The sequence below is a fragment of the Triturus cristatus genome, chromosome 1_1 (genome assembly GCF_964204655.1).
Source record: "Triturus cristatus chromosome 1_1, aTriCri1.1, whole genome shotgun sequence".
Classification (NCBI taxonomy): Eukaryota; Metazoa; Chordata; class Amphibia; order Caudata; family Salamandridae; genus Triturus; species Triturus cristatus.
The window spans coordinates 129,424,423-129,496,511 of NC_140579.1; the positions used below are offsets into that span (position 1 = coordinate 129,424,423).

The following is a 72,089-nucleotide window of genomic DNA, read 5'->3' on the forward strand; positions in this document are numbered from 1 at the left end:
AAGATGCAGGCCACGGTGCACACAATGCGGTGTGGCGGAAGACTCTGGTCACAGGAGATGCTCGAGGGTGGAGCCAATTGCAGCCCAAAGATCTTCTTGCAAAGTAGCCAACATGCCTTTGCAACTGCAATTAGGACACAGTACACAGGGGTTTGGTTATTGCAACCCCCTGAGGAATACTGGCGTCAAACTTGGTGAGAAGGTAGAGCACGCCTAGGGAGCTGTGGAAACCACCACCTGTGTTGCAGAGCCCACGGAGTCCGGAGGAGCTCGGGATCTGAAGACCGGTCGACTTAGTTGCGGTGCCTGTGAATGCAGGGGAGAGACTCCTTCACTCCAAGGGAGATTATTTCTAGTGTCTTTGATACTTTACAGGCCCTGAAGGTTCCTGTATGATACACAGGCACAGACGATGCAGCAGACTGGAAGGGAGACGAATTCAGGCCCAAACGAAGTCCAGTGAAGTCCAGGGTGCCCAGGCGCTAGAAGTGCAGTGGTGTCTGAACTGAATCTTATCCCACCACGAATCTAGGGACCTACACCCAAGTAAGTCCTTAAGTACCGTAGGGAAGGGGTTGGTAAGATTCGAGGGACTCTCCCAGGGGAGGATCTGGACAGAGGGGAGGTAACTCCCATGTCCTTTGTCCAGTTTCTCGCCAGAGCGGGAGCCAATGGCTCCCAGAACTGGTTTGAATTGGACTATGCACAGGGACACCAAATGTCCTTTCTACGTACACGTAAGCGCCTGCTGTTTTCCTGCCTTTGCAACATGATTTTGTTAATAGTGCCAAAGCTTAAACGTGATTTACACTTATTTCGTAATAGTATTTCATGCCGGCTCGTTGGTCTAATGGTTCAATTGAATACTTTCTGGCATGATTTAAAACAAATAATTAAATAGAACAAATGTTACTCGTTGCTCTCGATCAAAACTGGGATCTGCTGAACATTAGTGATGGTCAAACAATTGTATGGACCACATTGTCAAACTATTTTCTGTGCCATGCATTGCATTCAATCTGAATTTGGTTACAATAATTTTTAGATTAATATATACGTTGATACAACATATGTATTTTTTTACAGATATCCTTTCGGAGTTGTGGAAGGCCTGTATTGAAACCGTGAGTGTATCGTTTTTTTTGCACCTGAGGTTAGGGTAAGCTTTAGTAAGCTTATACCGCCAAGGTGCCATTTTTATTTTTTCATTAGGTCCTGAAGAAAGCTTTGTAAGAGACAACTATAAGCTGAAACATGTCGACCAATATAGGATGCATCTGACCAATTCAATGTCAGTATCAATCATCCTTCACTGTTTTTAATGTGTTCAGGTTTCGTCACTATTAAATTTACCTGTGGACGAATCTTGACCTTTTAAATATTTTCTATTTTTTTGCACTTATTAGTCACTTAAAATTCTCTAGTCTGATTTTTATGCTCCGCCCTAACAAAGCGTCGAAGCACACCGGAGGTGCAGAAGGCACCCCTGGTGGAACCCTATGATGAAGCATGTCACCCACTATGTTGGTGAGTGAGGGTTCTTTTTCTCATATCTGATTGATTTGCTTCTTGGCACTTTTTCCTTTTTCTAGGAGAATTACTGTCCATTTGTTTTTCTCATTTTCACACTCTTTTGTTGTTATTTCTCAAGATACAGGGGGACTAAGAGTGTGGCTTAACCCTCTCTCTCTTGTTGTTTTCAGTCAGTCCAGTCCATGGTCAGGCAGCATATTAGAGTCAGACTAGGAAAGCCACGGATCTCACTATAGTCGACAATAACACCAAAACCCAACAGGACAAAATAGAACGCGGTTTGTTTCAGTGATTGGGCAAAAGTCAATTTCTCAGAATGGGAGGAAGAGGTAAACCTCCCTCAACTCACATTCTGGCACTCTGTCAGTTCCTCTGTAGGCTGCAGACTGCGGCTGCTTTCAGAGCACGATGGGCTACCATGAGCCAGCCACGCTCTCATGGCCCCATTTTAGCTGCATCCTCCCGCAGTTTGAGGCTGATTTAAACATTTTTGGCAGGGCTGGTTTTAGTTTCCAGTCCTCCCTGCCAGTAATTACAATTTTGGCCACTGTGTTTTAAGTGGTCGCCTTACATGGATGCAAACCCAAAACAAGGTAGAGCAGCAGCTGCATGCTGGTAGCTAGGGATTTACATATTTTTTTTTTTTTAAAGCTAGACAATGGCATTTTTGTAGTGTATCGGAAGCACTGCGCTGGTAAAAGCCTTTTTGCCTGGAGCACTGAGTATCCTTACACTGTTTTTAGGTCGAGCATGGGCATCGCATGCGCGTCTCTGCGAGGCATGCTGTATTCGAGTATAGACTTGAAGCCCCGCCCACTCACTGCCCACATTTGTCTTTGGCTTGTGTCCTTTGTAAATGCTGGCTTCTGATTCATTAATAGGCTTGTCTCCATTTGCCTTGTCTTCACCGCCTTGTCTTCATTTGTAACCTTCCCATGAGGACTGGCTCAAAATCGGCCGAAAACCAGCCCTGGCAAAGAGATTGTGGCACCCCCAAGCCCCGGGGGCTCTTTTACTTTCGTTGTTACACAGTATATCTTTTTTAGTCTGTAAGCACTGTTTTCTTTAATGAGTTTCTACTAATGCAGGCGCCACAAGCTGTCCTGCAACATTGAGCGCTTTCACTTTCCAAGCAATAGGTCTCGTATTTACAAGAGTTTGAGCTATTGCCACTGTTAATGACAATGCCTTTTATTTATGTGTTAATTATCAAAACAAATGATTAAAAGGCATTATCATTTATAATGCCAATAGCTTAAACTCTTGCAAATGCAAGACCTACTGCATTGCAAATGCTTGTTTTACTTGACTTAACTCTAGCAAAGTATTTTCGCAGAAAAAGGTGCTTTACCTTGATTCGAAACTTGCCTGCGCACTAGCGCGATGGTGTATTGTAAACTACGCTGAGAAGATGTTACAGGTGACTTCTGCATCGGAGAAAAAAGGGATGGCTGGTTGACACTCTCTGGATCGAACTAAAAAATGGCATCCCCCCAACGTGAAGAGACAGTGGAGCACAATGAGTTCACACACGTTCCAGGTGAGGCTTAGAGAATGGAGATTGCAACATGATTCATTCACACCAACTCTTCTGAAAAGGTAAAGATAGGGGTCCAGGGTGCGCCATGCGAAATTGGATGTTTTCCTATTGAGCAACAACAATAACACAAGCGGCGTCACTATGGAGGTGCGGGGGGTGCTGACCGCACCGGGTGACACCCTCACACGGGGTGACACCAAAGGGCTGGTGTGTGCAGTCCAGAGCTACGCAACCTAACCTTTCAGGAGGAGGAGATGCCTGTGCGCAGTGCGCACTGTCTCCTCCTCCGCCGCGTCTGCGCGCCAGTGGCGTTGTCACTTCAGACTCTAGGCCCGGGTGCAGGCGGCTGACCCCGCATGCGCATTGGGCCTGAAAAGTGCGTGTGACTTGCATCACGAGTGACAAGGAGGTCGGAGCAGAGGTTGACCACCCATTTCTGGGCCGCCATAATTTAATTTTATTCCAAGCCTCAAGGCTAGCCCCCGACCGACGTAGCCCTGTCTGCCACCAACACAGCAGGTGAGTTTTTCCGGCCGACCGGCACCAATTGATTAGGTCATGGGTCAGGTGGCGGTGGCGGTGGGTGGTGGTCAAGTGGTTATGCTGCCTGCATGGGTGGGGGGTGCGTGGTGGTCAAGCCCAAGCGTTTATGCTGCCTGTGCGCTGTGCGATGCAATTAATGGTCATCATGGGTCAGGTGGTCAAGCGGACGCTGCGGCTGCGGACCGGTTATGCTTATGCTGCCTGTGCTGTGTGTTGTTGGGAGTGTCGACTTTTCACTTTTGTGACTTCTTGAGCAGGGCGCAGCGAGCAGGGGGAGGCAGTGCGTAGCGAGGTGGCCTGCCTGCCTCTCTGATCACTGCCTCTCTGATCACTGATCGTCGTCTTCGAGAGTTGTGGGCCCATCTTTTGAGCTGTCGGGACTGCAGTGCGAAGAGACGACTTTCAGGCACAGCAGCTCTGTGTACATGCTGAGGCCTCAGTCTCACCTGCTAGTGCGGCAGTTCTTCTCTGAGTCTGACTCTTACTGAAAACAGTGGCTGCCTGCAAGATGGGGTTCTCACTCTCTTTCCTCTCCTTTCTTTTATTTGCACCCCTGTGAAAGGGATCCAAAGGAGAAAATCGCTTTTGCTGGAAATCAATGGCGTATTTTTCTGACATTTAATTCCAAAGTGCAGCATCGGGAATAAAAGTTTAAAAATATGAAAAATAAATCACTAAATAAAGTAAGACAGAGTGGTAGCAAACTGGCCAGATTTATTTTATTCACACCCAAACACATTAGCGCCACTTTTACAGAGTCTGCCAGTGAAGCGCTATTTTTGTTGTCTTGGCTTTGTTTTCCCTGGGCTTGGAACTAGTGCACCAATCCGGGAGGTACTGCAATGTGAGGATTGAAAAACAAAATTTGTACTGCGGCTCTGAATCTAGGGATGTTGTCTTTTTTTACCATACTGCTTACGTTTTGTAAGGATATAAGCAATGGCCATTGAAATGGGTCCATTCAGGGCCCTGTAGTCATGTCCTTAACTTTTCAGGCAAATACACTCACTGATTTCTGAACAGTGAGTGTAAAAGCGTTCAGGTAACCATGTTGTTCCTGCTTACATTTCACATGGTTTGTAAAATTTTGCATCCCCTATGATTGTTTGCTTTCTCCAGGATGCTGTCACTTTTTTTTTGTAAATGTAGGCCACATATTGCTCTTGCCCAGTGTGTAATTTAAATTGAGCCGCATCCAGGTGTTTATAGCTGGCAACAATTGGGTTGTAGTTGAAGGCAGTGTGAGTTTTTCTCAGTGGGACAGTATGGTGTTCAGTGGGGGAGAGGATGTGGCACTATGGCCAGAGCTGCTGAATTTGGAACTGGGGAACCAGGTTCAGCCTTAATAACCAGTCCGCCAGACCACTCTCCTGAGAGAGCACTATCTCATGCTAGACCTTAGAAGGCTTCGCAAGACATTAGAAGCCCCGGTGTCGTAGCACAAGCAGGTGGACCCTAGCATGACAAGTGTAGGTTAACCTTCAAGGCTTGTCCACCACTATTCATACTGAAGTTCACCTCCAGTCTTGAGGGCAGGCCTATGAAGCAGCACACCCTAGAACAACAGTGACCCTGTCACTGAGATCACTTGACCCTTAAGAAGGGCCAGCTCTAGGGCAGTGCAACCGGTGTGACTGCACCAGGTGCTGACTTTAGGTGGAGGCATCATGTTTGCAAGTCTATTATGGTTTTAAAAGCTCTTGCTGCCTTCTTCCTGGCCTCCAGCAATTTTCGTTAACAATAAAAATGTCATGATGACTCTGGTGAATGGTGATTAATGTTCATCCTAGAGAGAGATCGGAATTTTTTTTGTCAGAGAGATCCTTTTGTTACTTGCAAGTCGTGAGGGGGTGACACCATGAGTTACCCGCACCGGGTGACGCCAACCCTAGTGACGCCACTGAATAACAGTACGCAAGTGACGCGCGTGACGTGCGCACACTACGCACAGTGCCAACGTGCCACCTGATGGTTTCACCCTCGGGACTGGGCCAGAAACCATCCATGCACTATCGTTCCATGCACAAAAGGCGTTTGCAAATTAAATACGAAGCCAATGGCATTTTGCGACCGAAAGCAATGCCAGTGCTAAGAGCTGGAGCCACATTTGTCACGAAGGTCCGGCGCCGCCGCCGAACCATAGGATTGCTGAATAGAAAGTCTCTAAAATCTTAATTTCACCCCCTGCCTCTTTCTGCCACCAACACACTCTTCCCCGCCCGGTTGTGTCACTCTTCTTTGTTCTTGTTCTTTTGCGTTGTTTCTGTTTGTGATTTCCAACTAATTACTTGACCTTCCCTTAGTGGGCTATATCTTCTCGGAAATCTGTATTTTAGGGAGAGTCTCACCTGAGGCAATGTTTACCTGCCCCTGTACTGCGGCTCAGCGCGGACTCGTATTCATTTGTTGCGCAAACATACTATTTCCTCGGGTGTCACCCAACCGCACGCGGATGGGATATTTATTTAACACGGATTTATTAGGATGTTCCTGGAGCTGTTGGCCAGGATCCAAGACTTCATCAAAACCCACGGCCCCCAACCCCGCCCTAAACGGAGTAGGCCTTTCTACCTTTGATGTTAGATGACTCAAAGAAACATCACCACATGTCATACACCTTCCTTCTTTCCCCCCTTCCCCCTGTGTTGAGTATTTAAGCGCGCGCGCCGGCGTCTCTGCTATCAGCGGCCTCTGCAGTGACAGAAGAACTCACAGACAGCTGAAGATGAGCCTCTCCGGTGTGCTGCTGTTTCTGCCCCTGCTGGCGCTCTGCTCAGGTAAGACGGACACCGGTCAATGCACATCTGTATTTATTTGTTGTCTTGTACAGCGCTAACGCCACCCAGCCTGGCTTCGGAGCGCCTGAACGGTGAGAAAGAACAAGCCATAAATTTTGATCAAACATTGATTGGGCTGGCATGGCAGACAGATTTTAGCATAGTGCCAACGTGGTCTTAATGCATGTAAAGGTAAGTAAAAGTGCAGAGCACAGAGTATAAACATACGATGGCGAGAGATACAGGTCATCCGCAGAGCAGAGAAGACCAGCACACTGGCCGTACCACGAAAAGAAAACAGAAAACAACACATTCAAAATACTTCGGGGCAGATTTACAAGCCCCTTGCGCCACTTTTGCGTCACTTTCCCCATGTTAAAAGTGACGCAAAAGTGGCGCAAGGGGCATGTAAATCTGCCCCTTCGTTCCTATTTCACCACTTTCTTCACTGCCTAGAGTGTCACCATCTCGCAAAAGCTCTCCTCGGCTTCTCTCTCTCGTCTCAGCTCTCCTGAAGCTTCCCTTCCCGAGACCTTCTTTGCGTCTAAGCTCTTGTAATGCCTGTCTCACTGAGACTGTGTTAGTCTCTCTCCTCACCCACACTGCTGTCTATCTCGCTAAGAGCAGCGTGTCTGCCTTTCAGAAGGTACCTCTCTTCTTGCCTTTATCTTGACTAGCAAGTCCCACACGCACATTTTCCCCAAACACTCTAAATGTTGCCTTCTTTCTCAACTAAGCGTTTCATGGGCCTATTGCCCTCCTTGTACTTCTGTCGGAACCCCCTTCCTGAACGTCCACCAACCCCCATCTCCCCCCATCTCCCTCTTCCCATACCTAATGTTGGTCTCCCCCAAGTTCTCTTGGATGCCCCTCTGTCTCAAACCCCCCTATATGTCCACTTCACGAGAGCCTTCTTGCCTTTTTGTCTGTCCTCAGCACTTCCATTCCTCACCAGCCCCGTAGCCTCCTGCGTTCTCTCTATCGCAATCTTGTGTACCTGTCTCCTTAGCTCCAAGAAGTTCTGCTTCCTCAAAGTCCTCCCATGTATACGCCCACCTTGTATTCACCTCTGCCAGATCCTCCAATATGTGTTCATAACCGGCACCCACCCTTCCGGCCTACCGGGGAAATGCCCGGTGCCCGCCAGGGCCTGTCTGGCCCTGTGACAAGTTATCAATATCTAACCGCTTAACATTTTGTGTGCGAGTGTGTTTGCCAGACCTCCAGCCTCACTCACCACAAGTGAGCCTTACACATCTTGGGGATCTGGTAGCACACTCACACACACACATATCACTGATACCTGTTGGGGACTATAGCTAGAACTCCAAATATGGCTTTCATTAGACCCAGGTTTATGCAGAGCAGCTGCTGACAGATGGAAAGGAGGCAGAAATACCTCCCCACACAGAGGAAGGTCTCCAGAAACAGCCGCTACTCTGCACATAACAGCACGAAAGCTAGCACATGCATGCTCCACGATTTGTGATGATAGAATGTCCATCTGAAAACGTGTACACATTACCCATTCAGGGCAATGTTCTTTATGTATCTACTTGATGTATCTACCTGAGTACTGTGTGTTAGTTAGTTCCCACACCTGAGAATTTGGATAACCATGGAACTGTGCTATCCTAAAACATCTTGTGTGAGAATCTAGGTCGGTCTTCCCTGAGCCCCATCATGCATCTAGTCCCCAGCGCCCCAGAGAGGGTCTGCCTCTGTTGAGACCCCTTGACTGTGTGCAGAGCCCCCAGTGTTTCAGGCTCCTGTAGGCCCTCTTTTGTGTCTATCTTCTCTTAGCTCATTGCGTGTCTACCATTTATAAATTCTCCAGTATATCTAGGGAGGTCATTTAGGTTTGAGCACAGCAGGAAAACCACCCGCCCGGTTCTCCCGCCCAGTCAAATCCATGGTTCCCCCACCATATTTGCATGTGAGAGCGGTGCCAGGTGTGCATCTGTGCAGCTGTGGCATCCTCCAGAGCAAATATTTCCCCTAGTGTCCAGCCAACAACTAGATCGTCAGATCATAGAGACGGTCGTATATTACCACCGAGAGGGATCAGTGCTGCTGTAATTCCTGTATAGTATAGAATATTCCATAAAAAAAGTCTGTACCCAATTTTGACTGCTTACTATTTTTTCCACTATTAAGATAGGGTTTCTAATTTCATACACTCCTGTGTGTCGACATAGCGTCTGCCTATCATAATACATAAAAACAAACATTGGCAATTCCAATAGGTCTCGCATTTGCGAGAGTTAGAACTATTGGTGTTGTAAATGACAATGTCTTTTAGCCATGTGTTTTGGTATGGATTGGAGTGGATGTATGTGGTGTGGAGTGGAATTATGTGGTTTGGATTGGAATTGTTAGTTGTGGAATTGTGCAGGATGCAATTGTGTGGTGTGGTGTGGATTTGGGTAGTGGAATTATGTGGCATGGTGGCTAGCTAGAGGTGAGAGATGCACAGAATAGATAGGAAGACAGAGTGGTATAGGTCGTTTGTATAAAAGTGCCGAAAGAACTCTAGACAGAGGAGCAGAAAGAGTGTGTGAGGAAGAGAGAAAGAAGAGGAGCGCGTGCAACAGATGCATAAATAAGGAGCACCTGTGTAAGCAGAGGAGACCCCAAGATTAGGAGGAGAACGTGGGATTGAGGGCCGGAAATCTTGAAAAGGCACGGGAAGAAGGTGTGTTTGAAGACCTGAAGTCAACCACATGAGAGAGGTGGGAAAAGTGCCCGAGAGAGTGAGAGAGAGGGACTGGTTGCTCTTCCCAAAGAAACCTTATTAACCTCAAAGTAAGGCAGGTGTTCAGAGAAGCAATGACCAGCCAGCAGCTGATGGCAGGCCAATAGGTCTCGCGATGGCTATGTTAATTCTTTTTACATTTCCTGTTACTTACCTTGGTAGGAGGTGCACCAACGTTTAATAGCTCACGCTGCGGGCTTCTGAGCAGTGCTCCATGCACCCGCACTCTTTCTTTTACAAAGTTAGCACTGACCCTATCGCTTGTTGTGTCCTTGATGTCCAAAGGCAGGGATTTCACAAGGATGACCCTTTCACTCTGGTGGGTAGAGATGTTATGGTGTACAAGCGCTAGACACAGAGACATCGGTCCAGCACACAGACACACCCAGAATGCATCTAGGGTGTAATTCAAGCAGAATAAAATAGTTTTCCTGTGCACAAGCAGGACCTGTCAACTACTGATGTGTGTGTCAGGTGTTTTCCTGCTGCGCCTGCAAAACACGTGCTTCCCCGCCCTTCTCAGAACACTGGCTTCTCTCAAGATGTGCAGGTGCGATTCACCAGGGGGAAGAAGTGTGTATGTCAGACAGAAAAGATTACAGACTAAGTTGTGGTTCACATGTGCAATTTGCAAATGGTGTAACCTGATCCCCAGAAATGCAGGAGTAAGTCAACAGGAAGTAACTCACCACAGAAGAATATGTGTGATGAACTGGGCTCCAAAACATCAGTAATAAAGCACTTAGGTATGCACCAGCAATGTTTCCCTGGCTGGGGAAAGAGATGGCAAACTCATAACAACGTGGAGGGTTAAAAGGAAGGCCTTTTAGTGCAGCTGGATGCTTGTGAAACGCTTTGTAGGTATAAGCGAGAGACTGTCTAACACAATGCTTCTGCGCAAGAGGCCACCAGTTACCCATGCACGGAAGTTAGGAGGCATTGTGTGAAAAAGAGCCAGTCAAATCAGAAATAACCCACCAGAACCTTGCCTGATGTCGTCGCACCAGTAAAGAGCAAGCAATGCCAAACAGCACGTGAGATTAGGGTCAAGAGACCTCCAGCCGCACAATGCAGGCTTCTTTGTACACAAATCACTGCCATGCAGTGGAGGCTGGTGGATTTTGTAAGTGGTGAGGCATAATTTATTGTACCCTAGTATAATGAGCGAGCTAAGCGAGCGAGCCTGAAGTGTAAAAGGAGGGTGCAGGAGGGTTCTCAACCCGCAAGAAATTTGTAACAAAAAATTATTAAAATTGTGGCTTTTATGCCACATAGTTACTGCAAATTGTTTAAAAAAGGAATCCAAATGTAGCATTTTAAAGCACAAGTGTGAAGAAAACATTAGAAACAAATAAAAAATGTGTCCAATCCTCAGACTGGTCTGCTTGCAAAATGACCCCCAAGCCAAGCACACCCAACCCCATGTTGTAGAGGTAACATAGGTGATATGCAGACAGTGCAGTATGTGGCTGGGGACTGCTGACATAGTGTGGAAGATCAGCTATCTAGGCAGGAGGAGCTGTCCTGGACCGAAACGCCACTAAGGCCTCTCACAGAAGATGCGCCTCTGTTGGAAGGGCCGATCGTACGGCATGGCTCCGGTTCTGGGCTCTCAGGCTAGGCTCGACACTCTTGTGCTGACGTCAAACAAACATTTCTTAAAGGGGAGAAGAATCACAACATCCCATAAAGGGGAGTGCATGCATACATCCTCCAAAAAGGGGAGGAGAACTAACTCTCCTTAAAGGGAAAGAGATCTACAACACAAGATAAATGTATATTTTTATAGTTTTATGTTATGCATGCAATAGTCTGGCCCTACGCCAGACGCATCCACCACACTTACACTCGCAGGTGTGTACCAGGTTTCCCCCATGCACTGCGTACATATGGTGTTGCCTAACTTCCAGCAGCACTACATCTGCTGCCTCGTTTTATTCAGCAGCAGTCAGCGATGTTGCCAACATTTCTTCTCAGCCAACTTGCTTTCTGAGTAAAGGAGGTCTCTGCGTGTAAGAGTAAAATGAACTACTGCATGTCAGTGGAGTCAGGCGGTAGAGAGAGATATAGATGGGCACTACCCAGAGACACTACAAAACTGACTCCTGGCTGCGCAGACCCAATTTTATCCACACTGGCTTCCCTGACCAAACCATAATGGCCTCCTTGCAAACTGGGGTAAGTTACCATAAACATAAGACCACCTCTCCCTGGAGCCAATGGGGTCACACCACTGGGCAAACTGGCAGTGGTGGACTTAGAGTTGTCATCCTTGAACTTTCCATGAACATTAAACTGAATCAATGATCCTTCACAAAAAAGAACATTAATAAATGACTTACACAGATGTTCCAATAAAATCACCAGCATTAACCTGGTCTAAAACGTATGTCTCTTGAACTGTCACTTCTAGGTCAGACTGTTCAACTGAACTGTGAGCAGGTGCCCGGAGCTCTCAAACAAATCGATGCCGGCAACGGGCAGGTGTTTGGAGTGAATGCAAACGACAACATTTACACCCTCTACAGTAGTGGCTGGACTGAGATCAACGGTGCTCTCAAGCACGTGACAGTGGGGGCTGCTGGAGTCTGGGGCGTGAACAACAACAACAACATCTACAAACTAGTGGGCGGAGACTGGGTCCAGACTGATGGTAGGTGTAAGTTAAGGTTACTGCTATTGAATGAATTTGTAAATTAAGATGGGTGGCTGTCTCGCGAATCCCAATAACCTGCAAAGCCTCAACGCGCTTTCTTACACGAAGGGGAGCAGAGCAGTCCGATAAGGTAAGGTCTCAACCTTTTATGCAAAAAAAGGTAAGGTCTTAAACTTTTATGCAAAGTGCTTCTCGAGCGATAATATGGAAGGCATTGAGAACTGACAAGAAATAAGAGAATATGGCCAGCACAGTGTGTAGTTCTTGATACAAGCCCCTTATATGAGCAACAATACATTTTAATTATTTTCTATAACCCTTTCCCAGGACTAAGATATGCAGTGCTACCTACCCCTTTTACTTTCTCGGATTGATATCCCTACAGTAGTGACAATGCGTGCACCACTCACTTACTGTCTTGTCTGGCGTGAGTAGTCTCTGCACTCTACTGAACCCCACTCCATCACTAGCCTTGATTGAATGGCAGAGACAGACATGAAACAGTCTAGCCATGTGGAATCACCCTGCAGTGGTTGGAGTCAGATTAATGTAGACCCATCCAGCCTTTGGGTCCAGCAGGGTTCTTCCCTTCGCACTGTGACTTTAAAAGGCCGCTTTCTGTTATCTTCAGCCCTCCTTCAAGTGTGGCAAAGGATCTCCAATCTGTGCGTTACACCGTCTCCATTGCTCCTGACGTTCTCAAAACCTCTGAAACTACAACAAACGTTCCCACTTCAAGCACGATCCAATGATTCTTCTGCCGGCACCACCAATCAACCAGACCACGTATGAACTGTGGAGTCTCCCCCTGTTCCTCCTTTTTCTGGCACACCTGCTCTTTGCAGGCAGAGTACTTGGCATTGAAACATATTGAAAGTTCTTGCTGTAAGGAAGAGGTCCTCACACCCAGATTTTTCTGACATTGTTAAAGCACCCCTGGAGTACCAGAGCAGGCTTTCTCACATTTACAATGCGAGCAAGTCTTCTGCAAATAAAGGAATTCATGTCACAATGGCACAGGTTCCATTAGCAACACCCAAGCGAGGCACATAAGCGGTGGTCTATAACTTGTGCTTCCTCTTACCAGTAGGACTTTGGGAGGGTACTTACAAAAGTCTCTTCTGCCCACCCTTGCTCACTGGTTGTAATCAAACTGCAGATACCTCAAAGGGAGTGGTCAGGCTCCTCCTACTGCCACTCAAGGCCCGTGGGGCTTAGCGAGACACCAGGACATCCACCAGGTGTCTGCACCTGAATGTTTGATTGGCTCAGTGCACTCAGTCCTTCAATTTCTTAAAGTGTCCAGTCTAGGAGCAGCCGCAACCCACTGGCTGAAAGGCCCCAAGCCTTCCTGACTGACAGCTGACTGCTTCCACTCACTAGTACGATTTGCGGATATTTCACTGCGTTGAAAACACCAACAAGCTCTTGATACTGGTGTTTGCCCCACCGTGATTGCCTCTTGCTTTCGCTGCATGATGTATATTTCACTCTCCAAAGAAAGAGAGGAAAAAGCCTTCAGGCACACAGATACCTATAAGCCAAAGTAAACGAGTTGGAATAACAGCAGTGTAAAATGATGTCCATTGGACTTATTTCCCAGTACAACCAATCACATTTTTTTTTTAAACAAGAAGCAGGACATTTTTTCCAGTGAACATGAAGATAAGATCACTTTTACAATAGATTTGCAGTTTATTCCTCGGACGACCGACATGCAATAGAATGGATCGCAGTTTCCAGCAGTCAGAGCGCGTGATACACTTGATCCGTACTCTAGAGCAATCATCCAATGAAAAAGCACATCCGCGCACTCGACACAGGACGTAGTACACCTGAACCAGTCCCTCCGTGCTCATGAGCATGAGAAAGGTGACACGCTTATAAATGCTCCACTAGCCAATTAAACAGTGCACTCAAGCCGGTGACTCTTTGTCCTCGAGTGATCCCAAAATGGGCAAAGGTGGAAATGAAAGGTAAGCGAGTCCTCAGTAGTTGTACTAGTTCATCGATTGTTATCACAAAAAGGTTCCTTGAAAGTATACACGGGCAACCATAGTCACACATGGAAATTGAAGTTGAGTCCATAAATAGAGATCGTATTGTTCATGTGCCTCTATGATGGCAAATACACCTCTACAACTCGTCGCCAATTGTTGCAAAGTAATAAAATTCAGGAGGAAGTTGACAGCTCTTCATTAGGGCAGACAGCATCTGCTTTCAGCCAGGCAGTCAAAAGAGGTATTAATCTAAACATTCTACATTTTAATAGGAAACCATGGAGCCAGTTTCTCAGCTAAACATAAACAATACACGAACCACAATAGCCAATTTAATCTAAGATCAATACAACATCTCCATTCTAAATACATTCCAGAGATTCTGATGAGGAATGTTTCTAGATTCTTAGCCACTCCCTTTTCATTTAAAAAACTGAGATGACTGCTACGTTAACAGTGTAAAGAAAAGGTCTGCTTTCTTTAAGTGTCTGGAAATATCATATGTAAATAGATTTAAGATAAATGGGCTGAGAATTGATCCCTCCCTCAGGCACTCAAGCAAGAATAGGACGTACTGTTGAACACTCCTCTCGTACCATAACATGAAAGGTGCATTATGCCGGGTAGCCAGCAGGTTTACTGGGTCGCTGGCATACGATCTTAATGAGCTTGTAGACCTGTGTGCCATACCCTGTAAAATGCTTTGGCTATAATCAGAAACACTACTCCAGTCGATGCGTTGATATTAAATCCAGAACTTGTAATGATCTCAGCAAGATGATTCATTGTGTATTTGGGAGCATCTAGATTGCCTGGTTAGTTATTCCATGTCTTTCTGGTGCCTTGCAGTTTTTCAGTTTCTTTACAAACTTAGCACGTCATCTCTTGAGCAATTCTCAATGCTGACAGCTACTTGGTTTGAATCAGTGTTATTTCTGCTGGTAACTCTGGTGTAAGTCCACTGTGCCATCTCATCAGTAAAAATAGACACTCCAGAGCACTGATGGGCATTTTGTGGCATCTCATGTTAAATGACTGATTCCTTCCTTGCGCAGTGATTAATCAGCCACTCGCCTCCCTTTTCTACACAATGCCTACTGTTCCAATAAACTTTGTATGGTTATCGTAATTAACCTGCTTGTTCTTCAGGCCACTGTAAATGACGTGACTTTAGGATCAAGGCTACCAACTTTGGTACTGGAACCAGGTACAAGTTCTTGTGCGGCCTCAATATTCTTTGGTCCTGGGCACATCACTTAACCTACCCTTCTCTAAGAAATGAGTGTGATCTTGTGTAATGTAACTGGTGCTCACATAAAGTGCTCAAATTCCCGTGGACAGAATTTGTGTGTTATATTTAAAAAACACTGTGGCACACGGGCAAGACAGTGGAGCATGGAGGTTGCACAGAAGCATACTGTGCTTGAGAACTTTGAATGCTCCGGATCTAGTCTGGCACATCGGATAACTCTACAGGTGATGAATTTGCAAGGAGATAGAGTATCCACCCGGATTATCATTACCCCTGGTAAGTAACTTTTTCTTTTGATGGATATTTCTAGCGGCAGATTTCTCACCTATAGATTAGATTACCACGATATAACCTACTTTAGGAGCAGCTGGTGGATGGTTATACAAGGCAGTCCTGTAAGAAGTGGCAGTCCTTGCGCACCTCCCAATCCAGGCAGTAATATTTGGAGAAAGTGTCTAGATGTCCACGTAGCTGTCTTACATATCTCTGCAATTAGCACTCCTCTTGCCAGAGCGTAAGTGGTAGATTTGGCCCTGGTGGATTGGTCCCTAATCCCTTCTAGAGATTTCTGTCTGGCCAAAGGGGAGCAAATCTTAATGCAGAGGATGATCCACTGGGATAGGGCCGTATTCTGCACCACTTTGCACTTATTGCCACAAAAGTATTCCATGAAAAGCTGGTCGTCCAGTTGTGCTTTCTTACTGCCGACTAGGTAGAAGCTCACTGCTCACCTAGGATCCAAGTGGGCAAATGCTCCTCCTCAGTGGGATGGAGAGGTGGATAACCAGTCAGGAGCGTGATGGACTGGTTCAAATGGAAAGGAATAACTACTTTTGGCAGGAAAGCAGACTGGTTCACAACACCAACTTGTCTGGATGTAAGGAGGTGAATGTTGGAGGGGAACTAAGAGCTTCTAGCGCACTCACCTGTCGGGCCAAAATAATAATTACCAAACACACAGTTTTTAGAGTCAACATCCTTAAGGGAAACCATGCAGGGGCTCAAGTGGAGTCGCCATGAGAAATTACCAAGTTAAGGTTCCATTAAGTCACACCAAAGGAGGTTGGAGGATACAGGTTTGTCAACCCCTTTAAAAAACATATCACAATTGGAGACCTGAACAACTAAGGGTTGTCTGATGTCAGGGGAACGTCGACAACACAGTCAAATTCCTCTTGACAATGTCTGCTGCTCATCACCAATATAAAGCTACAAGTGGTTCCGTTGGGTAAGTACCACGAGGTACTGGTTCAGAACCTGATTATTTCTTTCACAATCAATAGTGATTTTGTACTAGACCTTTCTAAATGTACCACACCTCAGTACGTTTTTATCAAAAAAAATATATATATATATAATAAATGTTTATTAAATTATTTGTTCTGTTTCTCTATTTTTCTTGCCAATTGTGGAAACAATTTTATACAAACAGATAATATCAATGGGGCTGTCTGACAAAGAAAACACAATAACAATTACACAGACAATTCAATGGGTGACTGTGATGACATATAGTGCAAATGGGTGACCTTTCAAATACAAACAATAAACAAGACAACAACATAAATTCTCCATCCTTTTCTTCTAACAGCCAATTCCGTTTCCGAACCTTTTCAAAAACTCCAATCGTGAGCTCCTGGCGTGTCTCTTCCTTCCTTTGCGTTTCCACCCTTTTGGAAACCCAAAGGGTGCGTTCCACCCTTTTTGAAACGCAAAGGAAGGAAGAGACATGCCAGGAGCTCACGATTTGAGTTTTTTAAAATGCTCAGACACGGTATTGGCTATTAGAAGAAACCGTTGAACAGAAACCAATGGTCTCTCCAATTTAGAGGTTCTTAAGAAATAATTCAGCGGTTACAAGGGAACTAGAGCACTTCCAAGACCCTATGAACTAAATAGAGGTCTTTTGTGAATGGACTTAAGAGAGATTGGCGGATCTCAGTAAATGTACGAAGCCTGTTGGTCCTGATGAGTACCCCATGAATTTGAGCGGGGTTCGAAACACGTCGACCTTAGGTTCAGCCAAACATGTGTTTTCTAAAAAACTGCCCCAGTGCATTGTGATTCAAGATCTGAGATTATTAGAATAACATCGTGGTTCGCACGAAGGCTGTTTAACAAGAATTTTCTAACAGTTTGGCTCCCCCGTTATAACTTGAGAGCAAAGCTGAATAATATTTCTCATCTGCAAACGGGGTGTTTCGTGTTGCGTCTTTTGAAGTCATTTGTCTGTGTGGTGTCTATGTCTTTAAATGTGTCTTTATGTTCTCTGTGGTCTGGGCGTGAAGAGTATTGTAAATATGTATTTCAAAATGTGTTGTTGATATTGCGTTTTTATGTTGTTCTTAATTATTTGAAATCATTGTTTCATAAGATAATGAACTAGTAATAAAAAATCTCTAAATAAGAAATGACATTTATTTCCTCAAGGCTACAGTGATTATTTTTCATTTTGAAGTAAGAAGGGGGAAAGTGGGTTCCAATCCCTTAGTGACCGTATTATTGAGTATAATATGAGTTGGGTATTTGTCCTCAACAGTGGGCGAGCCCCCGCCCCACTGATAGAAATAACGTTTCAAGAGGGTGCTAGGACAAATCTTGATTATTTATTGATATTTGCCGAGAAAATTCCAGAGAAAGCAGTTGCAATTTTACGTAAATGTGTTTTAATTGCGATTGCATAAAGTATTGTGACTTGCTTGTGGGTGAGCAACAAGAGAAATACAGCCAACACGTGTTTCACCCCATTTAGTTGGCCATCCGGCCTGGAGCTTCCTCAGGGCGTAAGCAAATCCGTATGGACTCCTGGGCCCTGTCAATGTATTAATAAGTAATACGTCCTTGTATCTATTAATCTTGAAAAGGAAGGCGTGTCGCCTTGAGCAGTCTGTCCGGGCGGTCGGCAATAGCAAATGCTTGAAGAATATGACCTTATGCAATCGCAATTAAAACACATTTACATAAAATCGCATGTGATTATTTTTCATGTAGCGCATACTGAATAGTATTTCAAAATTCGATCAGTACTGGCATCTGTTTTGGTTTATTTTACACTCTTTGATGGTCTTAGGGTGCAGCTTCTACAGGATTCACAGGAGCACAAGTAGTGATCTGACCGAAGGCACCAGAGTCAATTTGAGGGGGGGTTCAGTAATTGATATCTGCACCCTCCCAGTCCCTGTAGGGCTTACAACTCGAGTGCTTGGACATTGTACTGCAATTATTTTTCTCTGTGAAGAAAACTTGCAGCTCTGATTAGTGATCTTCTGATCCGCGTTGAAGGCGCAGAAAAAAGGGAACTGATGTTTTGTGCCAGGGTGGACGCTATATGGCTTCGGTGAGGTCATCTGCTGCCATCTCTGGCGTTGACACAAAGCCAGCATCACCTGCTGGTGATGGTACAGCTTTGAAGTTCCGGAAACAGTCTAGCGCCTTGGACAATTCTACAGGTGAGGAACCTGCAGGTAGAAATATCCGAAATTATATATATATATGTGTGTCCGTATAGATGTTTATTTTTTTAAAACATAGTTGCAGTCAGCCACTGCCGTCCATGGCTTTCAGCAGTGAGCAACAGGAGATGGGCTCATGGCCTGGCCAAGCTACTGAGCAGCCAACTACAGCTGCACATGGTCTTTTGGCATAAGCGATGGAATTGACCAAAGGGCTTGGCCTATGGCTAGACCTTGCAGCATACCCAGGGTGTGGCTAACATACCATTGTGCATGGTGAATGGCCATGTGCAGTGGGATTCGCCACAGATCCTGCCCTCTGAACCTGTCCTGCTGCCAACCTCGCCTATTCGCAGCCTTTGGCTGTAGCGGGTCCCTGCAGGCAACCTTCCATTTGGCCAAGCACACCTGCACACTTGCTTTGATTTACGCATTCTGTCCATCAACTGTTGTTTTTGCATTTGTCACCCCGAGTGGGACGGGTATGCTCAGACGCGAGTCCCGTGCTCTTCATGCCACTGGAATCAAGCTATCCTCGCTGAAGAGGGGTGAAACCCCAAAACCGGTCCTAGGATGCTTGTTTCCAGTCCAGGGAGGACCTGGCTTGGCAGTTCGGGCTGGACTGTTCCCATGAGGCACAGGGTCAAGACTGATTTGCATATGGGTGGGTTCAAACTGGAATGGCATGGTGAGCAAAAAAACGATGGATTTAGGCCCAGATCTCTGTACTGGGGTGAATGTATGACACTGTTCTGCATTCTGTCCATCAACTGTTGTTTTTGCATTTGATTTACGCAGCAGCAGTGGTTGTCCACAGGGTGCGGCCAATCCACTGCGTAGCCTTACGCTGTGTAACAAGGTTTGGCAGCAACTGGCCCTGTTTTCCACACTTAAAAATCAGCATTCACAAATTTAATACAAATTGTTTACAGGATCTGTGAATTCCAAGAGAAAACGTTTTTTTTTATTTTTTTTGTATGAGCAGGATTTGCCCGCAACTATCCCCAAAACACCCTCCTTTGGGTGAGGAGATGCTACTATGCCCCCCATATCCATCACGGCACTTTTTTCAGGATGCAGGTTCGATGTCTGGCATCCGGTAATGGATGTGGCAATAAATATTTTTACTTGCAGTCAGCCAATCAAAGTGTCAGAATTTGCGTATCCTCTGTAGTAAAAAGAGAAAAATGTTCTCTCATCCAATCAGTTGATTTTAATTTTCAAAATTAGCATCAGTCAAATTCTCTGAGGATCCTGATCTGAGGAGAGACCTCAAGTTCATGAGCCAGAAATGGCTCTGAAGCCCAATCACTTTTTTATAACAGAAATATCCAAAAACTAGTAAACAGATTAAACCCATAACAAAAAACTGCTGTCAAACAATTTTCGAATTTATCATTGTTAAACATGACTTTATGGCTAAGCTGCAGTTGTTGTTGAAAATGTTATATTTGTTTTGGAAATATTACTCACACTATCTGATAAGTCTACCTGAAATTTGTCAGAAAATTAGGACATTGCCCTCAGTTTTGTTGTCACGTTTCGTGCAAATCTGCAAGAGGGGATCAAAATTAGCAAGAATTCAGAAAGTTTGGTTAGTAATTTTGTTTGACAAATCCGCATGAAATTGGAAAAAAGAAGTTCATTCAGCTTAGTCGTATGGCAAGTGTTGTGCAGATCTGTCAGGGGCTAAACTTAAAGGGGTCGTGAGTCAGAAAAATTATGGTTTCTAATTTAGGTCCGAGAAGACTTTGCTACAGACACAACTGCTGAATAGAATTACCCCAAATTTGACATAAAGATAGAAAGTTACATGGCAAAGAGTTTTAGAAATATTTGCTGTACAGAACGTTGCTGGGTTCATTTTGTGTATATCTTGATAGCTAAGTTCCAAATTATTTACAGACCCAGATGCAAGAGAGTAAAATCTAAAAAAAAAACAACTCTGATTGGACAAGGGAGCTTTTCCTCTTCAGCAACTGCACATTTGCTATAAAAAGATCTGTGGACAATCATGGATCTGGTGTCAAAGTAATACAATTCGGACAGAAAATAAGGGTTCAGGGGGGCATTATTTGACTCCACAAACAAGGTGGAGATTCCAAGGTCAGATGCTGTCTTTAATTCTTTTATCATGGTATCAGCGGACTTAAAGCAGTTGAAAAAATGCTGAAAGGAAAAAGATAGGAGACAAAGGGAACAATCCACAACTCCAGAAATAACACATAGAGGCAAAGGGAAGTCAAGAAAATGAAGAGCCTGCATTAAAAAAAATAAAACAAAATTACGGTGGGTGCCCTAGGTCCAAATATATGGCACCATGGAATCCATATAACCAGGAAACACTGAGGACTCTCTGGACCATGCCATATTTGCAGATCCAACATCACAGTTAATAATTAAAACATTAAGCAGGGATTTTTAAGGATTTTGAGGGCCATGGCCAAATGTATTTTGGGGGCCCCTGTTCGGACCAGCGTTGATTTTATGATCCTGTCTCAGCTCTTTCATGCCCTCTTTGGCCAAATTCTAAATATGTGTACATCTGATATTCAGGGATAGTGTTGTGTGTTTTTAGTATGTAACACAGCAGCTGCTCACTAACATTACTGCAAATGATCTCTGTCACATCCTCTCATTTCTCATATGTGAGCTCCTGCATTGATCCACAATAGACTTTTTATATAGATGTTACATGAAACAAAAACACATTTTGTCTGCAAAATGTCTCTAATAGACTCTCACACATTTAAAAATGAATGATAGAAAAACACAATTTACAACAATCTCTTTTAAAGTTATTCAAGGTCATGAGGGCAAGATCCTCTGCAAAACAGAGCTGGCTCTTTCAGGGGCCCCCTGAAAGGCTGGGGCCCGGGGCCAGAGCCTACTTTGCCCATGCCTTAAAACGTCTCTGTGTAATGAATCTGGGTCCTTCTTTTCGAGATGTACATTTGCAATTGCGCATGCTCGCCAGTGGGGGTGAGGTGGGAAAGTTTGCGTGAAGTTTTGGTTTCTATTTTTATAATGGTCATATTTGGTAAGTTGGCACTGTTGTGTTTCTTAATGGTATATGTCGGGCGCTTGCCCAGGTGGTACTACATCCCAATAAAATATGTTTTAAAAAAAAGTCTCCGCATTTAAGTTCGCAGTGAAACTGCACACTGCCCAAGGACCACTCAGCGCATCCAGGGAACAAACCTTACAGCCAAATGATCAAAAATATTTTTATGATAACCCAAAAATTCACGGAAAAAACTTTGTTTAGTAAAGTGTATGGTAAAGTAATTAGAAGACAAGTAGCATTGGTTAAAAAAGTCACAATGTATCTAAAAAATTCTTCAGTTCAAGGTACAGTATTGTTGGAAAAACACTGAAATGCACCAGAAAGGGAACTATAACTCATCCTCTCCTCTCACCCAATTCACTGATCATGACCTGACATATGACAGATAATGCTGGCCACGGCTGAACGCCATGCTGTTAGAAATGGGATTTCTGGTTGGCTAAGGCGTACGCCAAAGCCAGGCAGAAACCACCACTCCAAGTCAGGGCTGGGGAGTTACACGCCAATGATAACCCCTACTCACCCCCTTGGTAGCTTGGCACGAGCAGTCAGGCTTATCCCGGAGGCAATGTGTAAAGCGTTCGCGCGCGCACCTAGAGGGTGAGCAGGGGTTATTCTAAGGAGCCATCCTTCGCCCTGACTAGAAGTAAAGGGTCCCTGCTTGTCGCTGGTACTTGCCTGCGCCAACCAGAGCCCCCTCATTTCTAACACATGCCAACTCATTCGAGGAGGGTGGAGTACAGGGCCTGGCCCTTCATGCAAACGTGCAAAAGTGGCTGTAATTGCCCTGGGGGGTGGAGGGGGGGAGTTGATCTCTTTTAATTAACTGTCCAAGCCACTGGGTGCCTACACACCAAATTTGACATGAACAGAGGGGATATAGCCGGCCTTTAGGTCCCTCATATGAGGGGCCCCTGAAATGGCCTATTTTCCCCCTACCTTCGAAATGAACATCATCTGCATTAAGTGGCCATTTGTGGTGAAGGCATGTGGGGACTGCTGTAACTTTTTCAGAATCTTTGGAAATATGCAGTCGCGACAGGCATTAATCGCGGGTGGGGGGTGTCGCGGGAAGCGGGTAGATTTAATAATAAATTTTAAAAACGTACCTGTCCGCCGGCCGGGTCCCGCATTATGCCATTTGCTCTTGATGGATACGAAATTTTATAACATAACCCACATTGCAGAAACAGTTTCCAGGGCAGTGTGTAGCAAATCTACAAACATGCCGGCCAATGGGGAACAAAGCACACTTTGGAGGGGAGGAAAATGTCCTCAAAGGTTGTAGGGGGAAGGGAAGTCAGCCTGTCCATTCTTTCTCTGGCGGAGAGGTAGGTATGCCATTGCACTAGCACAATAGTCTAATATTGTCGCCCACTTCAAATGCATTCCAATTGATGCGGTCAATGTTTAGTTGGAAGGGAGGGGTTCCGTCCACCTAATCTTCAGTTGTCCTCACATATTTTGTTCTTCATTTTACTTCCAGGGCTTCTAAAGCAGATTGATGCAGGTGGAGCCCAGTTTATCTCTGGTGCTAACATGAATGATGACGTTTTTTGCCTTCACAACCAAGCAACAGTGTCAACCAAAGATGGGTCGACTCTTCCCTGGTCCCATATTGAAGGGAAGCTGAAGTACTACAGCTGTGGCCATCTGGGCTGCTGGGGAGTCAACTCTGTTGATGACGTCTTTTACCGATCTTCCGTAACGCCAAGTTCCTGCAGTGGTTCCAGCTGGCAGCAAGTGGACGGCAAGCTCTCCATGATTGAAGTGGGCAGTGACGGCTCTGTGTACGGTGTGAACAGCGTGGGGGATGCATATCGCAGGTATGACAAGAAACATCTTCCATGATTTGTTATTGCGATCGTTTTTCTCCCCAAAAAGCGTTAACTTCAAGTGTTTACTCTTGAGTTTGTGCCTTTAAAAGCTGTAAGTCTAGTGCTTTAGGGCTCACTGCATACGTACTCAGGCCTCACTTCTGTGTGTATTCGGCAGTGCCAAACCATGCTCAGTCCCAGTGCAGACACTGCAAGGAAGGTGGCAGGCGCTTGTAATTTAGTAGAGCATTAATTGGCAGTGCTGATTTGAGTAAAGTAGTTTAGCAGCACAAAAACATCATGGAAACCTCACATCTCCTGAGACTTTCATGGCAACCACACTTCTCCATGAGACTTCCCAGGGTCCTTGCGGGTGCTCTGCAGGGAATCAGCATCCTGTTCCTGTGTCACACACCTTTCTACACATTTTCAAATTCTCATAAATGTAACAAGAGAAGTGTGGTCAATAAATACATTAAGTTGGAGGCTCAGATGAAATGAGAGATATTCTTTGGCCGTTCCTGTTCCGTGCTATCAAAATGCGCCTCTCAAAGTAAAAACTTCTTGCTAAAAAACAGTACCTGGGTTTTCCACTCTTTCTCTGCGACAGCGTTGCTCTCAGACCTACATATTAAGTATCAGTTTGTAAAATACATTTCTGTGGGCATGGTCTAAACATAATTACAGTTTCCAGGTCTCACAATACTGATTCCGCCACACTAGTCAACACTGTAGATTTAGAGGTGATTATTTGAGTACATTTATGGTCCTCCTTGTGAAACATAGTATGAAAGTCCATTATTTACTTGCCTAGCCCTAGAAAGAGTGCCTCTCCTTCCTTTGTAGATGACAGTGAAAGCTTCAAAATGGTTTCCACTTTTTCCACCTAGTGACATAGTGTTTTACAGGGTGTTTGTCAGTCAGACCTAGGAGTGTTGGATACTAGGTTTTCCCCAATGTCTGGATGACAATTCTTCCACAGCAAACGACTGGGTTCCACTTTGAAATAAAAGCCAATGACGTCATACAAATAGGCTGCAGTTTAATCATTACGCATTATCACTGCTCACTTTGGGATAAAAGGTTGGCTTTAATACAGAATCCTATATTATTAAGTTGTATTCAGTAAAATTCTTTATTGTTTGATTAATTAAAATCATTACAAATAAAACAGTGATGCCATGTGTAGAACCCAGTTCATTAATGATATGGAATTAAAATATATCAGTTAACTAGAGCCATTAGAATTTCCATAACCGTTACTCACTATGCAACTAAACACAAAATGCTTCATTGGTTACATGCCATACTGGGACATTAATATCACATATGCACACCTTTATCACAGAGGTAGACCCTTAACCACAATAAGCATGCCATTTAGTGATTGGATTGTACATAAAAGAGAGTTTAACTAAACTGGACTCAGTATGTACTATTGTGCAAATGAGCAGTTAAGTGTCTCAGTTGCTACACATAATTATAAAACCTGTTCTTAGAATAAGTAAATGACTGCCCATAGAACCATGGTATGTATTATTACTTTGCAAAACAAATGTTAAAACATTTTTACTACATTCCATGTCAATTTATATAGATTTTAAATCAGAATTCAGCAAGTAATCAGCTAGAAGGATACATTTAGTAGATTGGCCAGTCAAACAAATTGATCTTCCAGATAGACAGAGCATTATGGCTTGACGACATGTTCTCATTCCATGTTCTATAAATAATGGTTTCATCAAAGTTTGCCTTATATGGAGTAATCGAGGGCAGGCACACATTGTATGCATTAAAGATGCTTTAGAGAAACTGCAAAGTCTGCAACTGTTTACTGACCATTGTTGAATCCATTTAGGGGTGCCGTCCTTTGTTGGAAATCTGCCAAATCTTAACTTAAGGAATAAGTTCCTTTTATACGGTTGCAGATGAGCCCGTAGAAAGGGTTGGAGCTCAAGTTTCTCAAATGTATTAATAATGTTTCAGGCATACTTCTTTTCTGCTAAGGCCTCTTTGTCCTGCATAAAAGATAATACATTTGTTGATCTGTTTTAGGCGATGCCTAGTTAGGGCTTTACTTACATCCAGTTATTCAAAAGGCTGAAGATTAAAAGTATGTAAGTTCTCTGTCAAATAAATTCTCCAAACATTTGCATAATCATATTTTGTAAGTTCTTGCCAACACAGATTGCAAGGGTGCCATGGTCAGATAAAAACATAGAAAATAAACTTTTTAAAAATGCAGATTGTCTTACCACATTTCGCCACATTTTGGCTGGTCAGGCCAAATTCCATTCGGGTTTCTGCATGACCAATGTTTCTCTGAACCTTAAAAGTAGATTTAAAAGCTTTAATTTGAAATTCATCCAAGAGTTGTGAGTCCTTGACTCGAAAGCTTACTGATCCATAGGCCAAAGAAGGAATCAGCTTTGCCTTCATAATCTTTACTAAATGTTCATAGCTGGGGAATAGAAGCTTATCACGCAGAGTTCTAAAAGCGAATGTAAGTGAACTCATTTTGCCTCTAAATTATTAAAATTATGTTTAAAAGACACTCTATCATCAAATGTAATACCTAGATACTTATAAGACTTCACCGTTTCAATCCCTGTTCCACTAACTTTCCACTCTCGTGTTCGTGATTTAGATCCACATATTGACATGATTTTTGGTTTTCTTTATATTCATTTGTAATTGGTTTAACCTCTTCAGTGCCCATGACGAGATAGTCTCGTCATGGAGCACGGTTGCACTGTGCCCATGACGAGACTATCTCGTCATGAACCCCACCCACTAGTGCAACGCCCGGCACAGGAGGAGGAAAGGGCGTGGCACTGAAGGGGTTAAAATGATATAGTTATTAAATCATGTTATAAGCCTTTGTAAAACTATTGGCGCATGGCTTAGTAGTATTGTTAGCATATTGTAAGTACTTTCTGTTACAGCCTGAAAGATTAGGGGAATGAGCATTAATATTTTGCAGGTGGTGAGGTAGATTAGTCTTAATAGATCAAAAAAGACATGGTTCTAGTACACACCCTTGATTTAAACCGATTGATGTTTCAAAACGTCTTGTCAAACGGCTGCCGTCTCCCAATTTTACCTGGGCCCAAGTGTTTGTATATAGGAGTATTATCATATCTAGTAATTTCTGCGGTACTCCCCATGCTACCAACTTTCACCATATCAATTTATGAGGGACAGTATCAAAAGCAGCTTTCAGATCGACAAAGCAGATGTATAACTTCTGCTTTTTATATATTGTCCTCTCCGCCATCATAGTAGATTTGTCATTGTTGACTGTCCACTCCAGAATCCTGATTGATGTACTGGGATGATTATAATATTTGATGATGTTGCCCATTCTTTGAGGTCTTAAGCAGACAATATGCAAAGGCCTTTGTCTCCACATCTGCTATAAGACTATTGTTAGCTGGATTATCTGGAGTGTCGTTTTTATATATAGGATGTAAATGACTCCCTTGCCATGATTCTAGAGCCACTTTTGTTGCTACTACCTCTCCCAATAACAGAGTCAATATTCTTGCCCACAGTTCAGGGTCTGCTTTAAAAACTGCATTGGCTGTGTGATTACCTTAAATGCCAATAAAAACAAGTTTAAAAAAAACAACAAAAAAACTGCATTGGGGATGCCGTTAGGGCTGGGTGCTCCATATGATCTAATTCCTTCTATAGTTGTTATCATTTCCTCATTTATTATGCCTATTAGTTTATAGCTTTTCTTTATAGGGACTTTCACTCCCCATAAGGTGATAGTTTATGATCGTTTATGTCGCTTGAGGTGGTTATCATGCTCTACTGGAAGGATTGTTCTGTGCGTTTTTCAGTGCAGGCCCCATACAGACCAGAGATTAAAATGTCCCAGCTTGATTCTGAAATATGTGCACTATTAGCCCTCCTGCAACTGTTCTGCAAATCGTTAATGGTTCTCCAAAAAGGCTTGAATATTGTTTGTTTTTCAAGCACAATGTAGTCTTGGCCATATTTCCAAATGGTAAGCCCCTTTGGCCTTCCAGTTCTCCTGTTTGTATGTTTTCCTCAAAATTTCAAAGAATACTTTCTGTCAGGACTGGAGTTTTGATTTGTTTGCTTATATACAGCCCTTACTACTTTGTAAATTGAGCTTATGCGAGTATCGCCTGTTATAGGTGGATTTAATGGGGTTTTTCCCTAGCTGAGGCTGTTGCTGCAAATTTTCTTATTAAGGATGAACATAAATAGGACCAAGTATCTGTCATTGATTTTACATTTTGAAATTCATAATGGGCGTATTCTATTTGATTCTCCAAAAAAATTCAGTTTTTCCAGTTGTTTTGTTGATTGCCATATCAGCCTTTTCAAATTAAAAGTAGTCAGCATTTGTTTTAAATCAGTCAATCATTTGTTTGATGCATCCTCCCACTAGACCTATGCCTAGCCACAATTATACTAATACACAAAGAAGGTAAACCAAAAGACAGATGCGAAAACTATCTCCCCATCTCCCTCCTCAATATTGAAGTGAAAATACCTGCGAACCTTCTTTCCACAAGACTTTGCCGTGTTATAACAACATTAGTCCACTGTGATCAATCCGGATTTCTGCCCGGCCAAACGACTAGATGGAACATCTGTAGAACCCATAAATGGATGATGGCAGGGGATCGAGACACACCACAGATACTTCTGTCCCTAGACGCAGAGAAAGTGTTTGATGCTGTGCACTCGCCTTTCTAGAGGCCAGTTTGACCAAGTTTGGCCTTGGACCAAAGTTGAGGAAATGGGTGGCACTATTATATAACTCCCCCAGGGCGACAGTGAGTGTGAATGAACAAACTTCACAAGATTTTCCCATTGCACGTGGGACAAGTCAGGGCAGCCCCCATCCCCACTACTATTTGCACCGACAGTGGAGATCCTGGCCTGCTACATCAGACAATGCTTGGAGATACAGGGATTTAGGGGGACCCCGGGTGATACCGTAGAAGAGAAAATCTCCCTCTACGCGGATTGAAATTCTCTTATTCATAACACGTCCAGACACCACAATTTCCACCCCCTCTTCCAGACAATAGACACATATGGACAACACACAGGATATAAGGTCAATTGGCACAAATCATAGATATATAGCCCACGCCCAATGACAGAATGGCCACCGCTTCCGAGAGATCTACAGATGGCGACCTCTGGGTTTACATATCTGGGCATATTTCTCACCACTGAGAGCAGCATATGTCGCCAACACAATATTCAACGAATGTTGACTAAATTCAAAGAGGATGCCCAGAGATGGAAGAACCTGCCGCTCATGATAATGGGCCGGGCGATGATGTTTAAAATGAAAAACCCTACCACAATTCCTCTACACACTACTGAACGCCTGCCACCCACCCCCCTCCCACGCATGATATTTCAAGGGATAGATGCTGAACTGCGCCTGTTTTTGTGGCTGGGGAAACACCCACGGATGGCACTACGAACACTGCAGCGCAACCAATACAATGGAGGACTGGCATTGCCAGATGTGGCAGCCTACTACTGGGCTGAGCATCCCACTCCTATTAATGATTGGATACATGCAGCAGGCAATGAACCAACATGTAGGTTGCAACGAGGAACAATGACCCCACTCACATTCCTCCTCTATCTCTATGGAGGGAAGGGAGTCAGGGGGAGGATCCCAGCCACACAAACGACTCTGGAGGCATGGGGGAGAGCATGCAAAACAATGGGTTCGGCTCACAAGCTTACTAAGGCAACGCCACTATGGAAAGGAAACTGGCTAAAGGAGATGGGTAAAATAATGGGATTCAGGGAATGGGACAACATAGGGATCTCAACATTAGAGGATATTATAGGCCAAGATACCCTTAAAACCTTCCCCTCTCTAGGCAACAAATTCACACTTCAACACCCCAATTCCTCAAATATGCCAAACTAAGACACGCATGGCTAGTGGAGGGTATAAATGGGGCAAACCTACCGGAATGTGCACCACTGGAGGGAAGGCAACTACAAGAATAAGTCATACTTAAAGCAGTCTCAGTTGCATACAAAACCCTAAATAACAACATGCACGACAATGTAGGCAACATTAGGAACTCATGGGAAGAGGATCTGGGGGACATGGCATATGTGGATTGGGAGGCCCTTTGATGCACCCAGGGAGGTGGCAATCAAGACACGACTACGCCTTATCCAATATAAAATTCTTCACAGAGCCTACTACGACCGGGTCAGACTAAACAGGATTGGGAGGGCTGACAACCGGAACTGCCTTAGATGTGGACAAGATCGGGGAAACTATTAACACACAATATGGGACTGGCCAGTCATACAGATCTACTGGAATGAGATCGTAGGAGAACTCAGAAAAGTAATACAGGCGACCATTACTATGGATCCGAAACTTATACCGTTAGGGATTCCTAGCGACGTGGACATTGACAGACTGAAGCTCATACCCAGAAGATTAGGAATAGTGCTAGCGAAAAGAGATATAGCAAGCCATTTGGGCACCCGACCCACTGACAATACACGATTGAAAGGCAGGAATGGGCATATACATGGCAGCAGAAAGGGTCACATATGAGGGTAGAGGCTGCCCAAGAAGGTTCGACAGGTTATGGGACAGATGGAGGAAATATTATGGGCTCGACCTATTGGATAAAGACACACAGACGATATACACCTAGGGGGCAGGAATGATGTGATACCCAAAACAATAATAAAATAATGAAAAAATGAAACCGTAGGTATGGGACATGGATGAGATAATACAGAGATACTGCAGATGTGCTGTACAGAATATGTATTAAGCTTGTATACACTCCAAGGACCACATGGAGTTGGGGGGGGCGCCTATTACTATGTGCGACGACAGTTATGTTTTAGACTGTTTGTTACTTTTATTCCTACTATGGAGTTGAAAATCAATTAAAAAAGAAAAATTAAAAAGAATACTTTCTAAGTATCCATAGAAATTAATTTCTGATTCTGGGATAGGGCAAACTCTCAGTATTCTGGCTCACATGCCAGTATGGGATGAATTTTAATGTGTGACACCCTGACCAACCAAGGATGCTTGTCTCTGACAGCACCCACCTTCCGCTGGATTTTAAGGGCACTGAAGTCCAAGTCACTTCAGATGTTTCAGCACTCAGGTGCACCATGAAAATGTTATTTAGTGTGTCATTTCTCTTTACTGGACTAAAGCAGCAATTTCAATGTTGGGTAACAACCCTCTACAAAAAGTGAAATATTAAAGATGCTTATCTCGCAGCTTTCACTGTTTTTAAATCGGAATCTGTGTCAGCTGTAAATCTTCAATAAAATTCCTCTCAAATGTTTTTTAGGAATGGGATAAGTCCAAGCAGCCCGACTGGAACATCTTGGTCCCAGCTTCAGTACAAAACCCATACGTTCATGCACGTGTCACAGGACCTGGGCTTGCTGTGGGCACTCACCAAGGACCAGATGATCCTGAGATGCAAGCTGTAAAGCAGAAGAGCGCCCACCAGCTCAACCACAGCAGATCGGATTCAGGCACAAAATGGATCAGTGCCCTCTCCTGATCATCTCTTTAATTGAGCATCTTCTACTGTGTCACTGCTGTTCATTGGCCTCTCCATATTTCTTTGATTCTATTGTACTATAAAAGGCTGTTTCTCACATAGAAGCTCACTTTTTTCCTATCTCCTTTTTACACCTATTTTTCTTTACTATAGACTTTGATCTACCAAAATGCCAGGGGTGGAGAATGTGACATCACACACTATTTGACCACTATTAAAATCAAAAGAGTGTACCATTCTACCACAATTACGCTTCACAAAGGTTTAAGTCAATTTAAATGGCTAATCTAGGACCTGTAGTCCACCACCAAGCCTGGTGGAGAAAGACTGCCAGGGGAAGTAAACATGGTGTCCATGAGCCACTAGCACCCACCCACGCCTTTTAGGAAGAGCTAACATGTGAGTAATGAACCCATGTTTTGAGGGTCAATTTCAGGGCTAGCGTTTGGTGGTGGAACTTCTGCAAGCAGCAACCACCATTGGTTAATTGTCTCCTAGATGTTCTCGCCATTAAGTGGCTTCTCCCACGGCAAAAGCAGGCACTTTGGTGAAGAATGTTTATTGCCAAGGTGAAAAACTCAAAATGTGGTAGATATACCACTATTGCTTTGGCAGCGGAGAAAAAATCAGTTGTAGCGGGCAAAAAAGATTTTGAAAAAAAATTGATAAACTTCAAAGCAGCTCATCTTTCACTTTCACCCATCTCACTTGCTATTCCCCTCTTAGTCAGTCTCTCCCGCTCTGGCAAAAGCTCTCCTGCTCTCCTTTCATTACACCCATAGACCTCTATGTTCGCCATGCGTTGTAAATGAACAGTTTCATTAAAAGTAATCAATTAAAATCTTCATTTAATCATATGTGGAATGTTTTTGGCCTTTTTTTGTGAATAAATCCAGTATTTGTAAAGCGCACAGCTACCCGAAGGCATTCCGGCGCTGGGGGCCATCGGGAAGATTAAGCGAGCTATTGCCCAGAGTCGCATGGTGCTGGGCTGACCTGCCACCGGAGCCGGGCATCGAACTGTGAGCCCCAGCGTCTGACGTCAGTCGTCCTGGCCGCGGTACCACACCTCTTCCACATTTTATTGAGTTTCCTCCAGAATTTATAACATAGACAAAATACAGTTCTCATCCTAATCAGAATACAATCTGCGGCCACACATCTGTCAACACTTTCCCCATGTCTTTCCCACCCCTCTGCATACATGATAGCCATTAACTGTTGGCCGAAAAAGATTGCATTTCCTTGTCCAAATTCCATGGTGAGTGCCTGCAGGGTTCATTCAGAATCCCTCTAAATCAGGCCCAGTCTATACATATCCTCAAATATGTGTGTGGGCAACCCTTTGCAGTATATATTGGGCATTCCATCTTCATGCAGTGACCCATACCCTTCCTCCAACCCTCCAACGAGGAGTATGATTGACCTTTCTCATTTTGAGAAATATCCCTGTTTGCAGCCACGAGAGCAATCCTGTCATCTGCTACTATCTAGACCCACCTGTGTGTCTAAAATGCCCATCCTTGGGCCCTGCCGAATATGCCGTCAGCCCAAGACGTCACTTATTGTTGAAAGAACCCACTCCCAGGAGGGGGCCAAGACCCTACTACTTGACACTATAGGTAGCAGGACCCCTCAGTCCTCTAAACAATGCAGGCAGCATGAAGAGGCCACAGCCCCTCTCGCCATAACTGTATCTCATATAGTATGTGCAGTGAAGATAGTGCAACTGAATACGTTGGAATTGTTCTTCCACCCCTACCTCTCTTCAGTCATGATCTGTGAGAGGCCCCAGGTCAGCCTCCCATGCATCCCATACCTAGGGGAAAGAATCAGGTGTGTTAATCACCAGTGACCTAATAATTTGAGAGATTTTATGCTCTCAGAGATCATCCACCTGTATTTTAGCCTTCACTTGATTGAAATCTAGCAGCCCAAAAAGTACTCCACATAAGGTATCAGGGCGTGACGCTACTGGAGGTACATAAAAATGAGCTATGGTAGAGGTCAAACTCCACCTGCAACATGGCAAAGGACTTCAAGGTCGCTCCCTGCATGACACCCCCTAGCTTGGTTATCCCGATCATATTCCATTGTAGGTGTCCCTTGAGTTGAGTCACCTGGAGCAGTAGGGCTGTCATCCCCGAAAGTCTCTTCCACAAACCCAGCAACTTCATCGTATCATGCCAAGTCTTTATTACCACCTTCATGGCTGGGGGAAGAGTAAACATAGTCTTCCCTTCATAGAGGAGGTGTAATAATTGAACTCTCTGCATCGACCCCCGATTTGGAGCGAAAGTCGGGTTCGTTATCCACCATTTTTTAAGAATCACCAGGTAGGCAACTTTGCAATAAGAACCTATATCGGTTGTTGCTATGTCCCCATTATCAGTGGATTTGCAGAATTTGTGTAAGGCAAATCTGACTACTCCCTCCTGCCAAAGAAAGCCCCTCAGGGCTCTGATGATTTTAATGAAGAAACTCTTAGGGAGTATGTAAGGATAATTCTGTAGCTCCTAGAGCACTCTGAGTAGAGAGACCATCTTAAAAATCGCTGAGCTGCCCAGGAGAGATAGGGGAAGCACCAGAACATACTGATCACCAGCAGTCTAAGTAGAGGATGGATATTGTGCTGCCATGCTCTTTGGGGTCTTGTGTCAAGTAAGGACACGCAGGTGGTGAACCCCCCTGCCAGCTGGGTGCTCTGAGCCCACGTCATCTCTGAAGGTTGATCACTGAGGAGTAACAAGGGGGACTTAGTCTCATTTAGATGCAGGCTGGAAAAAGGCACCAAACATGCTGAAAACTCTGCATCAGGCTGAGACCAGACCATTGCATGTTACTCAGAAACACAAGAACATCGTCAGCATATAATGTGGTTTTGTCCTCAACACTAGCGCCCACTCAAATCCTCTAATCTGGGTATCAACCCTGTTCTAGTCTGCCAGAGTCTCTGTCGCTAGCATGAAGAGAAATGGACAAAGCATACTCCTCTGTCTGGTGCCCCCCAACTCTGGGAAAATCCCCAACATAGGCCTCCAAATCCTAACCTGTCTCATCAAATCTGTGTACAGAAGCCTTACGCAGTGGCGAAACCGTGAAACAAAGTTGAGCCGCTCCAGTAGGAGGCCAAGGTAAACCCATCCCACTGAGTCAGAAGCTTTTCCAAAATATACCAGAAAGAGCTCAGATGGGCCTGAAGCTTGTCCCCCAGTACAAGTGTGTTTGAGACCCAACTAATGTTGGTTGTGGTTGCCCATTTCAGCATAAAGCTTTATTGATCTCTTGCCACCAATTAATCAATGACTGAAGTCAGGTGGTTCACCAGTGCCTTAGCATGAACCTTCACCTCCACATTCAAAAGTGAAATCGGACAATAGGACAAGCACCACCCCATTGGCCGTCCATGTTGATGTATGACCATGATCTCGGCTAAACAGATGTCTGTGGGCAGCACTCCCTGCTCCACCGTCTCCATCAGTATTGAAGTCATGGGTGTAAACAGTTCAAATGCGGGTAACTTAAAGGATCCCATCAATGAGCTGGCTGATGGCCTCGAAGAGCTCCTCTGCTGTAATGAGTCCTTCCAGAAATTCTCTTACCAAGGGATCCAGAATCATGCCAAGAGTGTCCCCATCGTTTCAAGAAAAGTCATCGTCAGGGGTGAAGGGCACATACGCAAAGTTCTGAAAGCAGCGCTCTGTAGTTGAGACCTATTATGCTTATAATGTTATACATCTACCAAGCGAGTAATGCCACACCTGGTGAGCCTCGAGAGGCAAGCCAATGTGAAGTGAAGGAGAATGGTGACCCCCCGGGAATCGCGGGTGAACCCAGCATGGTAGACCTGCGGGAAGTCCATTCTCGCCAAAAATTGGCACTTGTTGCCCACAAGGTGGATTTCTTGTAGAAAAAGTATGCCTGGGTTCTGGCATTTTGCCGCTTTCAGAATTGCCCCGTCTCACTTAATGTATCCAAGAATATCATTCCCATTCCAGGAAAGGACCGTCACTAGCCCCACAACAACTTCAAGATTTATAGCCAACCATTGGGCGCCAAGGCTAAGATGCAAGATGGATCCGCACACCGGTGGCGACCTGGACTACTGTACAAATAAAAACCATTAGCAGGTGCGGTTTCCAATTCCCTTCCCCACCTAGCAAGGACACAACCCTCCCCCCGAGTGGGTTGTCTCCTGGATTGGATTATAAGATCCAAGAATAAACAGGGAGACCCAGCACCAGCAACAGATAATTCAGGCAGGGGGCAAGAGCAGTGGGCCACATTCACCACTGCGTCTGGACTGCCATCTGCTGAACCTCCTTCCGCCCAAAACAGAGCACGTCACTTCTGGCACATCAGCCTCCAGACAGCCCTTCAGTCCATGCCTCTCAGAGTCGCAGCTTGCTGCGGCTCTCAGGACCACGTTTCCTGAGTCAACAGTTTCGCAGATCAAAAGGCCCAGAGTATGTCTGCCTCGCACGCTTCGAACGAGGGTCTGGGAGCTCTGCTCCAGCCAGGGTCGGATTGGCAGGGCGGGCAATCGGCCAATGCCAGAGGGGCCTGGGGAAGAGGCCAGCTTGTGGGATAATATTTTTTTCATCTGTGGATCAAGCAACTCCATATACCTGGGCTGATTGTCAATCAATCAATAAAGACTTTATTTCGGTTTTGATTCAAACCATAAAAGTATACTTGTAAACATCACAGTTAAAAAGAAAAAGAAAAACAGATATAAAATTCCGTACAATAAATTCATAGTTAATAAAGTGCAAGTGGCGCAAGGCATAGTATAGTCCATATAGGTTCCTGAGATAAATGAGGCAAAAAAACAGCCTCATTGGTCCATACAGTTTCTCAGTTTAACAGACAATTTTAAAAATTCAATTACATGGAGAACACTGTCACTGTGCAAAAGTTGTAAATACATAAGTGCTGGTCTGATCTGGTTAAAATTAAGTTCCTTTAAAAGAGCTAGCAGATAGCGTTTGCGCGGGTATTCATAAAATTTACATAAAAATATAAAATGCAGCGTATCCTGTGGAGACTTTCCGTCGCAGCCACAGGGAGCTGCAGCCTTGTTAAAAATATCTTTTTTAGGTCTAATTAACAGATGATGAAAAATATTTAACCTAAACCTTGTCAGCAAGAACTTCTCATGGGAACTAAATGAGCCCATCAAATATGGCTCCATTGTCTCGCAAGTTTTTAACATGACATATTTCCTGATACTTGGTTTCAGGAGCTCCTCTCCCTCTCGTTGAGCCCTTCTCCCCATATAAAAGGCACGCTTAATTGCCTCCACATCCCCTTTTACAATCCCGCTTGGATTTTCAAACAACTCCAGACAACCAAGTCGAAAAAAACAGGATTTCAGATACTTTAACCAGGGGGTACACATTGCCTTATCATGGGACAAAAGGTCCTTCACAATCAAGTGGGTTAGTGGAATATCCTTATTCAACCACAGTTTTGCCCAACAAGTCAAAGGGCGTAGAGAAAAGATGTCACATAAATATTGTGCCTCCAATTCTTCATGTACAGCGAAGTTAGATGTGCCAATTGGAACACATAGAAGACGCTTCATAAAAGCATTTTCAGCCACCTGTAGCTGTTTACCAGCCACATAGCCCCATAATTCACTGCCGTAAACAGCAGTTGCCACTGATTTTGCATTATAAAGTTTCATCATGGCATTATTGGGCTTCTTCCCCAATTTCGTTGCAAAGTTAAAAATAGTAGCATTAACCCTTGCCAGTTCCCCTTTCTTTTTAGCCAAATGGGGGCCCCAACTTAATTTAGTATCAAATAGGACCCCAAGATACGAGAACGATTTCGAAATGGGGATGGATACATCGTCTAGTTTAAATACAAAGTTCCTTTTTGGCTGTAGGCCTACTTGCATAATAAATGATTTAGAATTGTTGACCATTAGGTCTCTGTCTGTCATAAACAATTTAAAAGAATTTAATAAGGCTTGGAGACCCTTCTCGGTTCTAGAGATTAAAACCGCATCATCTGCATATAAAAGAACAGGAATACGCCGCCTACCAACTCTTGGACAGTCAGCCTGTACCTTTTGTAAAACGGTATCTAACTCGTTAATATAAAAATTAAAAAGAAAGGGGGCAAGAATACAACCTTGTCGCACACCCTTCTTAATGTCAAAATTACCAGTGGTACACAGATCCGACGAGTACCTAACATTAGCACTAGTGTTACTATGTAGGTCTACCAAAAATTAACAATCCCACTATCCACACCCTTCTCCCTCATGGACTGCCACAGCCTTCCCCTGTTAACACAGTCGAAGGCGGATGACAGATCCATGAAGGCGAGATGGACAGTGCCCTTCTGAACGACAGTGTATTTACTTAATATTAAGAAAAGATTAAGGCACTGGGTTGTAGTGGAACGACCACTGCAGAAGCCATACTGGGAAATAGACATGATGTTGTTTTCTAACGCCCAGTTTGACAATCTCTGCAGCAGAATTCTCCCCACAATTTTGACCATAGTGTCAATTAATGAAATTGGCCTATAACAAAAGGGGCTACCCCTATCCCCCTTCTTGAAGACAGGGACAATCGTTGAAACTCCCCATGAGGGGGGACAGCCAATTTCAGCAGCAGCGTTAAAAACAGACTCTAAAATGGGAGCCCAGAAACTTTTTGTTCAGACTTATATAAGTCTGGTGGGATCCCATCAGGGCCAGGAGCTTTCCTGGCTGTTAGTCCCACTATGCCCTCCATAACCTCGCCTCTATCAAATGTAATAATTCCACCATCATTACCAGGGAGCAGATTTACAATTTCAGTCACCACACAACTATACAATTGTTTGAAGTGTGATTCCCATTCTTCCTTTTTTATGCAGCATTCTAGACCATCACCCGGGTCTTGGACCAGAAATGTTTTTTTTACTACCGTCCAGAATCTAGAGCTACATTTTAAAGTAGAGGGATCAAGAATCTCATCCCAGGCCTCCACTCTTAACAACTCCTTGCGTAAAGCAATGGCAGATTTATATTCTTTACGACACAACTTAACCTTCGTTTTTATTCTAGGATTAGCTGCCAAGGTTATCCTTAGATTACGTGCTGCCTTGGAGCAAGCATGATTAAACCATCTCGGGCCCTCATCCTCTATGGTCTTTATTGGGACCGTCATCAACTCAGACACCTTCTCCGTCAAGCTTTGAAAAGCACGAAGAACCTGATTCGGGTCTGCCCCTTCTTCAATACAGTTCTTAATGTCCTGCGTGCAATTGTCCCTAATATTTTTATATAATAGGTCAGGAGTAATCATTGCGCATCTGAGGCGCCGTCTCCCATTGATTGCGCTCAACCTGCCATTGAAGCATTTCCGATCTTCTTTAATTATCCAGGGACCCTTCAGGTGAACAGTGAGTGGATTATGATCACTGAATTCACTTTGTTCGATAGTAAAAGAGTCCACAAATGACTGCATAGGCAAAGAGAGTAACACATAATCAATAAAAGTACCCCTCCCATGGCCTTTAAAGGTTGGGGTATCAAAACACTTTGTGGGATCCCTCAAAGCCATAGCCAAAGAAAGATCTAAACAGCTCAGTAAGTCATTAAAGAATTCCCCTTCTATCGTATGTTCCAAATGCAAACCGCCGAGGCATTCACACTGCAAATCCATTAAACATTTCGACAGGGGATCACCGCAAGGATGAACATTAAAATCTCCCATAATTATAAGGTTATGGAGGCATTCCCTCAATGAAGAGTTAATAAATTCATTTAGTGCAAATAATTGGTTAGAACCCATGTTGACATTGGCAGCGTTATAAAAATTGACCAAACCAGCCAGACAATACTAATACTAAGCCTATAAATCCAGTATTTGCTGTTAAAATTCTACGAATTTTGCAAGATAGTGTAACGGAAATAAAAATCACCAGTCCCCCCTTAGGCCTACCTCTACTTGATGCTATTGCAGGAACATAAAAGACCTTATACCCTTCAAGGAAAAAATCACATTCCACTGACCATGTCTCCTGCAGGCAGATGACCATAAATTGCTTAATATACATAATCCAATTGTCATCCATCATCTTTGATGCCAAGCCTGCAATGTTCCAGGAAATAACATTATTACAACTAGCTTTGACCTGTGTGGTCTTAATGGGTGATATCTCAGCTGGTGTTACATTACCCAGACTCACAGACACCTCACGTCAGTCGCATGCCTCCAGGCCAGACAGAGCACCATATCTATTCTGTATGTCCACGATAAACCCATTATTGCAATGGCCAGCAACATTAAGTCTATTCTGTGTTTCTGCAGAGAGCCCATACCCACCTTGATTAATATTGTATACATATGGTGCATCCAGGGCAGGGCTCTGAATTGAATTTGCTGGCCTAATTCTCTTTTGAAGACGCGGATCTTTATTCAAATGTGCATAGAAATAGCCCAGTGGACGAACACATATACTATTCATGTTGCACAATAATGAGGATGCTCTTAATAAAATTGTTGCCACATGTTGGGGATGCTTAAAGTTAACAACAGTACAGTCCCCACTGCTTGATTTTCTGGACGGGCCAACCCAATTCACCCTTCTTACTGCTATTATTTGGTCCGAATATGCAACAGGAAAACCACAGTTTTTGCTGAGCCATGCAACTGTTTTGTTTTTTAATGAGGTGTGGGATTCCCCATATGGTAAAGCTAGATGGTCATCACAAGGTGGAACATTAGACAGCACCACCACATATGGTGCGCATTCAGGAGGGAGATTAAGATAGCGGCTTTTCCTCTTATGCCTAGGATCATGTCTACCCTCCAGGGCTATTGTGGGACATATAGACAGGGGAGGTATGGCTAGTGTCACAGGAGGAAGTTACTGCTGCAGCGACTTGCTGAGAAAGCCGCTGTGCATTCCCTATGGTAATTTCCTGCCCCTTATCCACAACCTTAGCACCAGCCATAATAGCAGACCACCAAGTCTATCTACTTCCAATGCCAAAATGTCAAGCTTAGTTGTCAAAGGTCTTAACATCTCCTCTAGTTTAGCCTCTAACTTTACTTCCAAGATGTTAATCAGTAAAGTAAATTGCTCTAGATTTATATTAGCATCGCCCTCACGCCCTCACTATTTCTACTGAGAGTAGAGGATTTTGAGCCATTACAAACTGGCTGAATTTAATCTGATTTTTTTTTATTATGCTTCCCAGCCCGTTTTATTTGTGCTTTCCTACAAGATCGCACCGGCCTTGGGACTGACGGTACCTCCTCTATTTCCTCAATCGAGGTGTCCATCGGATCTACATGTGGATCTGCAAGCACCTGGGCAACAACCGGTATTTCAGCCCTCTCTCTAGTGTCCAGGTTAATGCCCCCATCCATGTCAGCGACCGGCAAGGGCATATCTTCCTCTGCCACTAGAGTGGTCCCCAATCCCAAAGAGGTTCTCCGATCGTTATTTATACGATTTAATTTTTGCACCAGGTAATTATCCAAGGTCCCCAACACGGGAGCGGTTTTAACTGATTTCAATTTAGACATTATATCGGATAAATCACGTGTAACTTAATACATACAACAAATGACACTATACATTGAAAAACAGATGAAACAGGTAAAGTCTCTCTTTACGAGTGAAGTCCGGCACTACAAACCCAGAGTCTCCGGCCCAGTCCAGTCTCCTCAGGCCTCTGAGGGCCACAGAGGGCCCGCCCTTTGCCCGGGCTTAGCCCGGTGCGTCCCACGCGCGTCCTCGCGGGACGAGGGACCGAGCCCGCCTTTAAGCACCTCCTGGCACAGGATTGTGAGGCGTCCTGCCCCTGGGAATGCTGGGGATTGTGGTCCGGCGGAGCCAAGCCCGGCCGACCGAGTCAAGCAGCCTGTAAAGCCCCGGCAAGGAGAAGACAACGGGTGTAGAGGGCGGAGCAAAGCCCGGCCCCGGTAGAGCAGGAAACACCAAACAGCCAGCAGAGGACAAACAGCACGCCGAGGGACTCAGCACCGAGCCCGCCTTTAAGCGCCTCCTGGCGCAGGATTGGGAGGCGTCCTGCCCCTGGGAATGCTGGGGATTGTGGTCCGGCGGAGCCAAGCCCGGCCGACCGAGTCAAGCAGCCTGTAAAGCCCCGGCAAGGAGAAGACAACGGGTGTAGAGGGCGGAGCAAAGCCCGGCCCCGGTAGAGCAGGAAACACCAAACAGCCAGCAGAGGACAAACAGCACGCCGAGGGACTCAGCACTGAGCCCGCCTTTAAGCGCCTCCTGGCGCAGGATTGTGAGGCGTCCTGCCCCTGGGAATGCTGGGGATTGTGGTCCGGCGGAGCCAAGCCCGGCCGACCGAGTCAAGCAGCCTGTAAAGCCCCGGCAAGGAGAAGACAACGGGTGTAGAGGGCGGAGCAAAGCCTGGCCCCGGTAGAGCAGGAAACACCAAACATCCTTCTCCGCCCGGCTGGGGCTGAGTTGCGCGAGCCGTGCAGCTGCTGCTCTCGTAACTCCACCTCTACTTCACACCCGCCTCCAAAAGACTGATTGTTTTCCAATGGAGCTGCAGCTTCAGGTGAGAGGTAGTCTGAGCAAGCCACATATTACGCCCATTAATTGTTATTTGTAGAGTAACAATAGAGCGGCCAGAGGACACTCCTCATCTGGTGCACCTCTTTCCATCCAATGCCTTGGAAGGTGCTAGTGAGCCTTCGTGGGCGACAGCCCTACAGTGTCCTGTAGGAGAAAAAGGATTATTATCACGAAAATTCCAGCATTTTTACCAATTTTCAATACCGGCCAAACATGCCGGTGATACAAATGTAACAAACTGCAGAACGTTTTTAATCTCAAGACACGACTACAGAACATATTTTTATAGGGATCCGGTGACAGACCATACGGGCAAGGCCAATTAGGGAGCATTCAGGGATATGGGGCACCATTTAGGGGTCCGTGGGTGGCAGAGGAAGAAGCTCGATTCCTCGATATGACGCCCATCTAGGTCATATTTTCTGATGTTTTGCAGGGCAACCACATGCTATAAATACTGCAATCTCTGCCCCCATACATCTATCAAGTTCTGTCTTTCATTTGTTCAGGGTCGGGGAAGATGTCGACTTCCATAATTGTGCAATGTCCCTCTTGGAGATAGTGAGAGCTAAAAACAATAAATGCTGCTTGTACTTATTACCCCCAATGTCATCAGTGCTGTGTACGAGGAAGAGGCACAGTTCAAGCGAAAGCTCCCATAAAAGCACCTCGCTAAGACAAGACCTATTTCTACTCCAAAAGGGTTGCAATTCCGTGCAACTCCAGACTGTGTGCAAGAATGTCCCCTCCACCCGGTCACAGCACAAACATGTAGGGGACTGGATAACTCCCATTCGCCAGAATCTAGTCCATGTATAATAAGCCCGGTGTAAGTATTTAAACTGTATCAGGCAGTATCGTGTGGAGACCGCCGCACCCCGCGGGCTTGCGATAGCTTCTGCCCAGTCGTCACACGTCAGGTTTGGGATAAAGGCCTGCCACGCCGTGTCGTTGGTGTGTGTGTTGTCAGGGTCCCGTATATTTGCCTGATCTTATGGAGGCCAAGGTCACCCATTAGCAGACGGCCTTCCAAAGGGTGGAATTCTGGGAGAGTCTCAAGTGTGGAGATCAGAGGAGTGAGTGCATGTCGAAGTTGGAGAAACTTGTAAAATTGTGATGTGTGTAGGTCAAACCCCGCCTGTAGTTGTTGGAAGGATTTCAGTGTAGTACTCCGCATCACATCACCCAGGGTCGAAATCCCCACTAAGTCCCATCCCCGGAACCCTCTCAGAACGGCCACAGGGCAGAGGTACATGCCCCGCCAGAGTGGGGTAGTCTGGGTAAGCTTCCCATTCCAACCCATCTGTCGGACTTTAGCCCGCCACAGCTGGATCACGACTTTACAGGCGGTAGGCATAAAATCTAGGTATGTGGCACTATAAAGGAGGTGGAGGAGAGGAGTTTGTTCCATTGTCGCATGTTCAGTCGCATATGCCGGATTTGTGGGGGAGTTATACCACCCTTCATTCACCACAAGTATATGGGATGCCACATAATAAGAGTAGATGTCCACTGCCACGATCCCCCCGCAATATGTGGATTGCACACGTGTGGAGAGCAACCCTCACAGCGCCACCGTTCCAGAGGAATTTATTTTGTATGGCGTCCACCTGTGCGAACCAAGAGCGCGGAATAGGATAAGGGACGTTTTGGAGGCGATACAGGATCCGGGTTAGCGACACCATCTTAAAGATGACCGAGCACCCATTTAAGGACAAGGGGAGGGAGGACCATATTGCTGTTTCACTATTGAGGCTAGCCAACAATGGAGTGATATTATCTGCCCAGGAGACTTTGGGGCATGGGGATATGAAAATACTGAGATATTTAAAGCCTTCCGTCGCCCGGGACAGCTGCGAAACCCAAGCATCAGGACCCTGATGACCGTATACTGGAAACAGAACAGATTTTGTGGGGTTCGTGTGTAATCCTGTAGTTTCCCCAAACACCCTGAGAATTTGCAATATACCGGGCCCAGAGAACCAGGGATCTGTCATGAAAAAGAGGACGTCGTCCGCGTATAGAGCGATATGGTTCGATCGCGACTGAGACCAGTCAAAGCCATGGAGCACCGGGTCCCCTCTAACCCACGCCACTAGGGGCTCAACCGCAAGAGCGAATAATAGCGGGGACAATAGGCAGCCCTGTCTAGCGCCTCTATGGATAGGGAAGGGGTGGGAGCGGTGCCCAGAAATGCGCACTGACGCCGTGAGGTCGGTGTGAAGCAGGCGCACATAGGCAATAAAGCGCAGCCCAAAATTGCCTGCCTCTAGCAATTGGAAAAGGTACACTCAACTCAATGAATCAAAAGCTTTGTCAATGTCAGCCAATAGCATGGCGACTAGGTACGTGGTAATCGCCCCGCGAAGCATATCCTGATAGTCTGGACACCAGAGATGCCATGGAGACATGCGCCAGCAAAAGGGGGCTTGCGAGAGCATGTGTGGAATTGTAGGGCGACCGGGGATTGATCTGCGAGCCCGCTGGGTTGGTGAGTTACCTGTGAGAATCTGTGAAGGAATATACGCGGGGTGAAAAATAGTCTAACCGAGACTGTGACCCATGGACTGCAGACAAATATGTGTAACCATGCTCGTCGGGGTGGTATTCTCTCCAAACGTCAGCACAGCTCAGGGTGGAACCGAATGTACTCAGTTTAGTGTGATCCAGTAATGGTGGGCAGTCAGCACTGCGTTGCAGGTCTAATGGCCCCATTGTGTCATTCCAGTCCCCCCCCAGAAGGATCACCCCCTCCGGCAAGTCTCCCCACACTCCAGATATCTTGTCAATGAAGGCCGTCCCTAGCGGGGGAAGGGCATAGACGCTACCTATAGGAACTTGTTCTCCATACAGTAGGCCCGTGACGAAAAGGAATTGACCCCCGGGATCTGTCTTATGTGCTATGTGTTGGAATTGGACCCTGCGATGTATTAAAATGGTCACCCTCCGGGAGCCTGTGGTGCACCCCGCATGATAAACATGATGGAAACCAAAACAAGCTAGCATGGGGCTTTGGTGCCGAGGAGGTGGGTTTCCTGCAGGACTAGGATATCAGCCTCATACCTCTTAGCTTGACGTAATACCGCACCCCATTTCACTTTATTCAGGAGACCCCTGACATTCCACGAGACTACGGTAAAGTCCCCGAAGGGGGTTGCATCACCTGGTACCATTGTCCCTTGGCTTGAAGAAATAGCAGCGAAGAGATCGGAATCGAGATGTAGTGTCTGCATATAACATGAAAAACAACAAAAAATCTAGAACTACAAACCCCCAATATCCCCCCACCCGACACTGCCATAAACTAGGAGTATCTGTCGGGGTGTGTGGAACACCGGGCTCCTAACAGGGGTACCCCGCACTCCCACATCAAAGGCACCCTACTCACCCAAAAAGATGGAAAAAACAAGGGGGGCACTATGAGTCTGTGGCTCGGCCATTCCATGGCCCCGCATCTATGCCTACCTAGAGGAAGTTTTATACAGGGAGTCTCACTGCTGTTTGCTGCCAAAAGTGTGTCGAAGAACTCAAGGGGGCCGCGGGCTTGTCAGTCTGTCTGATCCGGAACCATGTTGCCGCTTGGATTTGGGCCTTCGTGACATATCGGTCCATAAGCTGCGTGATGAGTCTGATTCCAATAGCGGCGGAGAACCTGACCGGAGTTGGGGAAGTTCTTCGGTCCAGGCAAATACAGCTTCCGGAGTGTCAAAATAGAACAACTTTGAATTGCAGATCACTCGCATCCTGGCAGAATATGGGAGCATATGTTGTAAAATCATGTCTCTCAACTTGCGTTTCACAGCGACGAAGGATTGGCGTTGTTGCTGGACCAGGCGCGTATAGTCTGCAAACACCATGATTGACCGAGACTCGTGTTGAAAGCAGTCTTTGTGTGTCTGAGCATATCTCAATATTGCATTACGGTCCGCATAGTTCAGTATTTTGGCGATCACCGGTCTAGGAGTCACTCCCAGGGGAGGTTTTCGAGTCAGGACCCGTTGAGCACGTTCCACCACAAAGGTCAAGGACAGGAGACCCCTTGAGATGAGGTCTGTGAGCCACCGAGTGATGAAGCTGGTGATGGATGCACCCTAACACTCCTCTGGCAGGCCCACAAAGTGTAGGTTGTTGCGTCTCGCATGGCCCTCCGTATACTCCACCCTGGAGGCCAGCTCCGGGAGATGCACCTTTTGAGCAGCACAATTAACAAGTCTTCGGTGTGGGGAGAAGGCTTTTGTCCCCCACAGCTGGTCACAACAATCAGACAGACAAGCCGCAGGTGCCAGTTTTCTACAATTGAGGTTAGGCGTTTCATTCAAATATTGTGTAATGGAATGAGAGAAAAAAACACAAAGAACCACCGAAGTTTTAAATAAGTGCAATTTAAAAAAAAAATCTGAATACAAACTGATAAGAATAAATCACCTTTTTCGTCAGTGTCGCTTGAAAAACAAAACAACTCATTCACCCTTCATCCTGGTGTGTAAAGGGAGTGAAAAGAGGAAAATGGAAGGGAAAGGGAGAGAGAGATAAAAGGAAGCGAGAGACAGGGAGAGGGACGGAGGGACAGACAGAGGGCGGGAGGAAAGACTAGGCGGAAAGAAGGGCTGAATCTTAGACCGGGATAGAGAGAGAGTGAAGGATGGGAAATAAAAGTGGGGAGAAAGGAGATGGCAAAGGGAAAGAAAGAGTGACCAGCGAATGATGAAACAAAGCGTGGGTGGAGAAGAGGATGTTAGAAATTTCCTGATCAGTGAGAATAAGGAACAGGGTGATTATTGTCTCATACACTCCTTAGCTCTCTGACAGTTCAGTATTCTATTGCTTAATTTAGAAGTTGGTGTGCATCTATAGGAAGTGCTGAATCTACAGTGGAACCCACAAATGGTGTTTCCTTAAACAAACATAGTACAGTAATGGAAACACCATTCGATTCTCCTCTACAGAAATAGGTGGCTTTTCCTTTACCGCCCACACTTGAAATAAGCCTATGGGTCTATCCACTACCAGAGCCAACTCAAGGTCCCGCCACTTCACCCAAATCACCTTTAGGGTGCAGAACTTAAAGTACTTACAAAGGCCAAACTCCATTGAATTTCTATTGAGAATGGTGGTCTTCTGCAAATGTTGAGGTTTGCTAAAGCAGGTAGGTACTGACTGCAACAACCCAAGAAATAGAACACAACAGAATATAACATTAGGTATTGTACAGGACACATTGGAGTTTAAGGGATGGATGGAAATAAGTGTGAGTGACAAAGAAAAGCACAGCAGAAGAAAGGGAGAATTTGCAAGACAGAAAATAGAACTGAAGTAAAACTCAAAGTGGAGTCATATATTGAGAGGGTGGGCAATAAAGACATTGGCGTTAGAAAAAAGAATGAAAGAAAGTGTACATGGCAGCCAGAGGAATGAGAGAGAGGGTAGATTTTAGATGGAAGAAGAAAGAGAGGGAAAGAGATCGTGGTGGGGGAAATTGGGAAATGAGAGAAGAAGGGGGAGAGAGATAAAAAAGATGGAAAATGAGAGAGAGGGAAAGAGTGGGAGGGAGAGTGATAAAGTGAGAGGGTAAAATGGATGAGAGCAAGGCTGAGGGAGGGAGACAGAATGAAAAGTTGGTATTACAGCTGGGGAGACAGAAATAGAAAATCCACTAAATGCACTGGGTGGGAATGAGAGAAAAGAGGTGAAATGGGAGAGAAAAGAAAGGGGAGAGAGGCCAGAAAAAGACGAGAAAGACTGTGTTCGTATATGTGGTTAGCAAAGGTGAGCAAGGCTACAGATAATATATAGAAACTGAAATGAAAGGCTCCAGTTGGAGTGATTTCCTGTAGTATGTCAAGCAGATTCAGATCATGTTTCTTCTCACAAGTACTGAGCTGTCTTACACCCCCAAGATGTCACATGCTGAGAGGCCTCTGTGTGACAATCAAAAGGGGGATTCCTGAAAGCCTTAATTATGTACAACCATCAATCTCTGGGGTTTATCAGGGAGTTTTGCAACCACCTAAGTATTGGCAGAAGCCTCAGGGGACCTCAGAGTGACCAGGGAAATGACTGTTCAGAAATTAAGCAAGAACCTTTGGTTGTGGAATTGAGGAGGAGTTTTAATGGCCTGAAGATGAGCAGGAATCCCAGAGGCCTAAGGTTAGCCAGAGCTTTGATGATCAATGTCCCCGAGATGGAACTTCTGGGCTCCTGAGCGGAGCAAGGAGCCACAAATAAATGACAGTGGGGAGCATTGGGTAGTGCATGGCGGGCAGGAGTCATCGATACAATCAGGAGCCTTGAAGACCTGAGGGTGAGAATGAGCCTCAGGAAGCGAAGGGTGAACTGCAGAATATTTTTTTCGTGAATCTTCTAGGTATGATTGAGCAAAACATACTGAGCCTGAGGGTAAACAGGGAAATCAGGTGATCGAAGATGAGCTGGAATCCATTGCACCTGAGAGCTGGATCCTCAGGGATCTGACCCTGAGCGGTATACCCAGGGGATCTAACAGTGGAAATGAGCGTTGGGGACCGATTGGTAAGTGGATAGTTTAGGCACCAGCTGATATTGAGTAAGAGCCTAAGGTCCTTAGAATGCGCCGAACCCATGATTAAAGATTGTATGCACGTCCAATGCTTCGATTGATGAGTGATTACAAAAAATAATTTGGGGGCATTCCTTCTGTACATTGAACAAAACAGTCTTTCCATTTACTTGATTAAGCCATGTATGGCTAAATGTTTAATGAATGCTATCAATCTGCTATACAAACATGGAACTTTCCTTACCTGATTGATAGGTAGCGTGTTACAATATGTGGACTGAAATGTGGACTCTATATCACACTCTCAAAACAATGCCAAATATCTCAATCTCTTTCCTTGCTCTCACTCGCAATAAACACACCTCAATACATCAGCCTAAATATACACTTCACTCCATCTCGCTATCATCTAACTATCCTCTCTAGCAATAACTTTAAACACACCTCTCAGACTCTGTCTATGCATAGCTATCTCTCGCTCTCTCTAAAAATATAAAGGTCAATATTTACATAAATATCCATAGGGGTACACACCTCACTCGCTCTTTCTAAAAACCTTGCGCGCTCTCACACTACACACAACTCTCTCTCGCTCTCTCTACGCACATCTTTCTCTACCTCTCTTCTCTCTGTATACACACCTCTCTCTAACTCTCTCAAGCTATACATACATAACTCACACTCTGCACACCTATATGTCTCTCAAAACATATCTCTCTCTACACCTCACTCTACCACTCACCCTGTTTATCTCTCGAAAGACATATCTCTAACTCTACACACCTCTATCACACTCTCTCTAAACACATAACATTCTATCTCTACACAACACTCTCTCGCTCTCTCTACACACCTCTATCGTCACTGTCTATACACACATCTCTTTCCAACAGTATGTCTACTAACCTCACTTTATCACTCTCTCTCTACACACCTCTCTCTCTATACACATCTCTATCGCTCTCTTTAAATCAATATACACACTTCGATCGCTCACAACACCAAACACTCTCTCAACACATATCTTTGTTGCTCTAAACACACCTCTCTCTATAACAAAACACATCTCCATTTCTAACTCTTTCTCTATATATATATAAATATATACGCACACACACATACCACATTCACTGTCTATAAACACCTTTCACTGTCTCTCTATATATCTGCACAACTCTTACTCACAATCTCTCAACACACCTTGCTCTCTACACACCTCTCTCTCTATGTACACCTCTGTATCTCTCTCTCTATCTATACCCACATCTCTATTTCTCACTCTCTCTCCTCACTTTATCACTCTAAAAACATCACAATCTCTAAAAAAACACTCCGAAATTTACTACACACCTCTCCTGCTATACACACACCTCTTTTTTTTGCTATCACGCTGCCTATCTCTCACTCACTCTCTCTCGCAACACACCTCTCTCTCTAAATTTAAGGAATATTTACAAAAAAGGATTCTCTTGTAGGAAGAAGATAAAAAGACTGTCTTCGTGAACGGCCAACAAACTGCTATAAAATCAATCACATTGAAAGATGCCACGGATGAGATTAAAGTTACGCTATGGAGAGAAGCAACGCTGTTTCATACAAATATTGGACAATACGTAACATTGAGCCATGTCACGGTGCATGAATTTAATGGGCAAAAGATTTTAAATACAACAAGGCACAGCCAAATACAAGTATTATTACATTACTCACCTATAACTTACCTCAAAACTCATTATAGCCCACATCTCCTCTTATTCAAATTATGACACCCAAACACTATACTACCCCTACCCTATACACCTCTTCCCCTATACTACCCCGCACAAACACTATTCATCTTCTACAATATCTATCACTCTTCTACTGCTTTTGGACAACTTATATAGGCCTATTATATATCTCTTCTACACTTATTCAACACACCGACACAAAAAAAATATAACACTCAAAGTCACTTATACCAGATTCTCTCAAAAAAAACTCTCTAACACCACTCTAACACTCTACAAACAATAGCACTCACTTGTAAAGCAACTATTCTGCTATAGGGGAAATAATTGAATTCTAACTCTAATACAACACACTATCACACTTACAGTCCTCTACACCTCAAGTACTTCGATACCACTCGGATACCCCTGAGGGAATAACAAGAGCGCTGGAATAAACATCAACACTTCTAATATCCCTCAAATAAACATCCACCCTCCTCGATCACTCTCACTTTTCAACAACTCCACAAAACTTACATTTTGATATCTGCTTTTTGCGCAGGTAACAGAAGCACCACCGGAAACTATCGAAGTTGCTATATATGAAATTGAGAGCACACAAGGAGACATGAGTACTATAACAACTCAAGTGGCAAACACAGACAATTTTCAGTCAATGGACATCCAAAATAAAATTCTCATTCGCTGGTTTATGCTGAATGAAGATTTGGAAAACATTGGAGATGCGCTGATACATTACCTCCCACAAACATGTGAGGTCATTTTTTGCAATGGGGAAATTATTAGAATAGTAAAGGAAAAAACAGAAGATGAACTACAATAAACTACAAGGCAATATTTAGTTTGTAGATATTTTAATTAGGGGACTAACAAAGATCATATTTATACTTCTGTTGTTTACAATTAAATATTAACCCCTTGTGTGCCCCGCCCTTTCCCCGCCCTGTGCCGGGCGTTGAATTAGCGGGCGGGGTTCATGACGAGATAGTCTCGTCATGGGCACATCGCAACCGCGGCCCATGACGAGACTATCTCGTCATGGGCACTCAAGGGGTTAAAAGAAAATTACACCCAAGAAGTTTTGTTTTCTGAATCAGAATGGATACAAGCTTTACTATAAACTGCTTAAAACTAACATTCGCAAGTTCAAATACACATCGACTCCTTATACCCCACCAGCACTCATGTACCCTTCTACCCCCCAACACCTCTTCTACAACTATGCCCCACTCCTAACCCTCAAAATCTCTTTCTGTATTAATCAGACACAACATGAAAGGGTTTTTATATTGTTTCTATTACACGCCATTTCAACAGCATTTGCTGATTACACAGTACACTATATGGTAGTATCGATTCCTTCTCTCAAATTTTGATTTGCCCAAAAAAATCCCACAAAGTTTCTTATAAGATTACATATTGGAACGTGTGGGGGAGGGAGGGTTGGAATACACTCACAACTTTAGTTCATTGTGGAGATCAAAATAATTTTTGGATCCCTTTCTTCTTTGCATTGTGTCATTATCTAGCACTCTACACTTTTGGGGACAATCTTTAATTTGTAGCACACTTTAGCACTTTTTTTTAGGCACACACATTACCAGCATAATTTCAAATGCCATACACCACCAGCCATCAATGAACACTTTCACAAAGCACAGAACACCAGCCATCAATGCACACTTTTGAACGCAACAAAACATAATTACACACTATCACCAGGCACACAGCAACAGACGTCAGTGCACAATTCGACCAGTAACACACACACCAACAGCCGTCATAACATGCTTTCACCACTTACACAACAACAGTGGTCAGTGCACACTTTCACCAGGCACACACAACACCTGCCACCAGTGCACCCTTCCAACAGCCACACACAACACAAGCTGTACGGTCCGTATCACTGTGGCGTATGCATACGCCAGCACGCCCATAGTGATAGGGACCCTACACACGCGTGTACGGTCCGTATCACTGTGGCGTACGCATTCGCCAGCACTCCCATAGTGATAGGGACCCTACACACACGTGTACGGTCCGTATCACTGTGGCGTACGCATTCGCCAGCACTCCCATAGTGATAGGGACCCTACACACGCGTGTACGGTCCGTATCACTGTGGCGTACGCATACGCCAGCACTCCCATAGTGATAGGGACCCTACACACGCCCTCAGAGCGTCTGTACGGTGCGTTTCACACCTGACAGTGGTGACAGGCGGCACACAGAAAGGAATTGAGCTGTCATACTTGGCCAAGGCTGGACATCAAGGCTGGACATCAAGGCATTGTCTGTGCAGTACTACATGTGTCGGGCACAGGTGGGTCAGGCTGTGATGTGGCACTATACTCCTGAGGTGTGAAGCTAATTAAAGTATGATGAGCTGTGTACACATGTCATGGACGCCAGAGACGGACTGAGATCACACAAAACTACTTCTAGGTGAGTAATGATGAAATGAGACAAAAAAGCTTGATAATGTGCGCAGTGTTTAATCACACTTCACAATAAAGAAAATTGTAGCTGTCCCCAGCACATGTTATGCACACAGAGCAGGTAAGGCACAAGTAACTGTGCAAACAGCATTGTAGGGTTCATCCACCCGTGTTGCAGTAAGTGTCACCGCACATGTTCACCTCCTTCGGTGACATCCAGGCTGAGTGCCCCCCATGGCGTTCCCGTGTCCTGCACCCTGTCTGGCACTGCGTTGTCTGTCCCCTGGCAATGTAGGAGTGATGCTGCTCCTACTGGAGGTGTCTTCACTCTCGGCAGAGGCCATGAGTGCGCTGCCACCTGCATTGGCTGTCTGCAGCTGCTCCACAGCAGTGGTTACCTGTGCAAGTCCTCGGGCTATATCCTGGCAGCAGTGCGCCATTTCGACCTGCATAGTGACGCTTCTGTGTGTGAGGGTGCTGGTGGTGGTGCAGAGACGGTTCACGGCCTTTGTGTAGTTGTTGAGGCGTGAATTGGCATGTCGGCCAGCCCTATCACTGGCGGCTTGGTTGTGCTGCAAAGTGTCACATAGCTCACGGATCGCCCCTGCCATGGCCATGAAGCCCTCCCCCATGTTCTTGTGGTCCTTGTGTATGCGGCATAGCTGCCTGTTGATTGACCTCAGTGCTTTGCTTTGCAGGCGCTGTTCCTGCAGCATGCTATGTTCCAGCCCTGAGAAGACGGATCCTTCGGCTTCAGTCGCAGTGCTGCTCCTGGGCCTTGACCTGCGTGTGTCCTGTGGTCTACTCCTTGGCCTTTCTGTGTCCTGAATGGGCATGTGTGACACACCCTGACTCCCCTCTCTCCTGTCACTCTCATCCCCTGTGGCAGGTAATTCGTCCTCAAATGGAGGCAGTGGGGGCACATGTGCGAGCTTCCTGCGCTGGATTGGATTCTGCTCAGTGTCGTCACTGGTGTCCTCAGGCTGTGCAGGCTCCTCTCCCTCTGCGCTGTCTTCCCGTGCCCTGGATTGTGCTGTGGATGTAAAGGGGACTACATGAGTTTGTGTCTATGTCTGCATTTGGCAATCAATAAAGTTCCTACAGTTTGTTTTGGCTAACCCCTGACACTGTATCATTCACTTATCCCCAACCCACATGTTGCATTAAATTTCCTTTGTCTCATGGACACACTGTCAGACATAGTACTATGAGTCCCATGATGCATTGCTGGGTGTGCTGTAACACTTGGACTGGAATGACATTTTGGGAGGTTACTATGCGCATTTGGGGAAGTGTGCATGGGATGGGGATGAGTGCAGATTGATTTTGCATGCATCTTACCTTGGCTGCTGGATGCAGGGTCGGAGATGTCTATGTCAGCCACACCACCAACGCTCTCAGGCAGGAGAGTTGACTCCACAAGCTCTTCGTGGGGTGTTGGCTGTTCTGCTGTAGATGGTCCTCCTCCAGTCTGATTTGCGTCCTTCAGTCTGGCTGCCACCCTCTCCTTCGACCTCTGGCGCATGTCGTACCACCGCTTGCGCAGTTCTTCAATGGTACGATTGGTCACCCCCACTGCATTCACCTTATTTTGGATGTCCAGCCAAATTTTCCTTTTCCTCGCCTCTGGGACACGCAGTGCCTTCTTGCTGTAAAAGGAGCTCATAGCTGCACACCATCTCCTCAATGAGGACCTCCTGCTCCTTTTCTGAGAACTTATGATTCCTCTTCCTCTTCTCTGCATCCTTGCCCTCCTGTTGTTTGTGGGAAGCCATTGCTGGTTGCTCTCTCCTGGGATGCCTCCTCTCACTCCCCAAGCAGCCTCTGGGTGTGGCTCAGGTGAGCAGGTGCAGGAAATCACTCCAGTTTCCTGTTTGTGATGTCATCAGGCTGCACCTGGATTGCAGATTCCCGTTTTTGCGATTTCTTAATTAGCGAATTTCGCTATTAAGAAATCGCAAATGGGGTTTCTGAGAATATTTTGCGATTTTTAAGAAATCACAAAATATTTGCAATTTATTTTTTACATCCCGTTTAGTGAATCTCAATTTGCTAATCGCAAATTGGGATTCGCTAAACGGGAGTTTGATACATATGCCCCCATATCACTAAGAATGAGTTCCGCCAAGCCATTAACTCCCTTCCTAACAATAGGGCATCGGGCATAGATGGTCTCCCTGTTAGTTTTATAAGGAATACAAAGATCTGCTAATACCACATCTAGCGGCCATGTATGAGGAGGCATACGAAGATAGTGTTCTGCCCCGGCAATACGTGAGGCGGTACTGATCACCCTCTTAAACCTGACAAGGACTGACCTACTGTGAGTCCTATCGTCCCCTTTCACTCATCACCAGAGACGCTAAGATTCTAGCCAAAATTATAGCCCTCCGACTAAAACCTCTGATGCAGAAGTTGGTCCTGCTAGACCAGGTGGGATTTATTCCATCTCGCTCCACCACTCAAAACTTACGAACCATATTTGCCATGTTCCATCACATAAATCCAGAACTACCGGCTGCTGCGGCCTTATTAGACACTGCAAAAGCGTTTGATTCTATAGAGTGGCCCTATATGTTCTATGTTCTTGAATTGGATTCCCGGAACCCTATCTGAAATGGACAGCACCCTACGCAAGGCTGAGAGTCAATAGAAATACATTGCACCTTGCACTCTGGGCTGTCTAGGGCCGATCCTAGGAGTGACTTGTATGAATTGAAAATTAAGGTTTATTTTGCCAGTTCGAAATGTCAGTTTACAACTGTACACACAGGCTCTGCAATGGCAGGCCTGAGACATGGTTAAAGGGCTTCTTAAGTCTGTAGCACAATCAGTGATGGAGGCCCACTAGTAGCATTTAATTTACAGGCCCTGGGCACGTGCAGTGCACTTTACAAGGGGCCAAGAAGTTAATTAAATATGGCAACTGGGTATGAGCCAATATTACCACATATAGAGGAGAGAGTACATGCACTCTGAGCACTTTACCACTGCTAACTGATGTAAAAGTCTTCATGCCAACAAGAACAAGTACAGCAAAATGAGGAGGAGGAAGGCAAAATGTTTGGAGGTTACCCTGTAGAAAGCGCCATTTAAAAAATAAGGCAAATGCAATTCCTCACAAAATTTATTGAACATATATAAGCAAAAAGCTAGAAGAACTGTTTTGAGGTTAACTTTGGAATCTATTAACATAACAGTTTGAACTTGTCTCTGGGTATAAATTAAATATGGCTAAAACTCAAATGCTCATTAATTGTAAAGAAGATCCGAGAGATCCATGTATTGTAGATTTTGCGTTCAAAATTAATAGTAGGGTCTAGAAAATCTAAGCTATAAATTATGAGCATCTGAGAAACACTACCCCTTATGTAGGTGGGGAAATGCAGCATAATAAAAATAATAATCTTACCAACATTTTAATATTTTTTTGCTCAATCTCACTTCTGGTTCCAGACTCATTTTTAAAGAATTATATGCCACAATTAGCCAATTCCTATGGAATTATAGGGAACTTCATATTTCATATGACAGAGAGGATGGGCACTGTCCTATTTCAACTCATTTTTGGCTGCCATGTTGCAAACATTTTCCTGCTTAATCATTGATCTCTCTGAAATCAGATTGTTTGAAATTGGGTTTCTGGTTGGCTAGGGTATACACCTCAGCCAGGCAGAACCCACTACTCGAGTCAGGGTAAAGGAGTTACACACCCAAGATAACCTCTGCTCACCAGCTTGGCAGAGAAGTTAGGCTTATCCTAGAGGTAATGTGTAAAGTATCTGCGCAACACACACACACCAGTGACACACTCGGCACACCACAAACGACTCCACACAAGGTTATAAAAAAATATCTCTTGTATTATACATAAAACACATTTGACCACCATCACATAAATCACTTTGCCACTAGGCAACAGTCATTACATCACATGTAGTGCACAGAAGTAACTACCCGTAAGATGCACAGGTCATAAACCACTTTGCCATAAGGCAATTGCCATAAACACACCAGTTGTTGCAATAAAGTAAATGATTGTAGGTTGCACACATCATGAAAACATTATCACTATACATGAATAATAACTTACACCATCACTGGGCACATTTATGCAGTTCCTGCAAAGAGATACTTGTTATCCCTTCATTGCCAGGTGTGAAACAACATACACATCATATTAGGGCATGAAGCCAACAATGTTGTAGTTAGGTTCATATAAAATACTACAGTCCCCTCATGGCTGAGGTATCATCCAGCCATGCCATCTTCGTCCTAGGAGCAGCACCTGCACTCCTACTAAAAGAAATGCGGCTGTACTTCTCAAACAATGTGGCCAAGCTGGACCTCCGTCAAGGCTTCCTCCCTGCAAGGCTGACTGGCCTTGAAGTTGGGTAGGGCACAGATCAGCCCAGTGAGGCAGCGGCAGACAACTCACCTCGGTTTTTCCCCTGTCCTCAGTGCGATGCTCAGCTAACCCGCGAGGCACTGCCTGGCAAAGGGCGGGGCTGGAACTGGGTGGCGCTGCAGATAGGGTCCCTTCTCCCTCTGGTTGCTGCGGGCTGGTGCAGCCCCCCTTGAGGAGACCTTGCTAACTGTTTTGTCCTCATGCTGGCTCCTCAGCTCACGTCTGCAATACTGGTGTTGTGTGAGTCACCCAGAAAGATAACGCTGTTTGGGGAAGCTCTTCGCCTCAAGGTGTGAACCTCACCGCCCAGAGAGCACAGGTTCTTCTTCAGCGATGTGGCTTCGGGTATGGGCCCACCCCCTCCTGGTGCATCTGCCTCAGAAGCTGGGCTGCGCTGGGGCTTACACAGGGCAAGGGTTACTTTTCAAAAAGAATAAAATATATAAGTGCTCAACACACACTAGCTTCCAGGCAAAAATGGATTTGTAGCGCCTACCACACGCTATGGTTTTTCTAGAGGTCGGGGCAATGGGCAGCACTCCTCATGCGCTGGACTGCAACAAAAAAAGCGTTCCTCACGTGCTTACACTTTAGAAAAGAGTTGTCCAGTCCTCCTCTTGCTCCAGGCAGGAGCAGCCACTGCAGGTACCCTACCCCACACACATCAGGGGCAGCGTTCCTTACACAGTGTCGCCAGCTCTCCTCCCAATCAGGTCACTTTAAGATCCAGCAAGGATCTTTCTTGAAATCTTCTATCTCCCTGAGAGTTCCAACACGAGGCAAGCACACACAAGCCCTTGGAGATTTCTTCACAAGCACGATACCACAGTAGAGTAAAAAGAGTCAGTCCTTTTCCTCCACCTCAAACAGAAGCAGCAACTGCAGGCCAACCCACCCCTCACACAGAAAAGGCAGCGCTCCTCACACAGTTCTTCTGCTCTTCTTATTGTTTCTTGAAGTAATCTAAAGTCCTGGGATTTAAGGTCTCATACTTATACCCCATTTTGTCATTGTTCTCTTTGTGGCAGAGTCTCTGAGCTCAGTCCAAACCAGTTCTATCCTCCCTGGTCCAGCATGACCACAGGGGGTGGAGACGGCATTGTGCAAAGGTGACTCAGCCTATTCAGCTGCTAGCAAAACTTCTCCTACCACTCTAAATGCAGACCAGGTCTATTCAGCCCAGCAATGAGCCACCCAGGCAAGGCAGGACACACCTCAAACCCCCTTGTGACTGTTGAAAGTGAATGCACATCCTCAGCTCCTGGTACTCCAAAACCAGACGTTGAATACACAGTCAGAGGCACACAGAATGGTCAAGCAAGAACATGCCCACTTTCTGAAAGTGGCCTTTTCGAAAACACAATTTAAAAACCACCTTTACTAAAAAGTGGGGTAATTCTGAGTTCAGAGAGCCTGAACTCCATTTTTCCACCTTGTCCCCATTGAAAAAGTAACGCGGGTAAAATTGTTACAGTACAGCCTCAATGATAGCCTATGGGACAGATAGCCTTTCAATAGTGAAAAACAAAATGCACAGTATTTCATTATCAGGACATGTAACACATGTCAGTACATGTCCTACCTTTCACCTACACTGCTGCCTGCCCAGGGGGTACCTTGGGCCTCCCTTAGGGGTGCCTTACATGTAAGAAAAGGGAAGGTTTGGGCCTGGCAAGTGGGTGCACTTTCCAGGTCAACATGGCAATTTAAAACTGCACACACAGACACTACAGTGGCAGGCCTGAGATACATTTACAGGACTGTGAAGGTGGCACAACCAGTGCTGCAAGCCACTAGTAGCATTTGATTTACAGGCCCTGGCACACACTGTGCACTTTACTAGGGACTTACTATGCCAATCCTGGATAACAAATCATAATCACAATCTACACAGAGAGCATATGCCCTTTGGCACTCATCAACAGTGCTAAAGTGCCCAGAATCCTATGGCAAAGAAAAACAGGGTCCCAAAAATAGGAGGCAAAAAGCAAAAAGTTTGGGGGTGGTAAACCTTTCAAAACGGCCAGGTCTAACTCTTCAGCTCCCGACATCGCCATCGCCATCCCAGAGGGCTACAAGATCGTCCGGAGGGACCGAAACGCCAACCAGATGGGAGGAGGCATCGCCATCATCCACAGGAGCACCATCCGTCTCACGACCAGCCCCGACAACACCCTGACCAGCGCCGAACACCTGCATTTCCAGATCCACACCAACCCGAACACCACCCTCAGAGGCACCCTGATCTACCGACCCCCTGGACCACGCACGCAATTCAGCGAGGACATCGCCGACTTCGTCAGCCCGCATGCCCTCCCCTCCGCTGACTACATCCTCCTGGGAGACCTCAACTTCCATCTGGAGAACAACAACGACCGCAACACCAGCACCCTGCTCGACAACCTCGCCAACCTGGGACTCAAGCAACTGGTGTCCACCCCCACCCACCTCGCCGGACACACACTCGACGCAGTCTTCTCTTCCAGCACAGACATCGACTTCAGCCACGCCACAGAGCTTCAATGGACGGACCACAGCTGCGTCCACTTCACCTTCAAGAGAACGACGACCCACCAACACCAGCAACAGGCCGCCCGCAGAAGCTGGAACAAGATCACAGCAGACCAGCTCACCACCTCCCTGAGCCAGCACCCACCTGCCAGCTCAGCGAACCCCAGCCAGGCCGCCGACAACCTCACGAAGTGGATCAGCAACTGCGCGGACGAACTCGCCCCACTGAGGACCCCGCCTAGCAGACCCGGCAGCAAGAAGGCCCCATGGTTCACCGACGAACTCAAGAGCTCCAAGAAGAACTGCCGAGCCCTCGAGAAAGTCTGGAGAAGGGAACCGACACCGGACAACAGGACCTCCTTCAAACTTGCCACCCGGAAACACCACCAGCTGATCCGCGCCGCCAAGAAAACAGCATTCAAGGACCGGTTGGACAACAACGCACACAACTGCAAGGAACTCTTCAACATCGTGAAAGAGCTTTCCAACCCCAGCGCAGGAAACAACGACATCACCCCATCGCAAGACCTCTGCAACTCCCTCGCTTCATACTTCCACAACAAGATCGCGGACATACACAACAGCTTCAACAACCAACCAACGCACACCATGACCGAGCAACCACCCCCCACCACCACCCTCCACGCCTGGACCCCGATCAGCACCGAAGACACCATCCGCACGATGAACTCCATCCACTCCGGATCACCGACCGACCCCTGCCCTCACCACGTCTTCAACAAGGCCGACGCTGTCATCGCACCCCACCTGCGAGACATCATCAACACATCCTTCGACACCACCATCTTCCCTGAGAGCTGGAAACACGCCGAACTCAGCGCTCTACTCAAGAAACCAACAGCGGACCCCACCGACCTCAAGAATTACCGCCCCATCTCGCTCCTCCCGTTTCCAGCCAAAGTCATCGAGAAGACCGTCAACAAGCAGATGGCCGCCTTCCTCGAGACGAACGGATCCCTCGACCCCTCACAGTCCGGCTTCCGAGCCAACCACAGCACCGAGACCGCCCTCATCGCCGCCACCGATGACATCCGAGCCCTGATGGACAATGGAGAAACAGCGGCCCTCATCCTCCTAGACCTCTCCGCGGCATTCGACACGGTCTGCCACCGCACCCTGGTACGGCGCCTCAGCAACATCGGAATCCAGGACAAGGCGCTGGAATGGATCATCTCCTTCCTCGACGGAAGAACACAGAGAGTCCGCCTACCACCGTACAAGTCAGAGACCTCCGAAGTCATCTGCGGCGTCCCCCAAGGATCATCTCTGAGCCCCACCCTCTTCAACGTCTACATGAGCCCCCTCGCGGCCATCGTACGCAAACACAACCTCAGCATAATCTCCTACGCCGACGACACCCAGCTGATCCTCTCCCTGACCAACGACCCCGCCGCCGCCAGAGCCAACCTGCACGAAGGGATGAAAGAGGTAGCCGAGTGGATGACGACCAGCCGCCTGAAACTGAACTCGGACAAGACGGAGGTCCTCATCCTGGGCTCCTCACCCTCCGCCTGGGACGACTCCTGGTGGCCTCCCGCCCTGGGCACCGCACCCAAACCGACAGACCATGCACGCAACCTGGGCTTCATCCTGGACCCCTCCCTCTCCATGACCAGGCAAGTCAACAACGTCTCCTCGGCGTGCTTCAACATCCTACGCATGCTACGGAAGAACTTCTGGTGGATCCCCACCGAGACCAGGAAGACCGTCACCCAGGCCCTCGTCACCAGCCGACTGGACTACGGCAACGCCCTCTACGCCGGTACCACCGCCAAGCTCCAGAAGAGACTCCAGCGGATCCAGAACGCCTCAGCCAGACTCATCCTCGACATCCCACGAACCAGCCACATCTCCGGACATCTGAGAGACCTTCACTGGCTCCCCGTCAACAAAAGAATCACCTTCCGCCTCCTCACCCACGCACACAAAGCCCTACATGACCAAGGCCCGAGCTACCTCAACAGCCGAGTCAACTTCTACGCTCCCAAACGCCACCTCCGATCAGCCAACCACGCCCTCGCCGCCGTCCCCCGCATCCGAAGAGCGACTACAGGAGGAAGGTCCTTCTCCTACCTGGCCGCCAAGACCTGGAACTCCCTCCCGACCGACCTGCGCCTGACCCAAGACCACCTCTCCTTCAGGAAGAAGCTGAAGACCTGGCTGTTCGAGCAGTAGCTGCACCCCCCCCCCCCCCAGCGCCTTGAGACCCTACGGGTATGTAGCGCGCTTTATAAGTGTCACTGATTGATTGATTGATTGATATAGGCATATGGATCAGATGTGAATAGCGTTTTACTAAGGTACTTTGATCTAGGGTACTTTAAAATGGTTAAATTCAAGATTGTCTGGAAAGTCCTTAAAAATCAGTTCCTCGTCCCCGGTAGTAATGCTGCTTACACCCCTATGTGGGGCAATTTGTCTTTTACAGGTATTTATAGGGCCTCCTAATGTAAGATATGGGCTTGTAATAGAATAATGCATGCAATACATTTCATAACTGTTGGCCCTTTATGTCTAATTTGGGGTTTATAGGAGCTCTCTATTACCAAGCATAACTTTTTTTAAATACTTACAAGTCAAGGATTATTTTCACAGGGTTGGAATATCTGAGTTATGGACCGATTCAATACCTGCACTAGAAAGACCTTGAGAGTTATGGAAATTGCCAACCACACAACATATATATCAATTTTTTTAGCTGAACCTGAAGATAATCTAGACGGTATTGCAAATGGTCCGATAAACTGGGATTAAATGTAGACGTGAAACACATTGAAAAGGCTACAAGCAAAGAACAAGAGCAAAGGCAAAGATATTTAAGTGCTCGATTTTGCAGCTGCAAAAATATAAGGTCATTAATCAGCTGTATTATACACCTAATCGGTTATACACATCTAAAATGTCATCTCACTCGAAATGTCGAGGCTGTGATTCACAGTTCGCAGATGATATATATTTATGTTCGCTGCCTGTCCATGATTAGGGGAGTATTGGTCGGAATTTGAAGATGTTATGTTAGGTTATGTTATATTTAATTTATACATCGCACGGCTACTCGAAAGTATCCCAGTGCTAGCTTCGGAAAAAAGAGAGAAGAAGTGCTCACCAATCCAGACTAAAAAAGCAGTGTTTTTAGTTTTTTCTTAAACAAAAGAGGGTCCTGAGTAGCCCGAAGATAAACTGATGAGGATGCTCGATTGCAGCATACAACTGACCGTGCAACGGATGCAATAATTTCTGGAATTTCAAACAGATTTTATATATATTGCAGTGGTAAATGTCAGACTTTGTAGTGCACTTTACTGTAAGGAAAAAACCCTGCTGGGGCAAGACAGTGGTGGGAAAGTCTAAGGCAGTTTTACATGCTTGAAGCTGCTATGACTGTATGTAATTTCAAAAAAAGCTTGGGATAAATTTAGAGAGGCCTGGAGCCCAATAAAAGGCTAGGTCAATATGGGGGGAAAAGGAATTTAGAAGCAATCACATATATTGTAAGGAATTATGACAAAAAGGTACAGCGGGCATGGTAGAATATTGATGTTTTAATTTGCGCTATTTTTGGTTTTTTGTGGTTTGTTTGTTGTGATTGTTTATTTTTTCCAAATGAAAATAAATAAGTAAATATAAACACATTTTTATATTAATATTTAAAATAAAATATTTTCACAAATGTTTTGGAGTTAAATAAACTTTTTACTTATCCTTACTAATCCTGGGCGTAGTTCGCGAAGTAGCACTACGCGAAGCTACGCAAAGTGCAGTTCGCACTACGCGAGCTACGCGTAGCACTTTGCGAACTGCGTAATACCCTGTTCGCACTGTGCAAGATGTCGTTTTCAATGATTGCACAGTGCGGACAAGCAACCGGCACTGTGCAATCATTGAAAACTGCATCTTGCACAGTGCGAGCTGTAGTTTTCTGCCGCTCAAGTAGATTTTTACTCGAGCTGCAGCTTTCTCAACGCGAACTGGTAGTTTCTCATTGCGAGCGGTCACGAGCATACACGACCACTCGCAATGAGAAACCTGACCTTCTCGCGTTGAGAATCTCGCCGGGAGGTTTATTTCCCACGCTCGCAATCGCCAACTTGATGTTGCTGATCGCGAACGAGGAAAAAGTCTCGCCGGGATGTCATTTTGCTTGCTTGCGGTCGCCAACTTGACGTTGAGGACCGCGAGCAAGCAAAAAATGACCGCTGCACTACACAACACTACGCTACGCGTGTTTGCACTGTGCTACGTGCAATTCGCGTAGTGCGAAGTAGCGCAAACTTCGCAAACTATGCGAGCATAGCGTAGTGCTTTGCCCAGGCTTAATCCTTACACTTTAACACAGGGAGCCCCCATAATCGAAGTAGTGATCTTGCTGTGGTAAAGTACAGGGAACATTAAAAAAGGTTTATTAAACTTTGCAAAAGATTGGTAAAAATAGTATGTTAAATATTATTGTAAATTAATTGTAGCTATTTAATGTAATATATGTATATTCATTTAATATATCATTCAAAATTAAGTTAATAGTGATGCAGTATGTGTTCTTTTTTCATTTTAAATTAAAATTTAATTGCTACAAAAAGTAATTTTTTTCAATATGCATTAATAATTATTTTAAAAGGATGTATAGAATTAAGTTACATTAGTTTCATTATATTTAAATGAAAGCAGTTACATTATTTTATGAACTGAAAAAAGATGTTAACATTTGTTACAATTAAGTAATAAATATGTTTCATTTTTAAATTTTTTAACATTAAGGTGCCGATTCCGATCCTGTAAAAAGGCCCTACGAATCGTCGTACGGGGCGTTTTCTCCCTACGACTCGTACCCGGTAAACTGTCCGTACAACCTAGGAAGTACAATTCGTACAGAAAGCCTATTTCCGTACGAATCGTACAAAAGACCGTGCGGGTAAAAAAACCCTACGAATCTGATCCGGAACAGCCTGTACGCGACGTCCGTACGTATGTAAGCAGCGTTTTACGGCCCAGCAAGTACGATCCGTCCCTACGGCACTCCGTACGGCTCTTTTTTTACGGGAGCCAATAACAGCCGTAAAAGCTGAGTCCCCAGGGGTACGAGTCGTATAGGCCCACCCCGCGTATGTACGCACCGTACCCCCCGTATGTATGCACCGTACCCCCCGTATGTACGCACCGTACCCCCCGTATGTATGCACCATACCCCCGTATGTACGCACCGTACCCCCGTATCTACGCACCGTATCCCCCAGCACGTACGCGCTGGGGGTACAGTGCATACATACAGGGGTACGGTGCATACATACGGGGGTACGGTGCATACATACGCGGGTGGGGTGGGGGGGGGCTGTACGACTCGTACCCCGGGAACAACTTTTCCCGGGCTGCGAGTCATACAAACTTTGCTTTGTAGCGGGTAGAGTCATTCCCCGTGTACGGGACGTTTCATAAATCGGATAGCCGGATTGTACTTGTACGCTAGGACTGTATTTTTACGAATCGTACGGAAAAGAGTCCGGGCACGTCTCGTCAAACTTTTCCCACTACGATTCGTACGGATCCGGATGTACTTTTTTCCATACGAATCGTACTTCCCAGATCGGACGTGACTTGTACGATTCGTACGGAAAAAAATACGGATACGAGTCGTAAGGAATTTTTTTTTAACGGATCAGAATCGGCACCTATATGATATTTATTTATATTTTTAACTATTCTAAATAATTTAATTTAATGTAAGCATAGCTTTATTTCCTTTGAGGTTTTATTTTAAGTCCCTGTCTCCCTTATTTTGTATGGGAAGGTGCTGCGGTACCATAGGTTGGCTATGTGTGGTGCTAGACTTAAATAGTGTTTCTTTTTGGCAATAATATCTCATACTTGTAAATTTGATTCCATTTTTTTTTTCCGGGGTTGGGGACGAGTAAGTCTACACTTTTGAATAACTTGACCTTGTATTTTTGGAATAGTCAAAAGGTGCAAAGTTACCCAAAATTGTAAGAGTAAATTACACATGCAAATTACTCACAAGTTTTAGTTTCCTTTGTGAATAACTCCATAAGTCTATTAAATGCTCTTCACAAACCAACATACAGAGACCTGAGTCCTTACTATCTTTTCTAGGGGTTTAGGGTAGAACAAACTCCTGCCCATGAAAGAGTAAGCACATGGCTTTTCACTAACAGTAGTTCTATGATTCCTACGCCACTAATTGGTTATGATGTTTTACATGCTTTGGAAAATGCTCTGAGTGGCATTTTACTAATCCACTGGACAAATACATGGTATTATACAACATGTAGTACGCCTGTACAGATATTATCATAAGTGAATACTTTTTCAAGCACACCTATTGCTGCCAAGAAAAAATGACAAGTGGTATTTTTGGGGGGGAGCTGTGCTATTATTCATTTGCCATCTTTGTCTAATTCATAGAGTATGCTTCCATACTCAAATTCTATCTCATCCAAATAGCACACCTTTTTTGTGACCTATCTTTGAGGTGCATAACGTTATCTGGGCCAAGTGCTGATTCATGATGAGTTGTGAATTCTAAACCCATCAGGTGTGTTCCTTGCAGTATGCTCCAGGAAGGGCCCTACTGTCTGCAACCACTCATCCTACTGATAGGACCGGATTCTTGCCTACCTGGTTCTCTCCAAGAATCCTCTCAGGTCGCCAGAATCTTTTTATCTGCTAAATAGTGTAGAGGGGAGAAAACCCAATTCTTAATACATAATCACCAGAATCAAATCTCATTTCAAAAGGACCACTGACTCCGAATCTAAAATTTGTAGGATTTTATAACAACCAAAAATAACTGCACATATCAATCAATCAATCAATCATTTGCATTTATAAAGCGCGCTACTCACCCGTAGGGGTCTCAAGGCGCTGGGGTGGGGGGGTGGGATGGGGGGGGTCAGTGCTCGAAGAGCCAGGTCTTGAGCTGCCTTCTGAAGGAGAGGTGGTCCTGTGTGGCGCGCAGGTGGCTGGGAAGAGAGTTCCAGGTCTTTGCTGCCAGGTAGGAGAAGGACCTGCCTCCGGCGGTGGCTTTGCGGATGCGAGGCACGGCTGCCATGGCTTGTCCGGTCGAGCGTAGGGTGCGAGGAGCGGTGTAGAAGGAGACGCGGTGGTTGATGAGTTTTGGTCCAATATTGTGAGGGCTTTGTGTGCGTGGGAGAGGAGTCTGAAGGTGATCCTCTTGCTGACTGGAAGCCAGTGAAGTTTCTTCAGGTGTCCGGAGATGTGGTGGTGGCGAGGTATGTTCAGGATGAGTCGTGCGGCCGCGTTCTGGTGGCGAGTTCCGGTGGTGGGTTCTTGTTGGTTGTGGCGAAGCTGTTGTTGGTGATCTTGTGGTGGAAGAAAGCTGCGAGGGAGTCGCAGAGATCCTGTGAGGGGGGGATGGCGTTGTTTTCGGCGTCGGGGTTGGAGAGTTCTTTGACGATGCCGAATAGTTCCTTGCTGTTGTGGGCGTTGTCGTTGAGTCTGTTCTGGAAGGCTGATTTTCGTGCGGCGCGGAGGAGTTGGTGGTGTTTGCGGGTGGCGTTCTTGAGAGCAGACATGTTCTCGTCGGTCTGGTTGAGGCGCCAAGACTTCTCGAGGGTGCGGCATTCTTTTTTGGAGTCCTTGAGGGTGGGGGTGAACCAGGAGTTTTTCTTGTGGTTGTTTTTGTTTGCTTGGGTCTTCAGGGGGGCCAGGGTGTTGGCGCATTCGGAGATCCAGTTAGTGAGGTTGTTGGCGGCTTCGTCGGGGTCTGTAGTGCTGGCGGGGGGGTTCTGGGAGAGGGCTGCTGTGAGTTGTTTGGTGGTGATACGGTTCCACTGCCTTCTCGGTGGTTGTTGGACGTGGTGGTGTACGGTGGTCTTCTTGAAGCTGAAGTAGACACAGCTGTGATCCGTCCAGGAGAGTTCGGAGGTGTGGCTGAAAGAGATGTATTTGCTGGAGGAGAAGATGGGGTCGAGAGTGTGTCCGGCGTAGTGGGTGGGGGTGTTGACCAGTTGTTTCAGTCCGAGGTTGGCGAGGTTGTCCAGTAGGGTGGTGGTGTTGTTGTCGGCGCGGTTCTCCAGGTGGAAGTTGAGGTCCCCTAGGAGGATGTAGTCGGTGGACAGGAGTGCGTGTGGGCTGATAAAGTCTGCGACGTCTTCGCTGAACTTTGTGCGTGGTCCTGGTGGTCTGTACATGAGGGTGCCTCTGAGGGTGGTCTTGGGGTCGCTGTGGATAGAGAAGTGGAGGTGTTCTGCGTCGGGGAGTGAGTCGTCGGTGTAGGTCGAGACGCGGATGGAGCTCTTGTGGACGATGGCGATGCCTCCTCCAGTGGGGTTGGTGCGGTCTTTCCTGATGATTTTGTAGCCGTCGGGGATGGCTATGGTGATGTCGGGTGCCAAGGAGGGGTTCATCCAGGTCTCGGTGAGGAAGGTGATGTCCGGGTTTGTTGAGTCGATGAGGTTCCATAGTTCGATGGCGTGCCTGTGGACGGATCGGGTGTTGATCAGGATGCATTCGAGGTTATTTCCGGAGGAGTTTTTCTTCTTGGGTGTGTTGTGTGTTCGTAGGCAGGTGAAGCGGCAGTTGCGGCAGGTGAAGGCTCCGTGGGTTTGCTTCGGGGCGGCGCGGCAGCAGCCCGGCGTGCGGCCGGGGTTGAGAGCGGTGAGGGAGGAGGTGTCGTAGGTCAGGCGGAGGCGGTGGGGGGGTGGGGATCGCGGGGACCAGGGGTCGTTGCGCTGGGCGCGGTCCAGGCTCGGACGGGCGCAGACGTGCTTGCCTTAGGCGCGCCTTCGGCACGCCAGCGGGGCGCCCGCTGCGCGGGCGCGCAGCAGCCGCCATACATGGGGTAGCCGGGGAGGAGGGGTCAGCTGGGAGGAGGGCGGCGGGAGGGTAGGCAGGGTGGAGAAAAAAAGCGGGAAAACGGCGAAGTCCACGAAAACGGTGAGGGGCCAGAAAAGGCGCCTAAAAAGGCGAGAAAACGGCGAGGGACCGGGGAAACGGCCAAAAAAAAGGCGGAAAAAACAGGAAACGAGCACTAAAGGGACCGGGCACTCGGGGGGGGGGGGGCACGCACTCGGGGTACAAGGAGAGAGAAGGGGTCAGCACGCACTCTGGGACACTCGTTCAGGGAGACAAGAAAATATCACTCAGACCATCAACTGTGGAGCACTCATACGAGGATACACGGAGAGAAGGGGAAATACTCAGATACACACAAGGGGCACAACCGTGCACACAAGGCAGCAGGCAGGAGGCAGGAGAGCACTGGTGGCGCTGCGTGGGCAGGGGAGCGACCTACCCAAAGGTCAAGGGTCGCTACCTCTGCCGCGCAGCGGCCGCCATATATGGGGTAGCCGGGGAGGAGGGGTCAGCTGGGAGGAGGGCGGCGGGAGGGTAGGCGGGGTGGAGAAACACAAACACCTTAGCAGAAGGTGAAGAAGATAAATGGGCAATAGAACAAACGCAAGTCTGATACGACTCAGAACAAAAAGAATAACCAGCTCCAGGAGCATAAGAAATGCAATGGTTAGTCCAATATCTACATTAGGAATCATTAGTCTATCCCTACTCTAGCTCTAAGGTGACGTCCCTACTTAGCATTTCCTTTCCAGGCAAGACAGTAAAAAGGTGTCAGAAGTGAAGACTTCCTTAGAAGTACATTCACTTAGTCAGAGCTCGTTCTAAGATGCTCCTTCTAGCGTCCCGTCTAAACCTCAACTGCTCAACCCTCGGGGCACTGTCCCTAATACAAAATCCCAAAAACATAGAACACGCCCTTCGGCACATCTCTTCAGCCAGGTCTTTTCCCAGTACTTTTCCAGCGAAACTTGTACTCCATCCAACGACGGTTAGCTTGACCTTGGGTCCCAGGCACCTTCTTCGCTGAAAGTATCATCTGTAAATTCCAATGCACTCCCCTGTTGGCTTCTCGTACCATCCTAACTCCTAAAACAAAGACCTAGTCTCTCTAACGAGCTAAATGTCCTTGCACCTGCAACAGAAACATGGGAACAAAAAAACTTTTCACTTCTCTAAGATTTTCCATTCTCCTGAAACCCAAAGCCTTTACCAAGGGAAATAATTTTCGTCCTACAACGTTAGCTAACATAAGAAATGAACAGGCCTTTCTCTTTAAACGTATGTGCGATCAGGCCTTTACACTGTTAAACACACTCCTAAATCACACTATAAGCATTAGTTCATTATTCTTTTTATGCGTGAATAAGCAGACTGCACGTATAACTTTAACATGGCACACGTTTAACTAACACGTTGCATTGCATAAATCAAACATTATGCATTTGCGAAAATACATTTGCAATGATCTATGACATTATTCTTTATGAAAAGTACGGTTACATTTCTAATCACCTCTATGTTAAACGATTCTAATAATACAATTTCTATGTCACACCTAAACTAATTCGAATAATAGGTGGGTGCGGACTAACAGTGATTATGATGCACCCCTACAAATTTCAGAATAACGTGGCGCTCTATCACTATTAATGAAGAAAGGTTCTGGAAGACTCGACAAGGGGGTCGTGCCTTTTCAGTAAAGGCCGACCAGCTGTGGAATAGGCTACTGTCTGATTTGAGAGTTTGACAGAGTTCTTGAAATTTAGGAAAGCTTTAAAGACCTGGCTGTTCCCCAAATAATAGATGCCTGTATCAATATCATCTCAGGGCTCCTTATCTCATGCTGTACCCGTAAATGCAATTCCCGCTACAGCGGTAGTATGCCAGTCTGTTCACAATTGGCCTCTTTAAGTAATAGTACAATTAAAACGGAATTATTACTAATTCATATCATTATATATTTGGCTAATCAGTATATATTTATCTGCTACATAATTTGCCTAATTATGACACACTTGATAAGTATTTGGCAGCTCTAGGAATCAGGACAATGAGCTTCAAGAGACATTGACCCAAGCTCATTGTGCTTTTCCTGATTTGAAGTCCTGAATGTGTTCATCACCTCCTTCTTCAGACCTCTGAATATGCATATTGTTATTCCACATTCCCTCTAGTAATGCAGGGAATTTCAGCTGCATTTGAGCTCCCTAATCTTGTAACTCTGCCGTTTTCTTCCTGAGAAGCCATTTTCTTTCTTTTGTCGCGTGGCATTGATTCGATCTGGTTGCAAAAGGCTATATACTTGGCCTTTAAAGCTATAGATAATATAAGTCTTTTAGAAGAAAATTCCAGAAGTTAACCAAGATTTTCCTGTTTTTTTTCCCATTTCACTTATTATACAATGATCTCTATGCACCAGCTGAATCTCTAGACTCGGGCCTCCTTGAATTTCAGCCATTTGCCCCTCAAAAGCCCATTGTCTATTAAGGTGATTACAAAATACATTATATTTGTGCTCACTGAGCCTTCTCGTACATATATTATTTTGAAATTATTCCTCCTGGCCTGATGTTCTAGCCTTTCAAGTGTCTCGTGTATAGATTGTCTCGGGCTTTTAACATGGTCATGTCCTGTGAGTTCTTTTTACTGTCATGCATCGGCCACCTCTAGAGCTGATGTTCACATAACTAGGTTGTCTCATCTCTCTGAAAGGGCTTGACATTTGTCACAAATGTCACAATGGTTGCTCTCTGATATAGGAAATCAGTTTTTAAGTTCCTCTGCTATACCACCCCTGAAACTATGCCAGACCTGACTTTTGAATGTTGGAGGGTGGTGTACATCAGTGTTAGAGGAAGAGGGAGTAATTATCCCTGCATATATAGTTTAGCCCTTGTGCTACCTAATACTCCTGTCTCTCTTTTGTGATCCTAGAAAAGAACCTTAATGATGGTGTTGGCTTGGGGGGCTTCTAATGTGGTTTGTGAGATCTGTCTTTAGTAGACGGATACAGTTTGTGGGACTTCCTATCTGTACTCCCTGAGGCTCTGTCTGTGAATAACTTTAAGGGCAAAAGAGAATAACTTGCACATTTTGCTGTTCTTCTATAGAATGTACCACTGATCCTTAGGGCACTAAAGCGACATTCCTTTTGCACTATTCAGATCCTTGTTTGTGTTTGACATGTAAAACAAGCTTCATTTTTGGCATGACATCAGCTGGGCATGTAGGAGACTGGTGCACTGGTAATTACCTTCATCGACTAAACTTGGTCTAAGACTTCATCCTAAGATCGGTTCCAAATGCAATTCAGACCAGGAATTGGTCTAAATGTTTTCTTTCAAAATAATTCTGCTTCTGAAAGACTTACTGTAAAAAACTGTCTCAACAGTGTAACCTTGGTCCCTGTCAGTTCTTCAATGGAAAAGTTGGCAACAAGCTTTTAAGTCCCAGCTCTTGCAGTAGAGACAATGGGGCAAATTTACAAGCCCCTTGCGCCTAATTTACGATGCCGTTGCGTCACTTTTGTGACGCAGCGGCGGCGCAAATCCTGCGCCATGGTGCGGGGTACTTACAACGTGACGCATCTGGGAAATGCGTCACGTTGTAAAGCCCTGCACCAGAAATAGGCGTTCCTGCGCAAGGGGGGGCGTTCCGTCGCAGGAACGCCTCCTAAAAGTGGCTGAGTGAAATATACAAGATTTCACTCAGTCACTTTTAGGCCCATGCTGCGTCAAAACCCTGCGCCTGCCTGAAGCAGTCGTAAGGATTGATGCAGCAATCACTAGATAGGGCCCCCCAGAGCATTGCTGGAGCTGCGTCGCGCTTGCGACGCAACTCCAGCAATGCGCCATTTTTACGCCACAGATGCGTCACGCATCTGTGCCGTTTTTGCCCCATGGTTTGCCGCATTGTAAATGCGGCGCATCCATGGTGGCGGAGCTGTGGCGCACAATAACTGGCGCATCCCTGCTGATATGCAGGGATGCGCCAGTTATTGTAAATATGCCCCAATAGGTTTATATACTAACATCCACAAAGTGTTCAGTGCTTGGTCGCACCCCTTGGGGGTTGAGACT

General features: G+C 45.8%; 1 protein-coding gene across 1 annotated transcript; it reads left to right on the forward strand.

Annotated features, from left to right (window-relative positions):
• Window positions 1-6,243: 6,243 nt before the first annotated feature.
• Window positions 6,244-31,826, forward strand: LOC146869778 (fish-egg lectin-like). Its single transcript, XM_085615028.1, has 4 exons — window positions 6,244-6,393; window positions 11,562-11,801; window positions 23,062-23,401; window positions 30,751-31,826. The coding sequence occupies exons 1-4, from the start codon at window positions 6,342-6,344 to the stop codon at window positions 30,893-30,895; spliced, it is 777 nt and encodes a 258-aa protein (XP_085471154.1). The 5' UTR covers window positions 6,244-6,341; the 3' UTR covers window positions 30,896-31,826.
• Window positions 31,827-72,089: the final 40,263 nt, after the last annotated feature.

Bases quoted from the DNA above. Each gene is read 5' to 3' on its own strand.
- LOC146869778 (XM_085615028.1), top strand. From the start codon at position 6,342: ATGAGCCTCTCCGGTGTGCTGCTGTTTCTGCCCCTGCTGGCGCTCTGC. The intron at 6,394-11,561 runs GTAAGACGGACA...TGTCACTTCTAG, and splicing joins CCTGCTGGCGCTCTGCTCAG to GTCAGACTGTTCAACTGAAC. The intron at 23,402-30,750 runs GTATGACAAGAA...AATGTTTTTTAG, and splicing joins GTGGGGGATGCATATCGCAG to GAATGGGATAAGTCCAAGCA.